General features: G+C 33.2%; 2 protein-coding genes and 1 long non-coding RNA gene across 5 annotated transcripts; 2 read left to right on the top strand and 1 right to left on the bottom strand.

The window, feature by feature from the left end:
* Positions 1-20,616: 20,616 nt before the first annotated feature.
* LOC119601165 lies at positions 20,617-21,381 on the top strand. Its single transcript, XR_005231184.1, has 3 exons — positions 20,617-20,733; positions 20,816-20,938; positions 21,017-21,381. It is a non-coding gene; the product is annotated as an uncharacterized LOC119601165 (long non-coding RNA).
* Positions 21,382-24,205: 2,824 nt separating this feature from the next.
* On the top strand, positions 24,206-42,630 carry LOC119601162. 2 transcript variants are annotated; one of them, XM_037951920.1, is made up of 5 exons: positions 24,214-24,291; positions 24,401-24,439; positions 24,518-24,542; positions 26,507-26,680; positions 38,925-42,630. In XM_037951920.1, the coding sequence occupies exon 5, from the start codon at positions 39,929-39,931 to the stop codon at positions 42,149-42,151; it is 2,223 nt and encodes a 740-aa protein (XP_037807848.1). In that variant the 5' UTR covers positions 24,214-24,291; positions 24,401-24,439; positions 24,518-24,542; positions 26,507-26,680; positions 38,925-39,928; the 3' UTR covers positions 42,152-42,630. The 2 variants fall into 2 exon arrangements, with proteins under 2 accessions (XP_037807849.1, XP_037807848.1); XM_037951921.1 differs by lacking the exon at positions 26,507-26,680 and having other exon boundaries at positions 24,206-24,291; positions 38,925-40,127.
* Positions 42,631-50,597: 7,967 nt separating this feature from the next.
* On the bottom strand, positions 50,598-53,227 carry LOC119601161 (cap-specific mRNA (nucleoside-2'-O-)-methyltransferase 1). 2 transcript variants are annotated; one of them, XM_037951919.1, is made up of 3 exons: positions 52,427-53,227; positions 52,107-52,370; positions 50,598-52,046 (listed from the first exon to the last, which is right to left on the bottom strand). In XM_037951919.1, the coding sequence occupies exons 1-3, from the start codon at positions 53,073-53,075 to the stop codon at positions 50,668-50,670; spliced, it is 2,292 nt and encodes a 763-aa protein (XP_037807847.1). In that variant the 5' UTR covers positions 53,076-53,227; the 3' UTR covers positions 50,598-50,667. The 2 variants fall into 2 exon arrangements, with proteins under 2 accessions (XP_037807847.1, XP_037807846.1); XM_037951918.1 differs by having other exon boundaries at positions 50,598-52,370.
* Positions 53,228-72,089: the final 18,862 nt, after the last annotated feature.

Genomic DNA, 72,089 nt, shown 5'->3' with positions numbered 1-72,089 from the left:
TTTTTTAAATCAGTAATGAAGTAATTTTATGGAATGAAGTAAATAAAGTAATTTTATGGAATGAAGTAAATGAAGTAATTTTATGGAGGGGACCTTATATGGGGGGTAGGGTCAGTTATGGACCGATCCACATAAAATTTGGTGGAGAGATTTTCAGCATGAAACTTACTTATGTCAAATTTCACCATACTCGTATTATTACGCCAATAATGAGCGTTAAAGTCATTTTCTGAAGGGGACCTTATATGGGGGGTAGGGTCAATTATGGACCGATCCACATATAGTTTAGTGAAGAGATATTGGCTTGCATGAAACCTATGTGAGTCAAATTTCATCGCTATATTCGTATGTTTAAGCCGGTAATTAGAATTATAGTAATTTTCAAAAGGGGACCTTATATGGGGGGTAGGGCCAATTGTGGTCCTATGTCCGACATAATTCAGAATTTTATTTCGGAGGTCAAAAAACTGACTTATGCGAAATTTTGTGCCATTTGCTTCATAAACAACGAATTTGTGAATGTTTGAAGCTCTTTATACAATATTCCGGGGGGTACATTTGTATGGGGGCTATGTGAAATCGTTGACCGATTTTGCCCATTTTCAATACCAAACATTTCTTTTGGGAAAAATTTCATCTCAATATCTCTTTTTTTGTAGACGCTATCGTGCCAACAACAGACAGACGGACAGACGGACGGACATAGCTAGATCGTCTTAGAATCTTACGAGGTCCCAGAATATATATACTTTATGGGGTCTGTGAACAATATTTCGATGTGTTACACACGGAATGACAAAATCAATATACCCCCCATCTTTTTTGATGGTGGGTATAAAAAAATAAAACAAATTAAAATTTAATTAGACTCACATATCATCATTTTGTAAGCAAGTAAATATCAAGAATAATTTCAAGAAACCAGTGAAAGTGGATTGTGAAATCTTTTCGAAATAAATATAAAGATAAATGGATATATATTATGTAATTTTCTTAGTGTCTGTTAATTGTTTAAAAATTGAATATTCTACCTAATTATGTTAAAATTTTGATCTAATTGTTATAATTTAATATAATTTAATTAATTTTTGTATGAGTGATTTTTTTTTATAACGAAGCTGAAATGTACATTTCAACAACGAACAAGACATAAGTAAGTTGTGTGAAATAATTTTAAATTTTAATAGATTTTTTTAAATTTTTAACTTTAATTTTATTATATATTTAAATTTGTGATGTTTGGTTCATTGTCGTTATAATTATTTGAAATGGAAACAACTGTGATAAAATCATTATTTATAAATTTTTATAATTTTTTAATTTATTTTTGTAGTTTTGTTTAAATAAATAATTTTATATTTTAATTAATGAAAAAATGAGAAAAATGTGTTGCTAATTTTTTTTTGTGTTGAGTTGTGGAATCTTTAGGGATAGATGGTATAAAATCACGATAGAATATTTCGATTTAATATGGATTAATTCATAAATTGACCAGAATTAATCACGGTGGTATTTTGATACCAACGGGGTGGGTTATGGTTCAGGAACAATGAGAACAGTTTCATAACAAATATTCCAATTCAACGTAAACGTTGATAGAACCCAAAAGAGTGTTATGTAATAATTATATGAAAAAACTATACTAGAATGAAAATAATTGTTTAATATTTATAAAAAAAAATATAAAAATCTCCAAAAATAGCACAAAATTATAAAAAATCCACCAATTTTTACGAAAATCTCCAAATCCCTCCCCACGAAAATCTGTCCCAAATAAAAGTTGAAATCCCCACATCTGGAGACACTGTTTTCAAGTGTCAATGTTGTTCCAACCCAGCAAACACAAAGAGTTTATTTAAAATTGAGAATAACTTTAAATGAAGATATTTCTTACATTGATCAACCATTATCTCATAAAATATCGATATATAATATCAAACAAATATGTATATTAAAACTTTTTAAAGGATAAAGTTCGTGTTTGTTGGCTTATATATATATTTTTCAACTAACACATTCACACGACTTACTCCGTGGCATTTTCATTGAGGAATCTGGAACGAAAATCTTCTTCCGACTTAATGATGAATATAATATCTTTCAGGCGATAAAGAGGGCGTTAAATTGGCTAAGGTACTATCGGATATCTAACAGGAATATCAGAATTTATACCGATAGTCAAGCTGCTATTAAATCCCTTGCTGGTGTGTTTTCCACATCCAAAATTGTCCATGAATGCCGGACGTCTCTCAATGAGATGGCGAGATATTCGAACATCATCCTAATTTGGGTTAAGGGACACAGGTTTTCGTATGGCAATAGTATTGCTGACACATGGGCAAGAGCATGCTTAGCATACTTGAAATATATCAGTTTTGCGGTATTCCACTACTTGCAATAAAGAGACAGATCACTGAAATCTGCCAAATGGTCGCGTGAACACACGTGCTCAATATGCAGAGCGCTGTGATCACAATTGGATCCTCACAGGTCTAAATATCTTCTTGGTCTCCAAAGACCGCAGCTAAGTAGGCTGATATCGGTTATCACTGGCCACTGCAAATTTAATTATAAATTTGGTAACCATGCTATACGCATTGGTCTCCCCTTCAACGATTACTGTAGGAGTTGTCAAAACGAGGATGAAGAAGAGACTATTACTCATCTTCTCCGCGATTGTCCTGCTTTGGCGGAGGCCCGATTCCGGACGCTTGGATCGGCCTATTTTGGTGATCTATCAGAATTGTCAAATACTCAATTAGAACGTCTTCTAGAGTTCATATATTTGTCAAAATGAGTCTGAACCTATTACTGACACTCACACTCAACAATCTTACTCCCATCCTCTCTTTCTCTTGCTACTGTCTCTGTTCTTCACTCTTTCTCTATCTCTCTTTTTCTTACAGGTATTTTTTACAAAGGGATCAACATGGGCGCAAGTAAAGCCGAAATCGGCTACCTTGGATAACCTAACCTATTAGACAAATATTTATTATGCTAAACGTCAAATTGTTATCATGATAAAAAATTAGCAGGTACAGACGCCATTTATTAGCGTTATTACGTCATTACGACAGTGTTGTCTAAACAATTGTTGTCTTGATAACAAATGTCATTTTATTGTAAAATTTGTTTAGAATTTTGTATTTGTGCAATTAAAATTGATTTTTAACATAAGTTTTAGTGAAATTAGTGTTTATTTACAAAATTTGCATTTAATTTTAATTGTTTTTTAATTGTGTGTTGTCGTGATAAAATCAGCATTTTGTTACCCCTATGCATTAACATAACAAAAAACTGACAATTTTTCTGCCGACAACAGACTTAGGTTTTGTCATATTCAGATTCGATTCTATGTGTAATTATTCTATGATTTTGACAACTTTTTTTGAAATGTTAAGTTTTGCGGTATATTTTTTCATTAATGTTATTTTCATAGTTTTATGGCCAGATATTATTTTAATACCTTAAATTATTTTCCAAAATTATTTTTTTGTGTTTCGAACAATTTTCGAACATTTTCGAAATTAAATATTTTAAAACTTTTGAACTTAATTTCGGATATTCGAACAATGCCTTCGTCAGTCCACTGACCAAATTTTTGTCAAAAACCTACCAAAATCGTTTAAAACCTACAATTTTTACAAAATAGTATAAAACTTCTTTTTGAGAAAAGTATGACTTATTTATTAAGGTATTTTGTCCCCTGAAATGTAATAGGCTTTACAATACCATTCAAAGTTTTAAAATAATTCGATTAAATTTAAATGATTTTTAAAATCAATCCATGAAGCCATCCAGACCCAATAAAAATCGGAAAACTCCTCGAAAATCATTTTAATGTTCAAAAATACGTTGGTTATGCTGAAATTGTGAACAAATTTACTATAACTCAGTTTCAAGTACCCAAGAATCATACTATCAACTACCAGAATCCCCTAGCTCCAATATAAAATATCCATAAAAATATTAATATGTACATACATACATACATATGTACCTATTTATAGGCTTGCCAGACGTACTGTTTTCACAGTACGCGTACTTCTTTTTAGTAATTGTACTTTTAACTGCATAACCCCTAAAGAAGTACGCAAATGTACTTCTTTTTAGTATTTGTACTTCTTTTTTGAATTTTATCATAATTTTATAGATGTAACTAGCTTATTACCCGCTACTTTGTTAGCGAGGGTTTTTATAGAATGAGAAATATGTTGGCTATTCATTTAGCAAGGAAAAAATAATATGTTTTACAAAGATTACAAATTTTTAAATATTGGTAATTCCCTAATTTGAAGAAATGATGATTGTATATGTGTACTCAATTTTAAGTACTTAAAAGTCCACTTTTATAGATTCTCATTTACGCCGTGCTCTATATGTTTAATTTCATGTTTTTAGGTTGAATTTTATAGAAAACTCAAAAAGTACCAATCGAAGGACAAAAAAGTGCCAAAAAGTTCACTTTTATAGATTCTCATTAACTAAGGCCTCTGCATGCTTAATTTCATGTTTCTAGGTTTAATTTTATGGAAAACTCAAAAAGTACCAGTCGAAGTACGATAAAGTACCAAAAAGTCCCCTTTTATAGATTCTAATTTACTCCAGGCTCTACATGCTTAATTTTATGTTTCTAGGTTAAATTTTATAAAAAACTGAAAAAAGTACCAGTCGAAGAATGAAAAAGTACCAAAAAGTCTCCTTTTATAGATTCTTATTTACTCCGGGCTCTACATGCTTAATTTCATGTTTCTATGCTCAATTTTATAGAAAAATCAAAAAGTACCAGTCGAAGAACGAAAAAGTACCAAAAAGTCCCCTTATATATTCTCATTTACTCTGGGCTCTACATGCTTAATTTCATGTTTCTAGGTTAAATTTTATAGAAAACTCAAAAAGTACCAGTCGAAGGACGAAAAAGTACCAAAAAGTCCCCTTTTATAGATTCTCATTTACTAAGGGCTCTACATGCTTAATTTCATGTTTCTAGGTTAAATTTTATAGAAAACTCAAAAAGTACCAGTCGAAGGACGAAAAAGTACCAAAAAGTCCCCTATTATAGATTCTCATTTACTCTGGGCTCTACATGCTTAATTTCATGTTTCTAGGTTAAATTTTATAGAAAACTCAAAAAGTACCAGTCGAAAGACGAAAAAGTACCAAATAGTCCCCCTTTATAGATTCTCATTTAATCTCATTAAGCTCTACATGCTTAATTTTATGTTTCTAGGTTAAATTTTATAGAAAACACAAAAAGTACCAGTCGAAAGACGAAAAAGTACCAAAAAGTCCCCTTTTATAGATTCTCATTAACTAAGGCCTCCGCATGCTTAATTTCATGTTTCTATGTTAAATTTTATAGAAAACTCAAAAAGTACCAGTCGAAGGACGAAAAAGTACCAAAAAGTCCCCATTTATAGATTCTCATTAACTAAGGCCTCCGCATGCTTAATTTCATGTTTCTAGGTTAAATTTTATAGAAAACTCAAAAAGTATCAGTCGAAAGACGAAAAAGTACCAAAAAGTCCCCTTTTATAGATTCTCATTTACTAAGGGCTCTACATGCTTAATTTCATGTTTCTAGGTTAAATTTTATAGAAAACTCAAAAAGTACCAGTCGAAGGACGAAAAAGTACCAAAAAGTCCCCTTTTATAGATTCTCATTTACTAAGGGCTCTACATGCTTAATTTCATGTTTCTAGGTTAAATTTTATAGAATACTCAAAAAGTACCAGTCGAAAGACGAGAAAGTACCAAATAGTCCCCTTTTATAGATTCTCATTTACTAAGGGCTCTACATGCTTAATTTTATGTTTCTAGGTTAAATTTTATAGAAAACTCAAAAAGTACCAGTCGAAGGACGAAAAAGTACCAAAAAGTCCGCTTTTATAGATTCTCATTAACTAAGGCCTCCGCATGCTTAATTTCATGTTTCTAGGTTAAATTTTATAGAAAACTCAAAAAGTACCAGTCGAAGGACGAAAAAGTACCAAAAAGTCCCCTTTTATAGATTCTCATTTACTCCGGGCTCTACATGCTTAATTTCATGTTTCTAGGTTAAATTTTATAGAAAACTCAAAAAGTACCAGTCGAAGGACGAAAAAGTACCAAAAAGTCCCCTTTTATAGATTCTCATTTACTCCGGTCTCTACATGTTTAATTTCATGTTTCTAGGTTCAATATTATAGAAAATTCAAAAAGTACCTTTTGAAGAACGAAAAAGTACCAAAAAGTCCCATTTTATAGATTCTCATTTACTCCGAGCTCTACATGCTTAATTTCATGTTTCTAGGTTTAATTTAAAAAAAAACTCAAAAAAGTACCTGTGTAGAACGAAAAAGTAGCGAAAAGTCCCTTTATTATTAATTTCATGTTTCTATTTCAATATCATAGAAAACTCAAAAAGGACCAGTTGGAGAATGAAAAGTACCAAAAAATATCACTTGGTACCGGGGTTCCAAATAACACCCCATTAGGATATGTAGTGTTTTTAAATTAAAAAATTTTATCTAAATTCGATCATTGTGGTTGAATAAAATCAAATTTCCCATTTTTACCCCTTTTGGTACTTTTTTCCTCCCCATTAACGAAATAAAAATTCTATTCCAAAAAGTTGCAACATCGTAGTGGGAGCCCGTTATTATGTATTCATATGTATAAGTTAATAAACCAAAAACAATGTTTTATGAAAAAAGTACCAAAAATAGGTACAATTTTAACCCCTTAAACGTCCGAATATCCAAAAAGTACTAAATTCATATTTTTATTTTTTCGTTAAGTTATGAAGGAGTCAAAAATATTTTTTGAATGTGCACTGGTTTAAAAGATACATGGGGTGCGAAAGAAGTACCAAAATACAGTTTTTACCCGTTTATTCCCTAAAGGGGCCGAATTTTAAAAAAAGTACCAGACACCTGTCCGTTTATTTTTTAAATGAACGGCGATAAGCTTTAAACTGTTTTTGTATCTTTTCTAGTTTAGGAGATATAAGGTTACCGAATTTACCCGTTTTTACCCTTTTTTACCCCCTAAACATTCGAATTTCCAAAAACCCCGTCTTAGTGGATCTATTTGGCGGGAGACCAACCTCCTGTCCAAATTTCAGCTCTTTAGCTTCAACCGTTTAGGCTGTGCGATGATGAATCAGTCAGTCAGTCAGTCAGTCAGTAACGTTAGAATTTTATATATATAGAAGATCATGACCATATACAAATATTCTATAGAATCGCTATTTAAGGACTTCAGAGATACATAGTTTGAAAGTGGATTTACTAAGCTCAGAAAGGCAAATTCAACTATAAAAGGTTTCGATGCATTTGTTATGCATAGTGTATTTATTCAAAATGCTTTAAAGTTGTTAAATTTTGATTAAGATATCACTGTAATGAAAGTTTTTAATGAATTTTCGGCATAAAAGAGACTGCAAATGTGAAGGACATATTTGAATGTTAAAATGTAATGCATAATGCTCCGTCGTGTAGGTACCTATTCGATAGCTTTATCCAGTCCCTCTGAGGAACGATTTTTAAAAAACTATACTGCCATTCTTATTTTTCGTAGCAGGGTGGCTAATTTTTCGAAAATTAGGTATCTGAGGATGTTTGAAGAATGACAAATTTGAATAACAGAGTAAAAGTTGTAACGTTTTTGTAACAGTTAGAGATATATGTTCACAACAAATGGTTGATATTTGAAAATGCAAACAAACCAAACAAAACTAAAATTTAGAGAATTTTACACTTTTTAAAGAAAATATATAAATTAATAGCACACTAATATAAAAAAATGATTTGTAATTGTATTAATTTTATTATCATAAATTAGTTTTATATAATTTTTTTTTCTGAAAAATCATAGCAACCAATGTTAATATAGCGTTTTTAGAACAATTTAATTTAATTTTTTTTGAAAATAAACAATTGTACTTTTTTTTGTTTATTTTTAAATCTGGCAAGCCTACCTATATATAAAATACTAATATATACTTAGGTACAGTTCTTCATAAACTAGTTCTGTGTTTCAGAATTTCAGACATTTTATCCTAGCTCCCACATATACTAAAATGTTGATATAAATGTTAATATTTCATTACAGTATATAAATCTTTGTACTAAATTTTGTGATTTTTAGGTAAGTTTTGACAAACTTATCAAAAATTGATTTAAGCTATTATCCTACCAAATTTGGTAGGAAAAGCCCAAAACGGCAACGCTGCTCCAGGTACTAGACTTAAGTTATTTTCGAACATAAGTTCGAATTTTCGAAGTTGTTTCATTTTTTATTATTCAAAGATTATTTTAAAACTATTAAACATGTTTCGAAATTTATTCGAACACAATACTGTATTGCCACCATAGTAATTATAATTATCAAATTGCATTCAATTTGGACTAATATTAAGATTTTTAGTTTTTTATGATGCAGAGTATTATTTCGAATTTTCGAACATAACTTCGAATATTCGAACATTATATTATATCGTTAGCTTAGTACGCAAACGTAACAAGTCCTCTTTTATAAATTTTATTTTTTATTTTATTGATCATAGCTCCCATATAAAGTACCCTTGAAATAATCATTCTAACGCTTATAACTGTTTTTAAAATAGCAGAATAGTGATGAAACCCGACATAAACAAGATTTATGGACCCAAAAACTATTTACGACATTTTATGAGGATAGGGCAATGTTTGACCCTACGCCCATCGATTTTAAAGCGCACAACTGGCTTAAGATAGCAGCATAGCGATGCAATTCAACTTTAACAAGTTTTAAAGGAACCAAAATTTACTAACTACAATGAGATTCGGTCCATAATTAGGCTATTCTCTATATCTTCCTCCCTCTTAAAAATCTTCGAGGAAGATTTTTCTAGACGTTGATGTACAAAATGTTTGATATTTATTTTTACATGACTAATTAATTAGATATATTAATTAGAATAATAGCAAATTGAAGGCACTTTTTCTTTTCTGAGCACGTTTGCATACCACAGCAAAAATACATGTTTAAGTAAAAATAAGGTAATTTCTTAATTGTAACATGTGTATTTCAAGATATACTGCCATTCTGCATTAAAATCTCAATTTCTATAAAAGTGGACTTTTTACATTTGTGTACTAAGCTGACGATATGTTCCTTTGACGTACTTATAACTTCCAAATTTCAGCAAATTTGGGCTACGGAAACTGATGCCAATAGCTTTGAAAGTTTTTGTCACCAGTAAAATACACATCGATACGAATTTTCCATTAAAATACGACATACATAATACTGTTTTTTTTTTTCATCAGTCATCGACTAACAGCCGGCGGTTACACAAGTGCTTTTGATCGATTACAACCTCTCTTTAAAAAAAAACGATTACAAATCATTTATATTATCTTACCTCTACTCTCTCTCTCGAGAAAATATTAGTGAAATCAAATAACTATTTACAATAAATAAAAACCGGGAAGATGGACGTAGACGACCCTCCCCTTTCGGGGAATAGGTTTAGTCTTCTGGACGAAACCTTAAAAAGACCAACAATCAATGAACAAAATGCGGGAGCTGATCCTAAATATGTTGTCATTAAATCAACAAACGAAAAGAAACCAATAACTTCATTCAGTGTTTTTGCCATAGAAAAGGCAATAAATGGTATTAGTAATGAATACTCAAATATCAGTATGCTAAGAGATGGTAGCATTCTCGTATTCGCAAAAACCCAGAAAGTAGCTGAGAAATTTATACGTACCAGGAATTTTGGAGGCCTCTGTGATGTCGAAATATCATTACATAAATCGCTTAATATTTGTAAAGGTACTATTTATGATCGCAACTTGATTCCAACAAGTGAAACCGAAATTCTAAAATATTTAAAAGAACAGGGAGTAACTGAAATCTACAAATACACTATAGAAGACGGTAAAAAAGTACATACTGGAAGAATTTTGTTATCTTTTAATTTATATAAAGTTCCAGCTAGAATAAATATTGCATGGTACACAGTTAAGGTAAGGGAATATTTTTCAAACCCAATGCCAACTATTAGGACGTACAAAAAATAGATGTGAAAATAACTCATCGTGTGAAAACTGCAATTTTCCTCCTCACGCTGGGATCACTCTACTTCGTCTAATAATTGCCCAAAATATTTACAACAAAAAGAAACACTTAAAATTAAAACACAAAATAAATGCAGTCTTGGAGAAGCAAAAAGAATTTATAACCAACGGTACCCCAACCAACAAAAAACAACTTATGCTAAAATAACAAAATCCAATGATAATAACAAAAATCAAAACCTTGAAGAAAGTACAATAATTGTTTACACTACTAAATCTGAAACAACAGAACAAAACAACACAACAACACAGTCAAAAAAACTCTCAAACTCCGAAAAACCAACCAATTCTCAACCAACAAAATCTACCAACACATCTCACCAAATAATCGATTTATTTGAATCAATAAATACAGTTAAAACTTCAAACCAAAATTCTACCACAAAACCAAGTAGATCTTTATAAACTCACAATTCGTTCTGTAAATATTAAATATGGCTAATTTTACAATAATACAATGGAACATGAATGGATTCATCAACAATTTCAATGAACTTCAACTATTAATAAAAGAGCGCAATCCTGATTTTATATCTATACAGGAAACTCACTTTAAAGGGTATACTTCTTATTTCTATAATATCCCTTCCAACACTACCTCAAAACAAGGTATATGTGTTCTGATAAAAAACAATATCCCCCATAAACATATATCCATAAATTCATCACTGCAGACAATAATAATTGAAATACATCTAAAAATTAAATTTACTGTAATATCACTATACATTCCATCTACCCAACCTTTCTCCCAGCGGGACCTTATGATTATACTTAATTCTGTTTCCCTACCAAAATTAGTTATAGGCGATTTCAACTCCTGGAATTCTTCTTGGGGCTCACCATGTAATAACCACAATGGTTCTACACTAGAAAATGCCATTTTGTCCAGCGATTTATATGTACTAAATGATGGTCGACCAACTCATCTTTCTACTCACGGAACTCTGACTCACGTCGATGTATCCTTCTGTTCACCAACTTTGTTAAATTTAATCTCATGGGATATTTTGAATGAAATGTATAGTAGTGATCATTTTCCCATTATCATTACAATACAATTAGGAAACAACGGGGAAAAAACGAACTTTAGGCGCAAATTTTTGACAAATTTTGCTGACTGGTATAAATTTTCAATTACAGTTGATGCTGAATTACAAAAAAGACCGAAGTCATTAATAAAGAAGCATCACCTTTAACAAAGGCTATTAAAGTAGCTGCAAACGTTTCAATACCTCAATCGTCTACAAGGATAATTAAAAATGTACCTTGGTGGAATTCCCTATTATCTTCCCTACGTATTAATAAAATAAACGCCTGGAAAAAATTTTAAAGGAGTCCCACCATACAAACCTTTTAGCATATAAAAAAGAAAATTCTATTTTTCGAAGTGAATTAAAAAAACAAAAAAGATCTAGTTTTGAAGATTTTACTAACACTATAAATAGAAATTCAAAAACTTTCCAATAATGACACCAACAAAAAAAATTCTTGCTATTGAATATAATAACCAAATCATAACAGAATTATCTTTAATAGCTATGTCGTTTGCTAATAAATGGTCTGAATAATCTTCCGATTAAAATTTTCCCAATTGTTTATACATTCAAAAAACACGACTCGCAACACTAACTCAAGTAATAGAATTAACGCTGATGCTTCCTTCATAGAAAAGGATATAACTCTTGTGGAATTACAAAGTTGTTTATCAAAGGTAAAAGGATACACTCCTGGTTTTTATCGTATTTCCTATATAATGATAAAAAATATAAGTCCTGATGCGAGGAATCGATTATTGCAATTATATAATAACATATTTCACACTAACATGACACCTACTGACTGGAAGATTGCATCTATTATCCCTATTCCCAAAAGTAAAAGTAATAATCTGGATATTAAATCATACAGGCCTATTTCTTTATTACCTTGTGTTAGTAAAATACTCGAAAAGATTATTGCGTCATGTTTATATTAGTATACTGAGAAAAATCGCTTAATTTCACGTAACCAAGTTGCATTTAAAGCAGGTAGAGGTTGCACAGATGCTCTTTTACATATCGACTTCTATGTCAATAAAGCTCTTTCCTCCCGAAATCATGTATCAATTCTCTCTATCGACTTTGAAAAAGCGTTCGACAGAATCGGAGCTCACATCATTCTGGACATTCTCAATAAATGGAAGGTTGGACCAAAAATCTTTAACTATGTAAAATCATATTTAAGCAATCGTAAATTTCGGGTAAGAATAAACGGAATCTACTCAGCAATATGTCCACTATACAATGGTATTCCTCAAGGCTCACCACTTTCAGTCATGTTATTTTGTTGATTTGTTTTTAAATTGTACTTTACAATACAAATACTTTGTTTGAATTTTATGTTTTTAATCAATGTAGTTTGGTATCATATTTAATGTAAAAATATTATTTGTCACTTGCTGAAAAACTTTTGTTGAATAAACTTCATTTTTGTATAAAATATAGAAAATATATTGTGCTTGTTGTTATTGGTATTTGTTTGGCCTTTATATTAAAAAGGAAAGATTCCAACAGGTTATGGGCCTATAAATCTTTGTAAAAGGTGAAATAAATATCCAAGATGAGTTCCGGATTCCAAATAGAGAAATTGGATACAAACAATTATGAATCCTGGTGTCTTCAAATGAAGAGCGTGTTAATTCATAACGAATTATGGAAAATTGCAAATGGCGAAGTGGTAAAACCTCAAGCTGCTAGTGAATTGGAACAATGGCTATCAAAAGATGAAAAGGCTTTGGCTACTATTATGCTGTGTATCAAACCATCACAGATAAATCACATTAAGAATTGCAAGTCGTCATATCAAGCATGGTGTAAGCTAAGGGAAATTTTTCTTCCCAGTGGTCCTGCAAGGAAAGTGTCACTTTTTAAGCAATTAATGCAACTCAAAATGGAAGATGATGATAACGTTCCTCAAATTCTAGATAAATTTTTTGGAATAGTAGAAAAGCTGGCCGAAATAAATGTTATAATTTTAGAAGAATTAGTGGTAATTATTTTATTGTCGAGTCTGCCCAAAACATATGAATCGTTTGTTATTGCTGTTGAAACTCGTGATGTATTGCCAACGTTGAGCATGTTAAAAGTCAAGTTGCTGGAAGAAGGAGAAAGGCGAGCATCAGATGGTAAGCGTACCGATCAAGCATTTTCTGCATTTAAGAAGAAACATAATCAAGAATCAAGCACAAACACAAACAAGAAAAAAGGTAAATGTTTTAATTGCGGTCGTCAAGGACATTTTGCTGCACAATGTCGAGATCGAAATAGAAATTCCAACGGTAAGTCAGATCAGAAAGCATTAGCAATTTATGCATTTGGAACAAATTCATTACGCAAGAATACTTGGTGCGTTGATAGTGGTGCCACATCACACATGTGTTGTGATCGTAGTTTGTTTACATCGTTCGAAGAAGTAGAAGAAGTTATAAGATTAGTTGGTGAGCACACTATAGAATCTATAGGTAGAGGTCAAGTTTCGTTTAAAAGTGGACATTTTACCATAAACCTGCAGAATTGTATGTATGTCCCTGATATGCAAGGTAATTTCATTTCCGTTTCATCTGCTGTTCAGAATGGGGTAAAGGTAGTATTTGATTCGAAAAAAGTAGTCTTCATAGAAGATGAGACAGTTATTTTGAAAGGTAGAAAAGAAGAAGATTTGTTTATTGTAAAAGAAGATGAAAATTCAAGTTTTTACTCAAATTCCGAAAAGGAAACTGTTGAAAGATGGCATCAAAGATATGGCCATGTAAATTTTCAAACACTGAAAGATTTGTCAACAAAGAATGTAGTCCATGGTCTTAACGTGGAAAGAATTCCGTCAGATATAGTTTGCAAAACATGTGCTAAAAGCAAAATCTGTTCTAAACCCTTTACTCAATCAGAAACTCGATCAGAAAATTTGTTAGAAATCATCCATAGCGATGTGTGTGGGCCAATGAATGCTAAATCGATTGGAGGTTCAAAATACTTCATTACGTTCATCGACGATATGTCAAGACAGATGTTTGTATATTTTTTGAAAGAGAAAGGTGAAGTATTTCAGACATTCATAAATTTCAAAGCTATGGTAGAAAATCAGACAAATAGGAAGATTAAAACTCTTCGCACCGACAACGGCGGTGAATATATTAGTAAACAGTTCGATAATTTCTTGAAGGAGAATGGCATAAAGAGACAATTGACCGTACCTCACACTCCACAACAAAATGGCGTGGCCGAGAGAGCCAATCGCACATTGGTGGAAATGGCTAGGAGTATGATAGTGAATGCCAATTTAGAAGAGTATTTTTGGGCGGAAGCAATATCAACCGCAGTTTATATTCGTAACAGATCATTAACGAAAATACATCAAGATAAAACGCCTCAAGAAATTTGGTCTGGAAGAAAACCAACCGTAGCACATTTCAAAGTTTTTGGATCAATAGCAATAGCTTTAGATAAGATGGCTAAGAAAAAGTTTCGTCCTAAAGGCAAGGAGTACATAATGGTAGGTTATTCCGAGGAATCAAAAGCCTACAGATTGTATGACCCAGAAAATAGAGAAGTTATAGTGAAACGAGACATAAATTTTTTTGAAACTGAATTTAAAAGAAAGGACAATAATAGAAACGAACCAGAAAGTATTTTGATAGAAATAAATCCGAAAACAAATAATAATAATAATAATAATATTGTAAATATAGACGAGAACCCTTCAACATCACATGTAATAGATGAAAGTTCTGGTCAAGATACAGATATTGAATCTGATTTTGAAGAAATAGATAGAAGTGCTGATATACAAAAGCGTAGAGGAAGACCTAGGTTAATAAAAACGGGTAAGCCTGGGAGGCCAAAGAAACAGTTCAACAGCCTTAACGTGATGGCTAAAGAAGAAATCAAAATTCCTCAAACTGTGAGTGAAGCAGTGAATGGACGACATGCGGAAAAGTGGATAGAAGCAATGGAGAGAGAATACAATTCACTAATTGAAAATGATACTTGGTCCGTGGTCCAGCTACCAGCAAATCAAAAAGCAATTGGTTGTAAATGGATTTTTTCATTGAAGAAAGATAAAAATGATAAGGTGGAAAGATTTAAAGCGAGGCTTGTAGCAAAGGGATGCAGTCAAAAGTTTGGCATCAATTATGAAGAGACGTTTTCCCCGGTAATACGATACGCAAATTTAAGATTGCTGTTCGCAATTGCTGTTGAACATGAACTTCATATGCATCAAATGGACGTTACAACTGCCTATCTTAATGGTGACCTTCACGATAATGTATATATGAAAATTCCTGAATATTTTGAAACTGAAAATTCTAATAATGCTGTACTCAAACTCAAGAAATCGTTGTACGGACTAAAACAGTCTGGTCGTGAATGGAATTTCAAATTAGATGATTTTTTGAAAGGATTAGGATTTGTTGTCTGTCCAAGTGAACCCTGTTTGTACACCCGACATCATAACCAAAAGCTCAATTTTATTGCCGTATATGTTGACGATATTATCGTAGCAAGTTCTGACAAAAACGAATTACACGAAATCAAGAAGCAAATATCAAGTAAGTTGAAAATTGTTGACAAAGGTCCCTTAAATTATTTTTTAGGAATGGAAATCGAAAGGGATGGAGAAACTGGTTCGATTACCATAAGTCAGAAAAATTATATTAAGGATCTTTTGAGCGAATATAAAATGGAACAATGCAAACCAATGTCAACACCTCTAAACGAAGGATTTCAGTTAAAATGTTCCAGTGAAAATTGTGATAAGGTTAATGAAACCGAATATCAATCGTTGATAGGTGCTCTAATGTACCTAGCCCTCACAACAAGAGCGGATATATTACATTCAGTTTGTAAACTTTCGCAAAGAAACAAGAATCCCCACACAGAACATCAAGAAGCAGCAAAACATATTGTCCGTTATTTGTCGAAGACTCAAGACTTCAAATTGCACTACCAAAAAACTGGTAACCCCATAGAAGGTTTTGTTGATGCGGATTGGGGAGGTGACCAGATAGAACGCAAATCATACACAGGGTATCTATTTTTCTATGCTGGATGTATATTTTCGTGGGAATCCAAGAAACAAAACACCGTAGCCCTCAGCAGCACTGAAGCTGAGTACATAGCTTTTTGCGCAGCAGCTAAAGAAGCCGTTTATTTGAAAAAATTGTGTTTGGAGCTTGGATTAAATAATTTGCAAGAACCCATTATCATAAGTGGTGACAACTTAAGTGCACAACAACTAATAAAGAACCCAGTGTACCATGCGCGGAGCAAACACATTGATATCAAGTATCATTTTGTCCGCGATATTTATAAAAATAATGATATCATTTTGAAATATGTACCAACTAATGAAATGATAGCAGATATTTTAACTAAAAATTTAGGAAAAATTAAACATTACAAATTTACTGATTTAATGGGATTGTATTGATATTTTAAAGTATTTTTGTATTGAGGAGAAGTGTTGATTTGTTTTTAAATTGTACTTTACAATACAAATACTTTGTTTGAATTTTATGTTTTTAATCAATGTAGTTTGGTATCATATTTAATGTAAAAATATTATTTGTCACTTGCTGAAAAACTTTTGTTGAATAAACTTCATTTTTGTATAAAATATAGAAAATATATTGTGCTTGTTGTTATTGGTATTTGTTTGGCCTTTATATTAAAAAGGAAAGATTCCAACATATTTTCTATTGCATTCAGCGAAATTAACAAAATAACAAGTAAGAAATTACAGTCGGGCGTGGCCGACCTTATGGTACCCTACACCAATTGCGAATATTAAATGTGATTAATTTATGTTAATCTTATATAGGTTCCAAATAATGTCTGTTCATGTACTATGAGAAATAAAAGACCGATTTCAATCATTTTCAATAGCCTTCGTCATTGGATCCAGAGAATAGTATGTGTCGCCTGATGGCTCATCAATTAATTTGTTTATTTAATTTATTATTTTTATTTTCATTTAATTTAAAATATTTTTGTTAATTTAAATATTTTTTTTTTTGTGGGCTATTCTAATGTTGTTTAATTTTGTCTTATTTACCAAATTGTTAGTGATACTTATTGTAAGATCATTGTTGTTGTTTAGTTCATTTGTCCGTTAGGATTTTTTATATTGTTTTGCATTCCTTTTTGTTCTCATTTGTTTACGAACTAAACGCATTCTTTGTCCCTATATTCTACTGCAGTAGTTTCGTTCAGTTTATTTATTTGGAAATAAACTGTTGTAAAAATACATAGACAAAAGAATTTGTAGGCTCAGTATTAACTGACATTAATATTAAAGTTTAGTTTGTTAAGGATAAAGACTGCGGTAAGTCGCTTACATTATTTATAAGTTTCTTTTGTAATAATTGTAAATTTTTATAGAAATAAACGGTTGCTCAAATATATGCATCATTAATTTCACATTTGTGATTCATTTATTTGGGACTTGTTAAATTCGCTGTCCTCAACATAAAGGCTCAGGTCGCAGCCAGCGACAAATTTTATTTTGCATTCCTTGGTGCGGTTGTGTTCCATGTCTGCCGGAACAACGAAATTTATTTGAAATCTTGAGCGAAGGTGTTCCAAGGTGCCTGAACAAGATAAGCCTTTTTTGATTTGTGGTTCTAAGCTGCCGGAACAAATAAAATATTTTGGATTTTTGATTTGTGGTTCCAAGCTGCCGGAACAAATTGAAATAATTGTGAAGTGGTTCTATATTTGCTGGAACAAAGTGTTTAAAATAAGTGTGTGCATTTTTGTGGTTCCTTATATGACGGAACGAGTAAAACTTTTATTAAGCTGAATTTGTGTGAAGTTATTTGCTGTCCTGCTGGAACCAATTATAATTGTGTTTTTTTATTTGTGATCTTGTGGTTCCTTGGCTGCCGGAGAAATTAAATTTTAATCTACATTGAATAACAATTAATTTGTGAATTTTTGTGTAGCCCTAAGCCTGCCGGAACAAATTTATTTTTTGAGAAATATTTGGAGTGTGTTGCTGTTTAATATTTGTGATTTTGTGTGCCCTTTGAAAACGTTTGAGATTCATAATGCAATGGTCGCCAGCTAGAAAAAGCACTCGTTTGCAGACGGCAACGAGCCAAAATGTGAAAAGTTCCACGCCTGCCGGAACTGAAAGTTTAGCAAATGTGTCTCAAATGCCGTCGGTACAAAATGTCAGTTCTGTCGCCCCCGGAACAACAACAGCAACTAGTGCCTCCATAAGTGCCCCTAGAGAACCGACACCTACCATATCAACTCATAACATTTTTAGTTCTTCAATTGAAGAGCCCTTAAGTCTGCCGCCGTTAGTGCCCGGTCCTAATGCGAGAACCCAGCCACCACAAGCTATATCGTCTGATAATGAGAACCTGCAACGACAAATTGATATCCTGCAAGCCCAGTTGGCAAACGCTCAACGCGCTTTAAGAGCAAATCAAAATTTAAACATGCCAAGTGTTATTGGACAAAATGCGCCAGTAATTCAAAGTATGAGCAGTGGCCCTGAAGACATGGTTGATCGTCGGAATCCAACGCCATATTCCTATGGTAGTCAGTCAGACCAGTTGATGACATCTCAGCCTCTTTTTGTTTCCCCTGCAACAATGTCCATGCCAGTACAACGCAAACTTTATGATCTGCCTGAATTTTGTGGTACTGCCGAGGACTGGCCAATGTTTTTGTCTGCCCTTGAACATTCGACAGCCGCATATTCGTACAATAATTTTGAAAATTGTTTGAGATTGCAGAAGGCTTTGAAAGGTGAAGCCAGAGAGTGTGTGAAGTCGTTGCTCATCCACCCAAATAATGTGCCAACAGTTATAGAGCAATTAAAGCTACAATATGGTCGCCCAGAGTTGCTTATTCGATGCCAGTTGCAACAGATGAAGGAAGTTCAGCCCATAGCAGAAAACGCGATCGATAAATTGGTGCCATATTCCATTAAGGTCAGAAATTTAGCAGCATTTTTGGAATCTGCCAATGGTCATCAACATTTGTCGAATCCAACTCTGATGGAGGAGTTAGTCCAGAAGCTTCCAATGAGTAAACGTTTGGATTGGGCCCAGTTTGCTTCAACTTTACCTCAGTTGCCGACTATTTCGGATTTTAGTACCTGGCTCCAGCGTGTTGCAAATTTGGTAAGAAGTGTGCAAATAAGTAGTTCAAGTGGCGGTAGATCTAGCAGTGATCCAAAAAGGAAAGTGGTTTTATATGCTTCTGATGGCCCAGAACGGCAGTTAAAATGTTTTTATTGTGTTGGCCCACATAAAATTTTTGATTGTAAGAAATTTTTAGAATTGAGTGTTCCTAATAGATGGAATGAAGTGAAGAGATTGAAGTTGTGTTTTTCGTGTCTCAGTGGTGGCCATTCATGTAAAGATTGTCGTCGGCGCAAGCAGTGTCCCATGGAAAAGTGCCAAAGAAATCACGATAAATTATTGCATGAAACTAATCCTAATGAACCAAGTGAACGATCCGTAAATGTGCCGCCAACAGAGAGATCTTCAACAGTCGAGCCAGTGCTTAGTTGTGTTTCCAGTGCTAGTGAAAAAGTGATTTGTTGTGATTTGTTGTTCAGAGTGCTCCCAGTGGTTCTTTATGGACCAAATTGTGCTATTGAAACTTATGCACTCCTTGTAGTGGTGTGTTGTGTCAGCTGTTTGTTTAAATAAACAAACAGACAACATAAAGAACAAAAAGGGACAGAGCGGTCAGATTGCTAGCGGCGCTGGTATGCCCGCGTATTGCGCGGCTAAAGCTCGCCGAATGGGGTGGTTCTTGCCGGCAATCTGGACCACAGACACACACTAACACAAAAATTCATACCAGCATTTGGGGTATTATTAGAAAAAGGGGCCAAAAGTAGTCCTGTATCTCCCTACGGTCATACCTATACACAATATGGCCCTCCCTCTCGAGGATTCATCCTCGCCTTGACGTCCACTTCCTCGACGTCCCTGATCTTCCCTGCAAACATTTAGTCACCCTACTTACTGCCGATTATTAGAAATTTACCACATCATATTAATGATACAATTTTTAAAATTTCATTTGAACATTATAAAAACTTGTTTATTAACAAAAAAAAATTAACAAAAGTAATGTTTTATTTATAAGTTTAAAGTTTTTAGCAAGTTTTAGTTTTAGAGCAAAATTTAGTTTTAAGTTTTTAATCAAATTTAAATTTTTAAATTTTAGCCAAATTTAACTTTAAGTTTTAACAATTAGTTTTTTTTTAGATATTAACCAAAATTTTAATTTTAAGTACAAAAAAATTTAGTTTAAATTTTAACAAAATTTAGTTTTAACAAATTTAGTTGTAGCAAAATTAGTTTTAATTTTAAGCAAATTTTAGTTTTACGTTAAACAAAATTTTATTTTTAAGTTTTTAGCTTTAAGTTTAATTTAAGTTTCAAGTTATTCTACGTCTTTTTTTTTTCATTTTATTTAAGTTTTCCCTTTTATTTTTAGGTCCCTCAACATTGATTACTGGCTGGCTGCTGTGAGTGACAGGATTCTTGAGAGCTGATTGGTTGCAGGAATGGGTTTTCGGTCCGTCCGTATTTCAGTCTGTTAGAGTATTCACGGTAAGTAAAAAAAATATATTGGAAAAACCTTTTAAATAATTTTAAGGACCACTATTTAGCAAATATATGTATATATTTCTAGGCAACCTAAATTCAAACATATCGCGTTTTTTTCTTAATTAATATTTGGACTGAGCTCAAACCTAATCGCGCACGTTTGGCGTAATCACAAACGGGATGACGACGAATAAAAAAAAGACGACAGGTAAGCCTACTTCTATATATATATTTGTTTATTTATCTTTTTCTGTATTTTATTTTCTACGAAATTATTTAAAAGTAGTATTTAGAAGTCCTGTCCGTTTGGTCGTCCGGGTGAATGGTAAGTACTAAGGTCGAAAACCTGATACCTGAGCACCACAGGATTGCTGGTGCTGGTCTGCCAAAAGAGTCCCACGATGGATGGAGCTGGCGATGGCGTGGATTGTTTGCTGTTGGCTTAGTTTCAAATTCCTGTATTGTTTAGTTTCAAGTTTAATTTCCTTTCGTTTTAAGTTCAACTTTACTTGGTTTAAAATTGTAAACTTTAAAATTTTTAAGTATATTAAATAAAATAAAAATTATTTAATTTAAATTGAAATTGGGTTTGTTTCCTTTAAGTTGACAGCCACGGGCTCCACCTTCTTCTTGGGCAGGGAAAAATGAAAAAGACCGACATCTTACTTTTTTGGTAACGAGAAACCTCGGTTACCAATATGGTTCCCATCAATTTAACACCATTTCAGCCATTTGGCTAAACCGTATAGTTTTTTTTATACCCTCCACCACCATCAGTGGTGATAGAGGGTATATATAACTTCGTCATTCCGTGTGTAACACCAAGAAATATTCATCTGAGACCCAACAAAGTATATATATTCTGGGACCTTATGAAATTCTGAGTCGATTTAGCTATGTCCGTCTGTCTGTCCGTCCGTCCGTCTGTCTGTCTGTGTGTATAAAACATTCTCACGTTAACACGAAGCAACAAAAATTAACGAAATTCACCCAAAATATTTATTATTGTCCTAGGCAGTTTGGTATTGAAAATGAGCAAAATCGGTTCACACCGGGAAAAGTTATGAATCAAAATTTGAAACAACCTCGAAAAAAATAAGCATTTTTTACACATTCTGATGTAATTTTCTCGAAAACTATGAAAGATAATTCCATGAAAATCAGCACACATTTGTTTCTACACAAGAGCTTGACTCCTGCTGAAAATTGCCAGAATCGGTCCACAATTTCATATACCTCCCATACAAAAGTACATATTCCCGGAAAATGGGGTTTTTGTTAATAACTTCCGGTACAATGTCGAAATCTTTACAAAATTTTACAAATTAAAATCTTATGTCAATAGAATTCATTCAGAGAAAAAATTTTCTGGATCGGTCCATAATTGGACATAGCTCCCATACAAGGTCCCCTCCCGAAAATAACTTAAAGGCAAATAATTAATTTCTAAATCAAGTTATCTATATAAAATTTGGTACAAGTATTGCCCTCACATACAGAAGTATTACTGTGAAATTTTTTTTTCATCGGTCCATAATTGGTCATAGCTCCCATACAAGGTCCCTTCCCGAAAATCACTTAAACGCGCATAACTCATTACTAACATAAGACATCCATATAAAATTTGGTACAAGTATTGCCCATATGCATAGAAATATTACTGTGAAAGTTTTTTCCGATCGGTTCATAATTGGCCATAGCTCCCATACACGGTCCCCTCCCGAAAATCACTTAAACGCACATAACTCATTAACAAATTAATATATCTATATAAAATTTGGTACAAGTCTTGTTCATATGCACAAAAATATTACTGTAAATTTTTTTTCCGATCGGTTCATAATTGGTCATAGCTCCCACTCAAGGTCCCCTCCCGAAAATCACTTAAACGCACATAACTCATTACTAAATTAAGATATCTACATAAAATTTGGTACAGGTATTGCTCACATGTACAGAAATATTACTGTTGAATTTTTTTTCCCGACCGGTCCATAATTGGTCATAGCTTCCATAGAAGGTCCCCTCCCGAAAATCACTTAAACGCACGTCACTCATTACTAAGTTAAAATATCCATATATAGTTCGGTACAAGTATTGCTCTCACATACAGAAATATTACTGTAAAATTTTTTTCCGATCGGTCCATAATTGGTCATAGCTCCCATACAAGGTCCCTTCCCGAAAATCACTTAAACGCGCATAACTCATTACTAAATTAAGATATCCATATAAAATTTGGTACAAGTATTGCTCATATGCTGTAAAATTTTTTTCCTATCGGTCCATCCTTGGTCATAGCTCCCATGCAAGGTTCCCTCCCGAAAATCACATAAACGCACATAACTCATTACAAAATATTGATATCCATACATTTAGCACAAATATTGCTCTTATATACATAAATTACACTATAAAATTGTTTTACGATCGGTCCATACTTGGTCATAGCTCTCATACTAGGCCCCCTCCATAAAATTACTTAAATGTACAATATTCATTACCAAATAATGATATAGATACAGAATTTTGAAATTTTTGTTTCTATATACACAATTGGTCATAGCTCCCATACAAGGTTCTCTTTCGAAAATCTCTTAAATACACATTACTCATTACCAAATAAAGCTATTGATACAAAAATTCTATTTCAAGATTTTTGCACGATCAGTTCATAACACACATTACTTATTACTAAATTACGATATAGATACAAAATTTTACTGAAATATAGCTTTCATGTCCAGAAGTTTTGCTTAAAGAATTTTTTACGAGCGGTCTATAATTGGTCATATCTCCCATACTAGGTTCTGCCTCGAAAACCGTATTTAACTAGTCGCATTATCAATTTGTGTAGAACAAAATTATATACATGTATTTTGAAAATCCTTAAATCTTTCACACACATGCATACATGCAAATTAATAAAAATCGCCAAGCGTTGGTAATGTTCAATAAATCTTGGAATTGTAATAGATTTGAGCTGTTTGAATCTAGGAATTTTTTTATTTAAGATATGAGAAAACTTATTTCTACAAATATTTGATCAATTAGAAAAGTATTAATATAAAAGTATCTGGTGGAGGGTATTTAAGATTCGGCTCAGCCGAATATAGCACTCTAACTTGTTACATTATAGTTTTGTTTTTGTTTACATTTTCCAGCTGTCAGATAGTTTGTACAGCCGCGTTGCCAACTTCTCTTTTCGTCTTCTTCTTTTTAAATTTTGCCCTACTACAGGGTGCACACGACAAACCATACCATTCTGTAATCCATTTATGGATATAGAATGGGGTGGAAAAATTTGCGCCCTGAATTTTATGAACTTCCCTAATTTTAAAAATTTTCTGGAATTTTGGGCATTTTTTTTATTCCTAACAAAAAATTTGCAATATGGCAACCCTTATTCCATTCACAAACAAAAGTGCGACTCTGTACCGCCGTTAAAACAGGTCGGGCGGCGACGTACTCTGAATTTACTACACAGCTGTTTGAATGAAATGGAAGGGGAGGAGAGAGAATGCAAAAATACGCATTTATTAATATACTTCAATGGCGGTGGTAAGTATTTATTAATGAAATTTTTACTTTTGAATTTATTTTATTTATAAATTTTATTGCAAAATTTTAGCAAAATTTTAATTTAATTTTTTTTGTATTTTCTTTTCAGGAAAAGACGGAAGATGCTGCAGATTCTGGTGGAAAATTGGTAAGTAAAAATTATTTTAATTCATTCAAGGTTAACAAAAATGCTTAATACATTTTTTTTTTTGTTTGTTTCTTTCAGGAATGTGGCTACAGTTAGCTATTGGGTAGGTGCTGATCAGGGATGGAAAATGAGATTTTGTTTCAGTATCAAAAAATATTTCAGAGGGTACTTTTTTGGATCTTAGAGTACTAAAATATATTTTTTGCTGAAAGTTGTTAATTTTTTAAATACACCTTCACATATTTAGACATTTTTAAATAATTAACAACAGAAGTAGAAAAGGTATTATATATACCGTAGGGTGATCGATTATTCGACATTTTCCAAAAACCGGTTTTCGAGTAGTTCGAATAGTTGACATTTGAAAAAAACCGGTTGATATTTTTCAAATTCAGAGAAAATGGATTTTTATCATACATAAAAACATCTAGTTTAATTTGAAAAAAAATTATGACCCGAACTGATTTTTTAAAATAAACATTATTTCTTTAATGTAAAAAATTGGGAAGAATCCTAGTTTATTCTAAAGTCCCTGTTTAGTTAATTTTCATAGGCATTCCAACACTGCTATAATATTTCAGCGCCAAATTAATTATTGTAATTGGAATATAATCTTAAGATTGATAAAATTTTATCCAACAGTTATTCCAATCAATTTTACAAATAAATTAATTAGGAAAATCAAAAAAGTTTAACCAAAGGTGCTTTAGAAAAATATACTCTAGTTTCTTGACTCGAATATTTTAAAATTTAGACAGGTATTATTATTTATTTCAAAATTTAATTGAAGTAATCTTTGAATACAAAGCAAATAAAAGTATTCGAAACCGGCTTTTAAAAAGTTAAAAACCGGGTTATTTGATATTCGAAAAAATCAACATTTAGAAAAAACCGACATTGGTAAATAGTTAAACTGAAAAATTTGATTGATAATAGAATAATAGAATAAAGTGTTATATACTATTGTAAAGCTAATGAAATTACGCGTATGCGTATGATGTACATATTAAGTATGTTAGATAAATATAGCTAACAGAATACCTGGGACAAAATAGAGTTTAAAATATTAAGATAAAATACAAAATATAAAGAATTTCGAAAAACAGAAAAAACCATTTCGGTGAAATTTAGGTGAGGTTTATAATATAATAATTTCAATTAATTACATTATATATTTCTATGTAAAAATATGAAAAACTTAAAATTTTCCCGAAAAATTACGACATTTGTAGTCATTTTGGTGTTGTATACAAATTTGTGTATGTCATTGAAATCGTCTCCCAAGGACCTTTCATATGATACTAAATTTGCATATGGTTTATTTGTCAAAAATGTGAAAAAAATAACATAAAAACCCTAAAAAGGACCTTTTTATTCTTTGATCCAGCTCACCAAATATTGACGTCAGGACAAAAATTTTGAGAAATGGTATCTTAGAATGAACTAAATTTTCATTTTCGGTGGGAACATCAGCAATTCCCATTTTGGGGCCACCCTAATATACATATGTGTTATTAAATTAAAATTCGATGTACATAGGTGTTCATTTGTTAAAATATCAATAGTCATATCAAATTCTACACATGAGACCATACATAAGACCATCCATGACATAAAACAGTAATTTGCTTTAAAGTCCAAATAATTTTCACCAAAAATTTCTCTTATTATCTATGGTTGAATTCTTAATTTAAAAACATATCGTTTTATATTAGATAGAAATTGAGTCCTTCGAGCTTCTATCATTTGGAAATAATTAGTTTTAAAGTCAAATATTTTTTCAAAATTGAAATTTTTGGTAATTTTTTCATATAATATTAACAATGGAGTTTAATTAGATTAATATTCATATAATGTCAATCAAGATAAAAATTCGAAATGAGCTGCATTGTTATTTGCAAAACATACTTCTAAAAAGTGGCTTTTAAAACTAGATTTCAAAACATTCTTAGAATTTCAAATTTGAACTTTTAAAGATACTTGGACCCCCATTTTCTCATTGTCTGATTATGTTTTATCATAACGATAAATTGACATTTTACATACAAAAATAATTTTAACCGGCAGTATATCCACCTGTTAAACGATAACCGGAGGTTGAGATATTGGCCTGAGAGTATCAAATAAGACTCGGGAGTATCACGGTACTTTTGAACATCAAATAGTATCAAAAAAAGTACCATCGTACCAAATTTGCCATCCCTGGTGCTGATGTAATTTCTGGAGTTGGACATGTGCAAGGTAAGTGAAAATGGATTTTAAGTGTAAAATTTAAAATGAAGTGTTTTATAAATAAAAGTTAAAGTGTTATTAGGGATTTTTGGAAACTACAGTGAGTGTGAAAAGTGTGTGTGAATAAAACTAAATAAAAGTGTCTTAAGTGAGTGTAATGTGTTATTGTGATAAAAAAATAAAATTTGGAAAATACAGTGAGTACAAAAAGTGCCAACGCTTGGCGATTTTTATTAATTTGCATGTATGCATGTGTGTGAAAGATTTAAGGATTTTCAAAATACATGTATATAATTTTGTTCTACACAAATTGATAATGCGACTAGTTAAATACGGTTTTCGGGGCAGAACCTAGTATGGGAGATATGACCAATTATAGACCGCTCGTAAAAAATTCTTTAAGCAAAACTTCTGGACATGAAAGCTATATTTCAGTAAAATTTTGTATCTATATCGTAATTTAGTAATAAGTAATGTGTGTTATGAACTGATCGTGCAAAAATCTTGAAATAGAATTTTTGTATCAATAGCTTTATTTGGTAATGAGTAATGTGTATTTAAGAGATTTTCGAAACAGAACCTTGTATGGGAGCTATGACCAATTGTGTATATAGAAACAAAAATTTCAAAATTCTGTATCTATATCATTATTTGGTAATGAATATTGTACATTTAAGTAATTTTATGGAGGGGGCCTAGTATGAGAGCTATGACCAAGTATGGACCGATCGTAAAACAATTTTATAGTGTAATTTATGTATATAAGAGCAATATTTGTGCTAAATGTATGGATATCAATATTTTGTAATGAGTTATGTGCGTTTATGTGATTTTCGGGAGGGAACCTTGCATGGGAGCTATGACCAAGGATGGACCGATAGGAAAAAAATTTTACAGCATATGAGCAATACTTGTACCAAATTTTATATGGATATCTTAATTTAGTAATGAGTTATGCGCGTTTAAGTGATTTTCGGGAAGGGACCTTGTATGGGAGCTATGACCAATTATGGACCGATCGGAAAAAAATTTTACAGTAATATTTCTGTATGTGAGAGCAATACTTGTACCGAACTATATATGGATATTTTAACTTAGTAATGAGTGACGTGCGTTTAAGTGATTTTCGGGAGGGGACCTTCTATGGAAGCTATGACCAATTATGGACCGGTCGGGAAAAAAAATTCAACAGTAATATTTCTGTACATGTGAGCAATACCTGTACCAAATTTTATGTAGATATCTTAATTTAGTAATGAGTTATGTGCGTTTAAGTGATTTTCGGGAGGGGACCTTGAGTGGGAGCTATGACCAATTATGAACCGATCGGAAAAAAAATTTACAGTAATATTTTTGTGCATATGAACAATACTTGTACCAAATTTTATATAGATATATTAATTTGTTAATGAGTTATGTGCGTTTAAGTGATTTTCGGGAGGGGACCGTGTATGGGAGCTATGGCCAATTATGAACCGATCGGAAAAAACTTTCACAGTAATATTTCTATGCATATGGGCAATACTTGTACCAAATTTTATATGGATGTCTTATGTTAGTAATGAGTTATGCGCGTTTAAGTGATTTTCGGGAGGGGACCTTGTATGGGAGCTATGACCAATTATGGACCGATGAAAAAAAAATTTCACAGTAATACTTCTGTATGTGAGGGCAATACTTGTACCAAATTTTATATAGATAACTTGATTTAGAAATTAATTATTTGCCTTTAAGTTATTTTCGGGAGGGGACCTTGTATGGGAGCTATGTCCAATTATGGACCGATCCAGAAAATTTTTTCTCTGAATGAATTCTATTGACATAAGATTTTAATTTGTAAAATTTTGTAAAGATTTCGACATTGTACCGGAAGTTAATTAACAAAAACCCCATTTTCCGGGAATATGTACTTTTGTATGGGAGGTATATGAAATTGTGGACCGATTCTGGCCAATTTTCAGCAGGAGTCAAGCTCTTGTGTAGAAACAAATGTGTGCTGATTTTCATGGAATTATCTTTCATAGTTTTCGAGAAAATTACATCAGAATGTGTAAAAAATGCTTATTTTTTCGAGGTTGTTTCAAATTTTGATTCATAACTTTTCCCGGTGTGAACCGATTTTGCTCATTTTCAATACCAAACTGCCTAGGACAATAATAAATATTTTGGGTGAATTTCGTTAATTTTTGTTGCTTCGTGTTAACGTGAGAATGTTTTATACAGCAGACAGACAGACGGACGGACGACAGACGGAGACATAGCTAATCGACTCAGAATTTCATAAGGTCCCAGAATATATATACTTTGTTGGGTCTCAGATGAATATTTCTTGGTGTTACACACGGAATGACGAAGTTATATATACCCTCTATCACTGATGGTGGTGGAGGGTATAAAAATTATTTTTCCAGAAATTACAGTGCGGAACAAAAGTGCAGTGTAAAAAAAAATGAAAGTGCAAAATAAAAAAATTAGATAAAAAAAAAAAAATTTGATTAAATGAAATTGAAATTAAATGAAAATAAAAATGGAATCTACAGTGTGCGACAAAAGTGGAGTAAAAAAATAAAAGTGAAGAAAAACTAAAAGTGAAAATAAAATTAAACTATTGTGCAAACGAATTGTTGACGGTGAATAAAAAAAATAAAAACTAAAAACGGAATTTACAGTGACGATTAAAAGTGTGTGGTGTTAAAAAAAAAAAATAAAAGTGAATAAAAATGAAAGTGAAACTGAAAACTAAAGTGATGGAAAATTAAGCTGGTGTAAAACAAAAATAAAAGAATACAGTGAAAAACAAAAGTGTTGTGACACAATAAAAAATTATTCTATGGTGTTAAGTGAATATTTTGACCGTGTGTGTGAAGAAACTGTGTGGTGTAAAATAAAACTAATTTTGGAAAATACAGTGGCGGATAAAAGTGTGAGTTTTTGAAACAAAACAAAGAAATAAAACTATTGAACTGGTCTATGGTGTTGTTAATTAATTGAAACTTAAAAAAATTTTTTTTACAGTGGTGTGCAAAATTTCAGTGAAAGTGAAAAAAAAATTAAAATTTAGGAAATTAAACGAAAATTTTTGAAAAATTACTTAAAAGAAATTGATGAAAAGGAAAGTATTAAGGCGAGTAAAAAACCTAGTGAAAGGTCAGGTAAGTCTCTTATTAGGGAGAGTTCGGTAAAAATCAAGGACCAAAACCACCAAAGATTTCGGCTGAAGCCTTAGATCTTTGGCGAGAAGTGCCCCTGACATTTTCATTTAAAACTAAAATTCTACACTGATAGAAATAAGAGTGTTAGGTTATAAAATTTCTAAAAGAGAATCCTAATAAACATTTTCATAAGACAATTCATAAATATTCTTTTAGAAAATTTTATTGCTAACTTTAAAATAATAAAAACTAAAAGTTTCGTTTCCCTACAGGTTATTAAGACTTCAAGTGTCCCTGAGGAAGGACGAACTGAAGGGACGAAAACACCAATTAGAAGCCAAATTCAGTGGAATTCATGGGAATTGGCAAGTATTGTAATGAAATATTTAAAACTTAAATTATTACTATTTGAAACCATACTAAAGTCCTTCGCACTTTTTCCAGGTTGCAACAACAAGAACAACAACAATAGGAAGCAAATGAGAGCAGTGAAAGCAGATAATCCGGGTGAGTGAATAGTTATAAAAGTAGTTGATATTAGAAAGTATATTAGTACGACTGGACAGCTAGTTTAAGTAGTTAAGTCAGGACTCCATAGGAACCATATTTTCTTATAATAAGTGCAGAATTCGGTAGTAATAACAAAATAAAGTTTAGAAAATCTATGAAACAAGGTCCTAAACTACTTGTTATTACTACTGACTTCAAATGAATTGTGTTTAGTATAGTTACTGATTATATTCTGGACAAAACTGACGATTCTGTACTACCAATCATTTATATCTCAGCCAGTGACAATCTGCTTACGGAATGAACAACTACATGTTGGTCTTCCAATATGTATTGTCCCAATTGTTTCCTTTGGTATCGGCTCGCTGTAAGATCGGACTCAGAATTGCGTCATTGCCCTAGGTGACTAATAACCCTTACGCCTTGAATGGCACGGTACCGGAAGGCTTTGATGGGGTTGCACCTTCTAATAGGGTAATGACCGGTTACACATGTAATCAGCTAAGAAACGTTGGCCTTAAGTCGATCCAAACAAATAATTACTCATTCCAAAGAAGCTATGGATCTCACTGGACTACGATATAAATGAAAGTTATGTACAGATCTCAGTACTGCTCAGGATACATCAACAACTATACCAAACAGAAACTCACTGCAATAAAAAAACAGATTAATATGAAGACTCAACAGAAAGTATTTAAAAAAAATAGGTACCCATTTAGGCACACTTTAGGTGACTAGTAGACGCTGTCAACCAGTAGATATTCAGGAAGAAATGTCAGGACTAGAACCACCAAAGATATTGAAGCTATTGCTACAAATCTTTGGCGTGAAATACCCCTAACGATTTCCCCTGAAATCTTCGACCTCATATAAACTGTTTCCGACTGGTCGGACGATTCGGCATTTTAGAAATTTTCGGGCGAATTTGGCGTTGAAATTGTTTTTAAAATCGCTCTGCTGGAAGTTACGTCGGTAGACTTCTTGACCGGGTATGAATTTGACTGGACGACACCGCGTGTTATACGATTTTTCGTTGCGAGCGTAGGCTTTATGTAGATTTTCGCGAATTCTCTGCCGTATCAAATCCAATCTATCAGCATTCGGAATGACGTTAGTTTCGGGGATCGTTTAAGATTCTAAGTTTGCGTGCCAACAGGTATACACTACCATGGCCAATCATATTCATTCCGAATAAGGCGAAATAAGGCGTAACTCCTATTGACGACTGCACGGAAGACCTTAAGGAAAACTCAATTTCGGACAAATGGTTGTCCCATTCTGTATGGTCTTCCTGCAGATACGACCTTACGGCTGCTAAGATAGATTGGTTAACCCGCTCGGATGCATTAGCTTGCGGCGAGTGAGTTGCAGGTTCTAACATGTCTGACACCGAAATTCTTTATCATATCCGCGAATTCTTTACTTACGAACTGCTTTCCATTGTCCGAAACGATTGTTTCCGGTAGTTCCGAATTTATGAAAAATTTCCGAGATTAAAAATTTTACTACGTTTCTAGTATCGGCTTTCGGCAAAGCTTTAAGGAACACAAATTTAGTCAAGTGATCTAAGACAATGAAATGCAGACGTTATTATTTTTAGACCGCGGGTACGGACCGAGAAAATCTATGAAAATTCTTTGGAACGGGCGTTCAGTTTGGACTTCGGCTCCCATCGGTGGTCTGAGCGTAGTATTCGCTGGCTTAGCTTCCTTGCAGGTTTGGCACATTCTTACGTAGTTTCTGACTTGGACATTTTGATTTCGGCCAGTAAAAATATTCTTTACTCTATAAAGAGTCTTACCGACGCCTCCATGAGACGCTTGTGGGGAATCATGACATGCTTTTATGATGTCCTCTGTCAGATCTAGCGGTACCCATAACTTCCACGCGAAATCCTCATTCGTAGCTATACCGTCGTAAGGCTTAGTACGTTTGTAAACAAAACCATCGACGACTTTTAAATCGGGCAATTGTTCGGCATTTTTCTCGACCGTGTCTATGAGGTTACGATAATCTTCTGACCGGAAAGAAACTGAAGTTAGGTCAATGAGTTTAGGTACGTTAACGAGATTTTCGTCCATATCATAGCGAGAGAGGGTATCGGGTACTACATTTTGCTTCCCCTGCCTGTGTTCAATCGTAAAATCGTACGATTGCAGATGTAGACTCCATCTAGCTAAACGACCTGTCAAATCTTTATGACTCATGAGCCACTTCAGACTACTATGGTCCGTAATGACGGTAAAAGGCATCAACTCTATGTAGGGCCTAAACTTCTTAATCGCCAAGACTACAGCTAAACATTCTCGTTCAGTTACAGAATAGTTTTTCTGCGCTGACGTTAGTTTGTGTGAAAAGTAGGCTATTGGGTGCTCTCCATCGGAATCATCCTTCTGGAAAAGCACTGCACCAATACCTACGTCAGACGCATCACACTGAACGAAGAAATGTTTGTTGAAGTCAGGATGATTAAGGAGTGGACTTGAAACTAGAGCTTCCTTGAGACGATCAAACGCGACCTTGGCTTCCTCCGAAAACTTGAATTGTTTACCCTTCTTCAGCGTTTCAAAGATTGGGGCTGCAATGGTAGCATAGTCTGGTATAAATTTCCTATACCAGCCTGTTGCTCCCATGAAGCTCCGCACCTGTCTTGCTGTCTTAGGGTAAGCAAAACGAGTAATGGTTTCTACTTTGGACGGATCAGGTTTCAGTTTGCCACCTCCAACTATGTATCCTAGATATCTTAACTCCTTAAAACAAAATTTAGACTTCGCCACATTGATGGTCAGACCTGCTTTTGCTAAACAGATAGATACACGTTTCAACAATTCCAGATGTGTCTCGAATTCTGGAGATACAATCAAAAGATCGTCCAGATAGACAAAAACCCTATCACGAAGTGCTGCAGGGATCACTTTATCCATTAAACGGCATAACCTTTGGGCTGCATTGCACAACCCAAAAGGCATGACCGTAAAATGATAGAGTGGTCGTCCTGGCACCGTGAATGCGGTTTTCTCTTTACTGGACGATTCTAGTGGTATCTGCCAGAACGCGTCTTTTAGGTCAACACTGGAGATGTATATCGTGTCTCCCAAACGACTGAGCAAACCTTCGATGTGCGGCAATGGATAGGCATCCTTGACTGTCAGTGCATTGAGCTTACGTGCGTCCAGGCACAGCCGGTTTTTCTCGCCCCTGCGGACCAGAGTAACTGGATGACTCCATGGACTTTCACTAAGCTCAATCACACCGAGGTCAAGCATCCTATCGAGCTCCGCGTACATCAACTTTTGCACTGCCGGGGAGACAGGATAGTGACGATCTTTAACTGGAATTGCATCTCGAGTATCTATCGTATGCATTTCCAAATTTGTCTTTTCCTAAGCCCTTTTTACTGTAGCAGGGGAACATCGATATGACGAAATCTAATCTTTGTCGCTGATCCGGGGTCAGCTTATGAGTCACGACATCTAGGGTACTATCTTCCTCTTCGCAGAGACTAACACCATTAGTCGTAAGACTCTCGAGACTGGCAAACATTTTGAAAACTTTCATAAAATCGACCCCCAAGAAGAGCTCTCGATTCAGAGTAGGCACTAAATAGAAGGTGATAACATTTACCGCATCACGAAACCTAACTTCAGCCCTAATGCGACCTACAATTGGATGACTCGTGCCATCCGCGGTTTTAATTATGGTACTGAAATCGTGCACCTCCAGACCGGCTTTAGCCACGAATTGCAAGCAGTTTTTACCGAGACACGTGACCGTTGCCCCGCTATCGAGTAGACCGATTATCTCCTGGCCTCCTATACTTAACCGCGTATACAGACGTGAGTCTTCACCCTCGTAAAGTGAAGCCGACGAAATTTCATGACGTAGCCTTTTCCTCACTTTATAACGTTCTCGAGCTTTTCTAATTTTATTCGTCACTCGACCGAATATTCTACCTCTAGCTTCATTATACTCTTGAATCCGAATATGCAGGGGTTTGAGTTCTCGAAGCCGAGGCTCAGGTTTCAACTCAAACTCCGACCTATTCGGATTCTTTAATATTCTCAATTGTGGTTGTTGTTGTTGTTGCTTTTCCCTACACTGTACTGGGCCTACACCTCGGTCGACCTCGCCTCCCCAGTTCGAGACGGGTTCCGGGATCTGTTTCCCTGACATTTTGGACATTTAGGGGCCACCACGTTATCTTTACTCACACCGGAAGCAAAACTGTCTATTAATGGGCTCGGGACAGTCGACAAAACTATGACCAATGACCTTACAGTTCCAACAGGTATAGTGACTTGTGGACCGTATACCATCAACCTCCAAATCTATCAGCGACAAATCCTCCTCCTCACAAACCAGTTCATTCACCCTATGGGTAACATTAGCTCGCTGGTACAGTTGTCTTTGGTTAGCGATTAGACTCTCTGCCAGTCTCACCTCCCGACAAAACTCGGACAAAGTTTTAAGGCGAATCGAGAACATCATTTGAGCTAATGATGGTTTTAAATTCCCTCGCATGATTTCTACCAGTTGCTCCTCCGCATATGGGTGCTGCTGCTGGTTTCGGAGCTTTATGACCGCATTGTAATAATCATCAAAAGCCTCTTGCGGTAACTGACGGCGATTGAGAATCTTCATTTGTATTTCGTGCTCTTGTTCGAAACGACGGTATTGTGCAAGCAGGGCTTTCTCCAACTCCTCCCAGGTATTAATGTGGACAATCTTCCGGTAATCCCAGTACCAGTCTAGAGCGGGGCCATCTAGAAGGAGATGGAAACTCCTCAGGATTTCATCATCAGAGCATCCGTAATCCCTCCTCAACGCTCCAACTCTAAAAATGAATTCTTGGACATTCAGAGTTTTGCTGGTCCCATCAAATCTAACACCCCATTTGGCTAATTTAAACTTATCCCAGGGCTCTTGAGGTCTTGGCATGGACATTGCCAAGTTGTAGTTTAGAGGCGGTGGCGGTTGCTGAGCGGGTGGCCCCGATCAAGTATCCTGTGGATACCCAGCCTGGGACGCACTTTGCCGTTGGAAATTGGCCTGTGGACCTTGCGGTGGCTGCGGCCATAGTTGCTGTTGCTGACTGAAAGCGTGAGCTGACGGATGGACGTACGGCAACTGGTTTTGTGGTTGTGGCTGGTTAGGCTGTTGCGCTGGCGGTAGATTCTGGGGGTTTCCCTGCGACCAAAGTTGCTGCGGCTGACTATTACACGCCGCCGTCTGCTGGATAACCGGCAGAGGATTTTGCTGCTGAAGCAGCGACTGCTGCTGCTGGTACGGTGTCTGTACTGTCGGCTGCTGATATGAAGTCTGTACTGGAGGCGGCTGGATGTTAGCCTCTACTATTCTCGGCGCTGCTGGACCAACGGGCACATAATTTGGAGCTGGAATCAGCGGTGGTGGCTGCTGATAAGTTGGCGGGCCAAGCGGCGTTGCTGGTTGACCATATCCCGATGGCCGTGCCTCCAAAGAGGTTCTGAGAGGCTGTGTAGTCGGCATTCCTTGGCCGATTGGGGACATCTCGGTAGGCACTGGAGCCGCATTACTCATCGACAGCGACAAAAACAGCTGCTTCATGTCATCTAATACTTTTTGTATTTTGCTGTCGACCTCCTTCATAAATTGAACTTGGCGCAAACCCACCGACTTGGATGGAATTCTCCATTCCTTGACCAGCCATACTCTCTCTCACCTCTCTACGTATGTTCTGCGCTGTTTCGCTGATGAATGTCGGGGACACTACCGTCTGATTTGCCCCGTCAGAACTAATGGACAGATCATGGGATGTTTGGGCACTAATCAGTGGATTGGAGTCGCTGGTTGAAGTTGTAGCTGTGGTTGTATTGGTTGTGGGAACGGTGGATGTCGTGATAGATGTGGTGGTTGAGGTGTCGATACCACAAGTGACACTGCTTCCAGTCGTGGCCATAGCGTTATCTTGACCTATTAAACGACTTGCACGACGAGTCAACCCCATTAAAATCAAATAAAATTAATGTAAAATTCACGATTGCAAAAAGGCTTGTATATATTTATATTTAAAAAAAAGGTTCGTGGTACAGAATCTTTCGCAGCGTAGATATAGAAGAAAATATTAAACTAAAAGATTTTCCACCTTTCAAAAAAAGAAGAATTAAAAAAAACTCAAAAAAAAACTTAAATAACTTGAATGCGGGCGGCATTTTCGGGTAAATAAAAGTTTGCAGGTAAGATTTCGCAATTTACATTGCTGATTTGTGTATAGATATGACCTAATTCTTTTTCCTATTCTGGTTTCAGGAGATACAGAGTACTAACAAATAACAAAACAACAAAAGGATGGACAAGAACCAACTGTCTTTCTACAGTACGTACGAATGAGGTGCAACTTGACCAGGGTTACGTTCTCCTAGTATTCAAGGACTACCTTCCTAGACCTCCTGCAGAACTAAAACGTAAGTATTTTTACATTAAGACAACTAGTTTAGGGTTATTGTAATCTAAAGGGATGTTGTCGCTATCCTTCCTTCCAACTTGAGCATTTAGAGAATAAACTGTGTCTATTATCTCTAAGCCTCAAGTTGTTAGGAAAGGATAGCAACGGATGAATCCAGAATTCTGTATGACCCTATTGCCCCCACCAGATGTCGCAACGCGATCGGGACTCTTTAGTCCTTGAGACCGGGACTTACATCTGTGAGAACAATAGGTGTCATGCGCAATTAGGGATTCATACCTATTGAAACTAAAAGGAAGAAAAAAAATTAAAAATGTCAATACACTATCCCGTCCGCCTACGTAGCTACAGCTAGGGACTCTTATTAACCTAACCGGCCTACGCAGACTTCAGGGAAATGATAGTTCCTATAAATTGGTCTATGGACCTACTTCGGGCCCCACGTTGGGCGCCATTTATGTAGTGGTGTGTTGTGTCAGCTGTTTGTTTAAATAAACAAACAGACAACATAAAGAACAAAAAGGGACAGAGCGGCCAGATTGCTAGCGGCGCTGGTATGCCCGCGTATTGCGCGGCTAAAGCTCGCCGGATGGGGTGGTTCTTGCCGGCAATCTGGACCACAGACACACACTAACACAAAAATTCATACCAGCATTTGGGGTATTATTAGAAAAAGGGGCCAAAAGTAGTCCTGCATCTCCCTACGGTCATACCTATACACAATATGGCCCTCCTCTCGAGGATTCATCCTCGCCTTGACGTCCACTTCCTCGACGTCCCTGATCTTCCCTGCAAACATTTAGTCACCCTACTTACCGCCGATTATTAGAAATTTACCACATCATATTAATGATACAATTTTTAAAATTTCATTTGAACATTATAAAAACTTGTTTATTAACAAAAAAATTTAACAAAAGTAATGTTTTATTTATAAGTTTAAAGTTTTTAGCAAGTTATAGTTTTAGAGCAAAATTTAGTTTTAAGTTTTTAATCAAATTTAAATTTTTAAATTTTAGCCAAATTTAACTTTAAGTTTTAACAATTAGTTTTTTTTTTTAGATATTAACCAAAATTTTAATTTTAAGTACAAAAAAATTTAGTTTAAATTTTAACAAAATTTAGTTTTAACAAATTTAGTTGTAGCAAAATTAGTTTTAATTTTAAGCAAATTTTAGTTTTACGTTAAACAAAATTTTATTTTTAAGTTTTTAGCTTTAAGTTTAATTTAAGTTTCAAGTTATTCTACGTCTTTTTTTTTCTTTTATTTAAGTTTTCCCTTTTATTTTTAGGTCCCTCAACATTGATTACTGGCTGGCTGCTGTGAGTGACAGGATTCTTGAGAGCTGATTGGTTGCAGGAATGGGTTTTCGGTCCGTCCGTATTTCAGTCTGTTAGAGTATTCACGGTAAGTAAAAAAAATATATTGGAAAAACCTTTTAAATAATTTTAAGGACCACTATTTAGCAAATATATGTATATATTTCTAGGCAACCTAAATTCAAACATATCGCGTTTTTTTCTTAATTAATATTTGGCCTGAGTTCAAACCTAATCGCGCACGTTTGGCGTAATCACAAACGGGATGACGACGTATTAAAAAAATGACGACAGGTAAGCCTACTTCTATATATATATATTTGTTTATTTATCTTTTTCTGTATTTTATTTTCTACGAAATTATTTAAAAGTAGTATTTAGAAGTCCTGTCCGTTTGGTCGTCCGGGTGAATGGTAAGTACTAAGGTCGAAAACCTGATACCTGAGCACCACAGGATTGCTGGTGCTGGTCTGCCAAAAGAGTCCCACGATGGATGGAGCTGGCGATGGCGTGGATTGTTTGCTGTTGGCTTAGTTTCAAATTCCTGTATTGTTTAGTTTCAAGTTTAATTTCCTTTCGTTTTAAGTTCAACTTTACTTGGTTTAAAATTGTAAACTTTAAAATTTTTAAGTATATTAAATAAAATAAAAATTATTTAATTTAAATTGAAATTGGGTTTGTTTCCTTTAAGTTGACAGCCACGGGCTCCACCTTCTTCTTGGGCAGGGAAAAATGAAAAAGAAAGACATCTTACTTTTTTGGTAACGAGAAACCTCGTATAGTTTTTTTACATTATAGTTTTGTTTTTGTTTACATTTTCCAGCTGTCAGATAGTTTGTACAGCCGCGTTGCCAACTTCACTTTTCGTCTTCTTCTTTTTAAATTTTGCCCTACTACAGGGTGCACACGACATCCTAGATGAAGGGTCTTCGGTGACAATGATGGATAGCTCTTTAGTGAGGCAGCTTGGACTGCAAGGTCGACAAAGTCAATTGAATTTGAGTTGGTATGGTGGTAAATCAGCACAAGAAGCTGTCATGGTGGTGGATCTTCATGTGAGCGGTGTTAATAAGAAGAGGAAATACGCTTTGAAAAATGTGTATGGTGTCTCGAATTTGAAGTTGCCTAGCCAGAGCTTTAATGCGGATTTAGTAAAGAATTGTGGTGTTCCTTTATGCTCCTATGAATGTGTGGCTCCAAAGGTACTGATTGGTTTAGATCATTGCCATTTAGGATTGCCCGATGAAATAGTCCCTTTGGAAGATGCTGGTCCATATGCTGCCAATACGCCTCTTGGATGGGTTGTTTTTGGAAACGTAAAAATAGGTCGCCCTGGAACACAAACTTGTTTGCTGACAACACAGTTGGATAATTTGAATAATTTGGCGGCAAGTTATTTTGAAACAGAAAATTTTGGTGTTAAGGCTCTACCGGTGATTGAGTCAAGAGATGATTTGCGTGCACGAGAGATATTGAGAAATTCGACTAAGAGGGTTGCCGGAAGATTTGAATCCAGACAACTATGGTGTAATGATGACGTAGTCCTGCCGGATAGCTCGTGGCCGTGGCTCTAGAAGGCAGTTTAAATCATCAGGTCAGTTTCTCAGGTGGCTTAAATGAGATGGACGGCTCAACTGAAAAGGTACTTGGTATGTTTTGGGATCCAAAGGACGACGCATTCAAATTTGTTCTGAAATTCCATCGTGTGAATTCTGACGTCATCAGCGGTAAAAGGTGTCCCACAAAGCGTGAGTTATTATGTGTCGTAATGTCAATTTTTGATCCAATTGGTTTTTTGTGCCATTTTATGATAACGGCAAAAATTTGATGAGAGAACTCTGGAGACATAGTGTACTTTGGAACGAGATGTTGCCCGCCGCATTACAAATGATGTGGAATAATTGGCGCCAAGTGCTGAGAAATGTGGTCCACGTTAAGGTTCCACGATGGTATCTTGGAAATGGTTTGCCTTTGGAATTAGAGCTGCATGTTTTTGTTGATGCCAGTGAAGATGCCTTCGGTGTAGTGGCCTATTGGAGATATACAACATCTGATGGAGAAATAGGAGTGTCGTTTATATCTGCCAAGTCGAAATGTGCCCCATTGAAATGTATGACCATTCCCAGATTAGAATTACAAGACGCCGTTTTGGGAACCCGATTGATGGACACTATAATGAAGGAACACGATCTCAATGCTTCTCGTCGAATCTGTTGGAGTGACTCTACAACCGTCATTAGTTGGATTGGTTCTGAAAGCTGGAGATATAAACCATTTGTTGCCCACCGGATCGCCGAAATACTTAATTCCTCACGCCCGACTGATTGGAGATGGTTGCCTACGGATATAAATGTTGTCGATGACATTACAAGAGCTAAAAATGAAGTTGATTTTGCCATTGAAACACGTTGGTTCCAAGGGCCACAATTTTTGTATAAAAACGAAGCTGATTGGCCGAATAAGAATTCTGAGAAACCTGATAATTTGTGTGAGGAAGAACTACGCCCCAAATTTGTCATGCTGGTTAGTACAAATTTAGTTATAGATTTTAATCGTTTTTCTTCATTTCTCAGGCTTAAACGTACTATGGCTTGGGTTCTGAGATTTGTCAATCGTTGCCGAAAAGATGATAAAAATAATGGTTCAAGGTGCCTGTGTGCCGAAGAGTTAAGGATTGCTGAAACTAGTCTGTGCCGTCTGTCCCAAGGAGAGAGTTTCGCCTTTGAAATAAACGTTTTAAAATCTGGTGGTTCTTTAAAAAAGGAAAACGAGTTATTTTCTCTTTCGCCTTATTTTGATGAAAATAATTTACTTCGAGTGAGCGGACGTATTGATGCTGCGAGTTGGTTGCCTTTAGATGCTAGGCACCCCATTATTTTGTCGCCCTGTCACCGCTTTGCACAACTATTTGTTGCCCATGTGCATAATAACATGAGACATCAAAATCTTGAGGCTACCATAGGCGAAATAAGGAAAAGGTTCTGGATTCCACGACTACGAAAGCTGTTGAGTAAGACCACATCAAATTGCAACATTTGTAAGATTCGACGTGCCGTTCCAGTGGCTCCCTTTATGGGATCATTGGCAAGTGATAGACTAACTCCATACGTCCGTCCATTTACTTATACTGGTGTGGACTATTTTGGCCCAATAATCGTGACTATTGGTAGACGTCATGAAAAACGTTGGGTTGCCCTGTTTACGTGTCTCACAATTAGAGCAGTACATTTAGAAGTGGCCTATGATCTTTCGACTGATGCATGTATTTTGTGTATACGGAATTTTATAAATCGTCGTGGCACCCCATTGAAGATTCGGAGCGACAACGGAAAAAATTTTGTTGGAGTTAACCAGGAAGCCCAGCGATTTGATGAAGTTTTTGATCTGGTTAAAATTGAGGATGAGTTGTCCGCAAAGGGAATTGAATGGCAGTTTAATTGTCCACACAACCCTGCAGAGGGTGGTATATGGGAGCGAATGGTCCAATGTGTTAAAAGGGTTTTAAGAGTAACTCTAAAAGAAGTCGCCCTAAAAGAGCACACATTGCAAAGTTTTTTAATTGAATCCGAAAACATCGTAAACTCTCGCCCATTGACTCACTTGCCTGTCAGCCCTGAAGGCGAAGAACCGTTGACGCCAAATCATTTCTTGTTGGGATCTGCAAATACGGCTCAAACACCAGAAGGTATTGAAATAACAAAGCCAGTGGTACTGAAAAAGCAGTGGCGAATTGCTAGACAGCTACGAGATCATTTCTGGAAAAGATGGATTATTGAATATTTGCCCACACTTACAAGACGGTCAAAATGGTGTGAATATTCCAAGCCTGTGGCTCCGGGTGATCTTGTACTAATTTGTGATCCAGCTGTTTCCCGTCGAGATTGGAAGAGAGGTCGTGTCATAAATGTGTTCCCTGGCAGTGATGGTGTAATACGGAGAGCTGATGTCCAAACAAGTAGTGGAATACTTAAACGCCCGGTTTTCAAACTAGCAGTCCTTGATTTGGATGGTGAATCGTTGCCGATTCACGGTGGTGGGAATGTCGCCTGATGGCTCATCAATTTATTATTTTTATTTTCATTTAATTTAAAATATTTTTGTTAATTTAAATATTTTTTTGTGGGCTATCCTAATGTTTAATTTTGTCTTATTTACCAAATTGTTAGTGATACTTATTGTAAGATCATTGTTGTTGTTTAGTTCATTTGTCCGTTAGGATTTTTTTTATATTGTTTTGCATTCCTTTTTGTTCTCATTTGTTTACGAACTAAACGCATTCTTTGTCCCTATATTCTACTGCAGTAGTTTCATTCAGTTTATTTTTAATAGAAATAAACGGTTGCTCAAATATATGCATCATTAATTTCACATTTGTGGTTCATTTATTTGGGACTTGTTAAATTCGCTGTCCTCAACATAAAGGCTCAGGTCGCAGCCAGCGACAGTATGTGACAAATTTTAACAAATTATATTCAAAATTGTAATCTGTTGCGTGCACACAAGGTTTACACGGTCACAATGACGGACATAGCTTAATATGGACAAATATTTTTGAGTGTTACAATGGGTACGGGCTAGGGCAGAAATTGAACCGATCCTTATAACATTTATTATTAGGAATTATCTATATACATATATAAAAATGAATGTGTGTTTGTTTGTATGTTTATATGTTTTCTTCAACGTATTCCTGTATATCTGGCAATAGGCTACTTTTTATTTCCGATCATGGCGAAAAATGACAATGTTATTTATGATTATATCAAACTTAGTTGTGCCAATTTTTGGGAAGATAGTCAAATTTCATCGTGATACTAGTGTTTATAAGTAAATTGTGGACATTCAAGTCATTTTCTGAGGGGGACTTTGTATGGGGGCTAGGGTCAAATAATGTCCGATCTTTACGAAAATCACAAGAATTATTAAGACATATATAAAACTAAATTTTTCCAATTTTTGTAGAGATAGTAGATCATTTAACATAATTATGAGGTCAAAAGCCCTATTGTCCGATTTCAACCAATTTCAATAGCGTTCGTTCCATTTCCAAGAGAAGTACATGTTCCAAATCTCATCAAATTATCTCAAAAATTGCGCACAAGATTTACATGGACACACAGACGGACATAGCTTAATCGACTCAGGAAGTGATTCTGAGCCGATTGGTATATTTTAAGGTAGGACCAATATTTTTGGGTGTTACAAACATCAGCACAAACGCATAATACCCTCCCCACTATAGTGGTGTAGGGTATAATTAATAGTTATAAAAACCTTAATCACTGTATTTACGCTGATGATCTATACATCTTCTGTAAAAAGAATAGTATCTCTGAGGCTAATAACATATTGCAAAATGTATTCAACAAAATTAATGATTGGTGTTCAATATCTGGAGCCAAAATTTCCACGGAAAAGACCAAAAAATTACATATTTGCCGGAAAATGTTTGTGACAACCAATCTTATAATTTAAATTTAGAAAGCACTGCTGTTGAAAATGTCGATAAATTAAAAATTCCAAAAATTATTCCTGGAAAGAACACTATTTGTCACTAAAAAGATCACTTACTCAAAGAGTAAATTTAATTGCGTATCTATCAAGTAAAAGAAGCTGTATACATATACATAAATACCCTAACATATATTACTAGAACTGTGATTCTCAGCAAAATTGATTACGGTCTTTTTCTAACTGGAAACACACCAAAATCTAATATCAACAATATAAAAGGTCTATATCATCGTGCTATAAGATCAAGCATATTTGCATTTCGTACTACGCCCCTAAAACACATATTTGCAAAGTCTGAATTACCTTCAATTGAAGATCGTATTCAGGAGATCAAATTTAAATTAATTACAAAGCTAATCTTTACCAACAACTCAATAATTGATAAAGATGTTCGTAAACATGCAACAGCAAAAAGAATATATAGATACAGAGCAGCTATACACGAAATATATCAATTGGCTATTTCAGTTAAAATAAATATAATAACAAAAACCACAACAAGCTAATACCCATGCTGGTTTTTCAATAATGTATCATGAGACATATCACTATCTAAGTTTGTGAAACAATCCACCTCAAATGACGTCTTTCTAAAACTATATTTGGAGAAACAACATTATCTTCTAATTGAAGGATGGAACTTCTTGTTTACAGATGGATCAAAAAGCACAAATGATTCAACATCATATGCTGTTATTGGTTATAATGATGATAAAATTATAAGTTTAAAAAATCTTCCCAACTTCACATCCATTTTTGTAGTTGAGGCCGCTGCTATATTAAATGCTAACTATATTTCAAGCAAAATGGAATTTAAGACAGTTATATGTACTGATAGTCTACAGAGAATTATATAATATTTTTTTTCAACGGAGAAATGTTTCACTAAATTGAAAGTTTAAGTTATCAGGTCAGTCTAGAAATGGTTTAAGTCAATGAATAAAACTTTCATTATTTACAAAGTTTCCAAGCTATTGCTTAATAAAAACATCCAGTAGCCACATCATTTTGCAACTGGCAACGTAGCTGAAGTGGCAATCGGGATGCATAATCGACCTATTAATTTATTTCTCCGAGGAGAGTCCACCATTCCGTTAAAAGAAAATAATCGTTCTACTGGAACAATTTTGGAATTCAGGTGTTTAATTTCTTTTTAAAGCATGAAATATTTTTGGAGTAACTGCTTATGTAGGGTCCATTATAGTGTCATCGCTATCAAAATCTGTATTTTCCATTTTAATAGATGTACCTTTTAAAAGATTTCATTATTTATTGTCCTACAAATTCTTTAATTTTCATTTAAAAAAATTAGTGCAAAGAAAATTATTGCAGCCTTTTGTTAGTGACTGTTCAAATTTTTAACTATTTGAGTGTAGTGCTTTTTTCTACACTTTCACTCAATCGAGTTATAGTTAAAAAAATAAAATTATCACTAAAAAATATTAGTGCTAAAAATATAAGCTTCACTACCACTAAGCTGATGAAAATTAGTGAAAAATATATTTTGTGAAATAATATTTAGTGCTAGGGAAATATTGATTTAACTAAATATTTAGTGCACTACCCCCATCTCTGATAGTCTATCGGTGGTTAAGTCAATATGTAACACAACCTCATTCAAATGGAACATTATTAATTAAATCCGTGATCTCTTAATAAAGTACGAGCACAAAGTAAAAATTTTGTAGATCCCAGGTCATGCAGATATAAAAGGCAACATAAAAGCTGATGAAGCAGCAAAATTTGCTAATATGGCTCCAATAGTTATGGAGAAGAGAATGGAAAGGGCAGACAACCGCAATATGATCAATGACTACATTCATAAAAAACAAATCATATCATGGTCCGGTTATTATCATCCCCACTATAAAGAACTCAACATAAGATAAACATCAAATTCAAATCTTTAGCCGTCTCCGCATTGGACATACTACTGCTACTCACAACCATATCCTTCGAAATGAACTGCTCCCTCCTGCAGCAAATGTGGACTTTTTCTCAACATCATCATATCCTGTCCTGAATGTGCCTATTATCAACCTAGAAGAAACAATATATTTGGAACACAATACCCCAAAAACTGTTGGAAATACGAACCTTCATCATCATTCTTCTTCATCTTTTGGTTCTTCACATCATATACCATAAAATAATAAACAATGGATAAATGTTATAATAATTAATTAATCTAATTAATTAATTATTCTATACAATAATATTCATCAATAATATAATAAATAATAATAATAATAATATAATAATAATAATCTAATATAAAATAATAATAATAATAATAAATAATAATAAAATAATCTAATAAAATAATACTATAATAATCATAATAATAATAATATAATCATCTAATCACTACTATAATCACTAATATCTCATCTAATACACTCATTCCTCAATAATAATAATAATATAATACCTAATCATACCACTCATAATAATAATAATAATAATAATAATAATACTAATAATAATAATAACAAGTAAGAGTGTTATATTCGGCTGTGCCGAATCTCATATACCCACCATCAAACCGTATGCCGTAAAAGGAATGCTCCCCTATAAACATCAGCGTGATATTTGGAATATGGCTTAAGTCAATTATGTCCCGAGCTCTTTTGAACTAACAAAATATTAATTAAAAAAAAAAAAACAAATATTTTATTTCAATTCTTAAACCGTGAGCGTCAATTATGAACCGAGACTCATACAATTTTTTACATAGATTATGTATACGACTTGTTTATGCAAAATTTCAGCGCTATACTCGTATTTTAAATAAGGAACACTCGTAGTTATTAACCAAAACTCTTTCCTGAAGGGAACCTTTTGTGTATTAGCAACACATTCCGCATGAAATTCGGAGCTAATTTCATAACCGTATTTCATAACTCATATTTTTAAGCCAGTAATGATCGTTTAAGTTATTTTCTGAAGGGGACCTTATATGGGCGGTAGGGTAAATTATGGACCGATCCTCCCTAAATTTGGTGGAGAGATTTTGGCACGCATTAAACTTATGTGCGTCAATTTCGTCACATTCATATTTTTAAGCCAGTAATGAGCATTGTAGTTATTTGCAGAGGGGGACCTTATATGGGGGAAGGGTTATTTATGGGCCGATCCAAAAAAATTGGTACAGAGGTTTTGGCTCGTAAGAAACTTACGTGTGTAGCATTTCATCGCTTTACTCGTATTTTAAGACAGTAATGAGCGTTTAAGCTAATTCCTGAAGTGGACCCAATAGGGGGAGTAGGGCCAATTATGGACCTATCCACATAAAAGTTATTAAAAAGATTTTGGCTCGCGAGGAACTTAATTGTGTAAAATTTTATTGCTATATTCATATTTTTTAGCCAGTAATGAGCGTTAAAGTCATTTTCAGAAGGGAACCTTATATGGGGGATAGGGTCATTTATGGGCCGATATTAAAAAAATTCGTAGAGCGATTTTGGTTCGTAAGAAACTTACTTATACCGAATTTCATTGCTATACTCGCATTTTTGGACCAGTAATGAGTGTTAAAGTAATTTTCTAAATGGGACCTTATATGGGGGGTTGGGTTAATTATGGACCGATCCTCAAAAAATTTGGTAGAAAAATTTTGGTTCACATGAAACTTATTTATGTAGAATTTCATCGCTATACTTGCATTTTAGGGCCAGTAATGAGTGTTAAAGTCATTTTCAGGAGGGGACCTTATATGGGGGGTAGGGTCATTTATGGGCCGATCCTAAAAAAAATTGGTTAAAAGGTTTTGGTTCGTAAGAAACTTACTTATACTGAATTTCATCGCTATACTCGAATTTTTAGGCTAGTAATGAGTGTTAAAGTCATTTTCTAAAGGGGACCTTATATAGGGGGTAGGGTCATTTATGGGTCGATCCTAAAAAAAATTGGTAGATAGAATTTGGTTCGTAAGAAACATACTTATACCGAATTTCATCGCTATACTTGCATTTTGGGAACAGTAATCAGTGTTAAAGTAATTTTCAGAAGGGGACCTTATATGGGGGTAGGGTCATTTATAGGCCGATCCTCAAAAAATTTGGTAGAAAGATTTTGGCTCACATTAAACTTTTTTATGTCGAATTTCATCGCTATACTCCTACTTATAAAACAGTTATGCCCGTTAAAGCTGTTTTTGGAGGTCCACTTGTATGGGGGCTATCCGAAAAAGTGGACCGATATTGCCCATTTTCAATACCAAACAAACCTTAACAATAGAGAATATTTGTGCGAAATTTGAACTGTCTAGCTCCTCTCGTGTGGTCCCTATCGTGATTTCAACAGACAGACGGACGGACAGACGGACGGACGGACATGGCTAGATCGTCTTAGAATTTAATAAGGACCCGGAATATATATACTTTTATGGGTCTATGACCAATATTTCGATGTGTTACAAACGGAATGACAAAATCAATATACCCCCCCATCTTTTTTGACGGTGGGTATAATAATAATAATAATAATACTAAATATATATAATAATAATATATATATATAATAATAATAATAATAATAATAATATAATAATATAATAATAATAATAATATAATATAATAATAATAATAATAATAATAATAATAATAATACTATACTACTCATAATAATAATATAATAAATAATACTACTAAATAATCCTCCTACATATAACTAATAATACTAATCCTAATAATCCATCATACTACTACTCATATATATCTAAATCATAATAATAATATAATATAATAATCCTAATAATCTATAACTCCTAATATCATACTCATTCCTACTCCTCCTCTCTCCTCTAATACTCCTCTCTCCTCCTACTATCCTCCGCTCTCCTCCTCCTCCTCCTACTCCTCCTCCTCCTCCTCTCATCTCCTCCTCCTCCTCCTCCACCTCCTCCTCCTCCTCCTCCTCCTCCTCCTCCTCTCTCTCATCCTCCTCCTCTCTCCTCCTCTCCTCCTCCTCCTCCTCCTCCTCCTCCTCCTCCTATCCTCCTACCTCCTCTCTCCTCCTCATCCTCCTCCTCCTCCTCCTCCTCCTCCTCCTCCTCCTCCTCCTCCTCCTCCTCCTCCTCTCCTCCTCCTCCTCCTCCTCCTCCTCCTCCTCCTCCTCCTCCTCCTCCTCCTCCTCCTCCTCCTCCTCCTCCTCCTCCTCATCCTCCTCCTCCTCCTCCTCTCATCCCTCCTCCTCTCCTCCTCCTCCTCCTCCTCCTCCTCCTCCTCCTCCTCCTCCTCCTCCTCCTCCTCCTCCTCCTCCTCCTCCTCCTCCTCCTCCTCCTCCTCCTCCTCCTCCTCCTCCTCCTCCTCCTCCTCCTCCTCCTCCTCCTCCTCTCCTCCTCCTCCTCCGCCTCCTCCTCCTCCTCCTCCTCCTCCTCCTCCTCCTCCTCCTCCTCTCCTCCTCCTCCTCCTCCTCCTCCTCCTCCTCCTCCTACTCCTCCTCCTCCTCCTCCTCCTCCTCCTCCTCCTCCTCCTCCTCCTACTCCATCCTCCTCCTCCTCCTCCTCCTCCTCCTCCTCCTCCTCCTCCTCCTCCTCCTCCTCCTCCTCCTCCTCCTCCTCCTCCTCCTCCTCCTCCTCCTCCTCTCCTCCTCCTCCTCCTCCTCCTCCTCCTCCTCCTCCTCCTCCTCCTCCTCCTCCTCCTCCTCCTCCTCCGCCTCCTCCTCCTCCTCCTCCTCCTCCTCCTCCTCCTCCTCCTCCTCCTCCTCCTCCTCCGCCTCTCCTCCTCCTCCTCCTCCTCCTCCTCCTCCTCCTCCTCCTCCTCCTCCTCCTCCTCCTCCTCCTCCTCCTCCTCCTCTCCTCCTCCTCCTCCTCCTCCTCCTCCTCCTCCTCCTCCTCCTCCTCCTCCTCCTCCTCCTCCTCCTCCTCCTCCTCCTCCTCCTCCTCCTCCTCCTCCTCCTCCATCCTCCTCCTCCTCCTCCTCCTCCTCCTCCTCCTCCTCCTCCTCCTCCTCTCCTCTCCTCTCCTCTCCTCCTCTCTTCCTCCTTCCTTCCTCTTCTCCTCCTCCTTCCTCCTCCCCCTCCTCCTTTTCTCCTCCTCCTCCTCCCTCCTCCCTCTCCTCCTTCCCTCTCTCCCTCTCTCCGTCCTCCTCCTCCTCTTTCCTCCTCCTCCTGCTCCCGTTTCCTTCTCGTTCTTCGCCCTCGAATTACTTCATTCTCCCCCCCCCGTTTTTTACCTCTCCCTTGCGCTTCCCCCTGCCTCGCCCCCTGTCTACTCCTTCAAAACGGAGTACGCCGTTAGAGTCTAAGACCCAAAATTAGTTTGTGTTTCAGCGTTTTTTCACGTACTTACAGTGTAATTAATTCATTGAATATTTTCAGGGAAAAAAAGTCCAGTCTCAGCGAATGTTACAACAACAAAGTAGTGCATCACACCAGTGCGAGTAAGATGAAACTCGAAAGCCAGAAAACGAACACAAGGCTGACCGACCTAAAAAATTAATAGCGATGACGCGAAAATTGAGGTTATATTGGAACATTAAATGAATAATTCAAAATAAAAATAAATTTTTTGTGCTGTGGTGGATTACCAAACTGTTTAACACGACAAAGGAATCCAGTATCTCTGCTTTCTATACGATTTTATAGGTAGAAGTAAGGTTTTAGAGGAGGCTTCTAATCAAATTGTTCGTGGCCTCATATGCGAAGGATCCGCCAAGTAAATTTTCTATCATACGAAATTTGTTGCAGGGGCATAAAGTAATTTCAAATCAATAAAAAAGTATTGAGCTTTTCAAAATTTTATTTTTTTTATTTAGATTTTTATTTTTAGTTATATTTTCAGTTGTCACAATTAGCAATTTTATTCATATACCATTAAAACAAAAAAAAAATTGTGAGGAATATTTTACATATGTATCTAAGTACATACATACATACATATGTACATAAAAAATACATTTTGACAAGTAAATGAATTTTGTAATAAGGCGAATTTAACTCTTATAATTATACAAGATATTGTAGAGTAAAACAACTTTTATGAATTTAAAAAATAAATAATGTTATAATATGAAGAACTATCTTTAAAATAGTTATTCGTTTTGTAAAATTTACATATTTCGTTTTCGTACAATGTATTGTATAAAATCATCTCTGTATAAAATATGATCATCCACTTTATTACTTCTTTCTTCGACTTGATATGTATTCGTCCATTTCCAAAGTAGTCGCCTTATAAAACTATTTCGAAAAGAAGCGTACAATATATTTTGCATTTCATCAGGCATATTATTTTTATAATAAGATGCGTTTCTAGTTTTGTTATAGTAGTACAGCATATTTTGCGATTTTGACATTATCGAGAAAAAATAATGGCATATTTCACAAAACAATAGTATTCCACCAGGAACAAAAAATTTTGTATCCGTATCATTTAATGATATTCCAAGACGTTGAGCGCCATCCTTTAATCTGTAATGACGCATCGTGCCAAAGAATTCATCAATATCTTCTAATTTGAAAAGCCTTTTACAGCGAAGTAATGATACACCGCCTTCTTTATATGGCTTATTTATACTCTTTGCAAACTTTGTACACATTGATAAACGTTCATTTAACCTTAATCTTCTTACATCCTTACCACCTAACATAATTGCATCAATTATGTGTAAACTGCATGTTCTAGTTTGTGTTCTTCCTTCGCCATTATATTCAAATACAAGTTCTCCATAAAATAAAGATTTTGGAGATAATTCAAACATATATTCCACTGGTTCCCACTTTTTCATATCGGTGTACCTAAGCAATTTTCCTCTTGTTGTACAAATAAAAAAGCTACAAGCGTTCGCACTTGTTTCTCCTCGCCCTATTGGTACAAAATACCAATCATGTATGCTTTCTATCCATTTGTTTAGCATTGATGAAGATACTAACTCGACAGGAGTAGAATTAAACCATACTTTATCTTCGTACCAATTATTTAGAAATTCTTCTAGAAACTTTTCAACTGATTTATTCTCAGGAGCCTGTCGTAATTTGTCAGGTAATCTCCAAAGTTCTAAGCACTTTTTTCGAAATTCAGTTTGCCTAGTTTCTTTTAATAGTGGATTATTACAATATGCTGATATTTTTTTCAATCCAATTATTTGATTGCTACCTATTAAATTATTGGATTCTTTTATATATTTAAAAAAATCTTCGTCTTGCATAATGACATCTAAATCTACAATTTCTAACACATCTCGGTCGCTTTGTTTGTTTATATGGTTATTGATTAAATTTAAGTATTTACATATAACTTCCGTGTCGGATTTTTTCCATTTACATACTAAATATCTTTCCGAGTTGGCGGGACGGCTGCTATTTGGTTTTATTATTGCTATTTCTTCGAAACACTGATACATTAAATATACCAGACCTACACTAAACGGCGTAAAAATATCGAATAGCTTGCAAACAAAACTTCCATTGCACCTTAAAATTTTAAGAGCTGTGAGACATTGACATAAATAAAGCTGTTTTGATAATATCTCTTGAATATTTTCTTGACCTTCAACTGAAAATCCACCGTCTGCCATAACGAAATGAACGCCTTCTTCACAATGTTTAAATATATAGCTAGCGAATGAATCTTGATTTGCTTCCACATAAACATCACCATCCCCTTGTATACCATAGAATGGGTCAAATGATTCAGGTGATCCTGCTGAAAATTTATCTAACTTAAAATCGTTTGCCCCTCGAAGTGTAAACCCAAATCCTTTTGCTTCCCATGATTTTCTATACAATATATACTCCGAAAATCCTCCAGGACCTATTTATAAAGAAAAATTTAAGTAATTATTTTTAAAATATTTTATTTTGAATAACCTGCACAAATATCAGCAAAGTACAAAAGATCATTATCGTGTATAAGAGAATTCCCCATTTTATCTTTAGGATTTGTAAACATAAAATCCAACATTGAATCAATATTAGCCATTTTTACTGCTGCTCTGTTTTGGAAAATAGAACTTCGAATTGTCTCGAATGGATTACTTCGAGATCTAGCTTTCCTCAATTCATTTTCATTGAGTTTGTCAAACACAGTCTTTGCTTCTAAAATAGCATTTAAAATTTCAGGTTCAACAAATAATGTTTCATCATCTAAAGTTTCCTTGCGTTCGCCAAAACTTATCCAGCACATTAATTGTTGGATACTTTGTGTAAAATTGTTACTTGAAGAAATCCAGGAAACAACTTCAGGTACAGTTATCTTTTCAATATTTGGATCCCAGTGTTCTCCTTGGTGCTGTACAGACTCATGTTTTAAACCCAATCCTCGTCTACCATCCTGTTGAAACGCAACAATAGGTTCGAGACGTCCTTGACTTTGTTTACCTAAACCTTTATCAGTTTCGTATCCCATTTTTTTCATCATTTCCATAGCTTTGTTGGAATAGCTTTTAGACCATTCTGTTTTCATTTTCTTTGGAACCACTTCATACAACTCATTTTCGCTATTATCTTCGCCTTCCATTGTAAAGTATTTTGCTAAATTATATCAATTACTAAATTTACTTTTAAAGGGGGTATTTTATTAAAGATAGTATAAAACAAATGATACCATAGAAACAAGTCGATTCAAAAGGTGCCGACGGCGGCTTGCTATAAAAAGCGCACGCGGCGTCAAGAAAAGCATCTAAAAGGAGGCTCTACACAAGGCAAATTCACATAAGGTGGTGTCTTTTCTGCAACAACAACATTTTACATGTATTGTGTTTTTGCATTTGGTTCACGTCGAAAACGCAAAAAAGTTATGCCTAATCGTTACGTTGATAAAGTATGAAAAATAATTAAATATGTTTTAATAGAATAAAAAAATTTTCAATATAAAAAATTTTATATATAAAAAGTATTTAATTTAAAAATTGTGTGATTTGTGTGTGTGTGGTAAACACACACAAATCACAATTAAACACAAAAAAAGGCAAACAATAATTTTGACAGTTTTGTTTTTGTTCTCTTTCTCTTAATTTTTGTACGCCAAAGTTGAATATTTTTCAACTTTTGTACTTCGTACACAAGTTTGACGTATTGATTGCGATCTCTCTCGTTAAACACATAGTAAACACGAGCTGTCAGTCGCAGTTCGTCGTAAGCCCGTGTCTATATTAGACATATATTTATTATGCTAAACGTCAAATTGTTATCAGGGTAAAAAATTAGCAGGTACAGACGGCATTTATTAACGTTATAACGTCGTTATGACAGTGTTGTCTAAACAATTGTTTAGACAACATCATTTTATTGTAAAATTTGTTTAGAATTTTGTTTTTGTGCAATTAAAATTGATTTTTAGCATAAGTTTTAGTGAAATTAATATTTATTTACAAAATTTGCATTTAATTTTAATTGTTTTTATAAAATATAGCATTATTTTAATAAAATTATCTGTGAGTTGTAAAATCAGCATTTTGTTACCCCTATGTATTAACATAAACAAAAAACTGACAATTTTTCTGCCGACGTTTTGTCAAGTGCTGTGATAAATATTTGTCTAATATAGACAGGTGGTAAAGTATTGTACAAGGCGAATTCACATTAGGTGGTGGTACTTCTGCAAAACAACATTTTACATGTATTTTGTTTAAGCATTTAGTTCACGTAGATGTCAAAAACAGTAAGTAAGTATTCATTTCATGAAATTTTTTGTAAAATTTGTATATTTTATTGAAAAATAAAGATAAAGATATTAAAATTTGTGAAGAAAATATATCCTGAATAGAATGATGTTTGTTTCAAACGAAAAATTCTATTCTCGCAGATTAAATTAAATTAAGGTGAGTGCCTAAAATTATGTAAAACTGTAAAAAAGTACATATTCACGAAAAAATTGTATTATGAATGAATGAATCTTTGTTGCGAATGGATAATGGTGTAATGGGATAATGGGTGGGGTAAATACTTCATACAGTGAATCAATTAAGTAATTTGCCTATGTAAAATTTTATAAATTTTAAGAAAAACCTTTATCTGAACAATTATTTTTAGCAAAATATAGCAATTTGTTTGGTGTATTTTTTTTTAAATATCTATATTTTAATTTTCTACCATAAAAAGTAAAATCGTGATATTAATTAACGAGATTTTTGAGTATTTTGCTTTTTATTTTTTTTGTTCATTTTTTTAATATTACTGCATTATTTTATAAAATTTTATATTTTTATTACTCCTATATATTAGAATATTTTTTAGATATTTTAGTACTGAAACGACATTTCGTAATCGATTAATTATCCTATATACCTATAAGAATTTATCAATATTTGACTTAACATGAAATCTTTCGTTTCTTTGATTTAATTTCGAAAATAATAAGTAATTTTTAATTGGATACATGATATATTAGATAATCAATGGATTTGGACCTAGAAAAAATGTTTAGTGGGGTATAAATCTATATATTATAAGAAAAATAATCTGAGTTTTTGGTCATTTTGTATTGATAAACAAAAACTATATTACGGAAACCCCATCTTTTTGGGGAGTACTGTGTAAATTTTATTTAGAATTGTAGAATATTGATTCTTATTCAATAAATCTAACACTAAGTACCATCCTAGCCACTCTAAGTATGGGAACATCACCATATACCACTATAGAACTATTACATGCTAAAATCTCGATTTTCAACCTCATATTTTAAATGCTTTATTTTATGAAAAAGATACAGTAGGCGTATTTGGATCTGGATAGTTATTCTTGATTTGGGTTCTAAATATATATAAGTGTATGTATTAACTGAAAAATATTGCTTTTGTTGACCTTAGGTGATGAAACCACGTCTATTTTAAAATATCTAAATTAAGTATTTTTCCTGTACTACACGACAGTTCACTTTAAATTGATTCCAAGCAACCTAAGGTCTGTTTAGAGGTCTTAATTTAAACATTGTGTTCCTCCTAGTTCGTATATGGATTTTGGAGAAGATAAATCAGGAGCCCAATGGTTTTCCTTGGATACAAGTCGCCTCCCTTTGGCAGTTAAAGATTTTGAAAGACCACTCAGTGTGTATTTTCTAATAATTCTTTGGATCATTTCATCAATTACTCTATTTTATATTTTTTAATGATATTGATTAAACAACTCATAATTAAATATATTTCATTGATTTACACTTGTTCTAGAAATCTAAACTAATTTTTTATATTGAAATTGCCTCATTATTTTCCTTTAAACATTTTTAAGGCAATAACTTCACAGTTTCACACAATGAGGATATGATTTTTGCAAATTGCAATTGAAAAATACTTAACACGCTTCCTTTTAACAATAAAACAATAAATTCCAAAAAATAATTAAAAAATAATTTGAAAACCCCAACGAAATTAACTCGAATTCTAAAAATGCAAAATACTTTATTGACCTGCAAATTCTGATAAAAAATAATAAAATGCAACAACAAATGCACCAAAATTTGTATTTTAATATTTTTTCTTGGTTTTCCCATTTTACACAATCTCTATTTTTAATTGGAAAACATAAATTTACTTTTTACCTGTTTTTTTTTCGAATTTTATTTATGAACAGAAAGCTAAATTCTCTTAAAAAAGGTAGGCAAAAACTTAGTTGATTCCTGTATATGTTTTGCTATACAAAGGGTCCCGGAACAGTTTTTTTTAGTTAATCACTTTATCTAAATAGTGGATATATAAAACAATATTGTTTAATTTGTTAACATTTAATAGATTTCAAAATTAAGCCATAATGAAGATGTCAGCTGGCGCCAGCCGGGTATATACTTTATATAAAGAATTCCGGAACAAACTTTTTTAGTTAATAACATTATATTCACAGTATTAATATAAAATATAAAACAATATTGTTTAATATATTTATAGAAAAAACATTTTTCTTCAATAAAACTTTTGTATACATACTAATTAAAATACAATGAAATGAAATTATGCAATTATTTAAATAAAATAATATTTGTTTACGAAATGCTTAAACTTGGAGAACTTGATATTACAACGGATTATTGTATCCTCACTGGGTGATACAACAATCTGCAAAAGAGCCATACTGGGCACTCCTCAGGGAGGGGTGTAATCCCCACTCTTAAGGAATATGGCAATAAATGGACTCTTAGTTAGACTTGATTCACTAGTTTTTTAAAACGGTTGCATTCGCTGACGATGTTGCAGTAGCGGTAACTGAATGAAACCATTCACGTTTTATGACCATTCGCAAATTCATTGCTTTTGAATTGCCTTTACTCAACAATAATACAAATGTACATTGGCTTTATTACAATCTCTTTTTATATGACTTTATGCTGGCGAGAAAATAACAAAGTCCTCTTTTACATTGAGACTTTTTCCCCCTGGGCTTTTCTCAATTTTCTTTTAAATGCCCTTCGTAAAATCTTGAATGTTTACATTGAGACTTTTAAGGCATGCCTGCTTTTTGAAATTATGAGTGTAAGAGCTGGCATTTTTTATAATTCTTAATTTATTGTTTTAAATATTTTATAAATGAATAAATCTATTTCTTTAATATTTGTTATATTAAATATTGTTTTAATTATTTAAGTAAATATTTATATAAACAAATTTATGAAAAAATACTAAAATACTTTAAAATACATATTTTTGCTACTATTAGCTGTATGTTTTAGTTCTTCTTATAGTTAGTTATTTATTTTTTATTAAAGATATAATAACATTTTAATACTCATAACATTTGATAAAATAAATTATTTTTAAATTAATTGAAATATGTAAAAAATTAAATTATTGCAAATGGCAACACTCCCTACAAACATTTTCTATTGCGGAAGTTACCCGTGTGAAACTTCCAAACGTGCTAAAAGCTCGCCAGCCATGTTGCGGAAGTATAAGAATTCATGTCACCAGTCGGGAAGAACTGATGCCGAGCTGGGGAACGTCTAATAGTAACTTGGAAGATACTTCTGGAAGACCCGCAGAAGAAACTTCTAGATGACTCTTGGAAGTAAGGTATTGCCAAAGACTCTTCTAGATGTGACTAGGAAGTCACTTCTTGAAGTGACTACCTAGTATCCTCTAGAAGTGTTTCTATCTTATCTTCTAGAAGATGAGTTTTCTCTTCTTCTAGAAGATGAGTTTTCTCTTCTTCTAGAAGAAGAGTATTCTCTTCTTCTTGAAGATGAGTATTCTCTTCTTCTAGAAGATGAGTATTCTCGTCTTCTAGAAGATGAGTTTTCTCTTCTTCTATTTGTATACTCACCAAAATAAAATCTATAAAAATAAATCTAAATAAAATGAAATTTTATAGTTTTTATTGAATTAATTGAAATTAAAATAGTAGAAAATATAATTGATTTAACAACTAATCTAAAAAAAGTAATATATGTACATTAGACCGACACACAAAAATAATATTCGCTGTTATGTAATATGATGTTACCCAAAATATTTTCGGTTAAGTGTTGTCCATTCGTGAGCTGGACAGTTTTAAAGAAAATATCGTATGGGAACACGATTCTTCATGTTAAATTCAATATTTTATCCAGCTTCAAAAAATCTTTGTTATGTTTTATAATGGTTCCCAAAATATTTCTAGTCTATCGATGGCCGTTCGTGAGCTGAACCGGTTACAAAAAAGTCCCTTTTTAGTTATTTTGTTTTAAATTATACAGCATTTCTTAAACTTTAAAATACCTTTTAAACGATACCCCGTATTGGATATTTTGTTTCAAAACAAACAAAAATTTAAAAAAAATAATTCCAAAATACCTTTTTTTAATTTGGTCCAGCGGTCACTTAAAATATTTTGGGAATCATCATAAAACAAAGCAAGGTAAATTTTGGGAGGGGTAACAAAAACACGTTTTTGCTTTCCATACAGAGTGAGTCGGTCTAATGTACATATGTATCAAAAATTTAGAATTATTACCTTATAATAAGATAATTTTCAGGGAATCTGTATTAATATTCCAACTGCTAACTGGTATACTTCCAAAAATTGTAAAACCTTGGACTCTAAAATATTTTTGTAGTTCTTCATCAATTTTATGATTAATCCATCAAATTGTAAGAGTTATATTATGGAACGCATTAATCCTTCAACGAAATAAACCAAAATAATCTTATAATTAATATTGAATATACATACCTTTGTATTTATTGAAATTACCAGTTATACTTTAGGAAGCAATAAAAATAGGATTCTCTCATGTCCAATACATTTACCACCAAAGTTTATACGGTCAGATCCATTTTTTACATTTTCCGCAAATAATCGACATTTTTAATGGAACCACGTGATGAAATAAGACATATATAACTTACCAGATCCCTTTTTTATATTTTAATTCGGTTAGAAGTATTTTAATAGGGGGTACAATATTAGCTACTGCTTTCTAAAAAATAAAATAATTAAAAATTAATTAATTAATTTATTTATTGTTTTGAATCAATAAAAACAATACCTTTCATGAACATTTTTTCAATAACTTGGAATTAAACCGCCTATAAAGATCTGAAATTACTAAGTCATGGATTATTTTTTAAATTATTTACAGTCACTAACGATAGAAACACCTTAACGACCCTAAACGGGATATTGCTTTTGACACTAATATTGCAATACTATTTTTTGTTTGCTCTCTTCTAATACTTAGGTTCAATAACTTGGGAACGGCATGCTAAATATTAAGAATATTAGTATCATATGATAGGTCATAGAAAGACCTGGTGTTAATAACTAAAAAAGTACCTATAATTAGAATAATTAAATCCAAAGCTATATGAAAATTAATAAAATTGTATTTATTTAAAAAAGGTGGGTTTAAAACTATCTGATTTCAATATTAAATATCTTATATGGGCAATTTCGTGTCGAGTGACCCAAGTCAAAAAATAATTTATGTATAAAACAGTAGTATTAATTTCAATATAATGATTCCAGACCTAAACGCGCAAATAGTTTTAAAAATATTGAAAGTTAAGATTTAACTCAAATAAATCTAAATATGTTAAAAATGCAATGTTCATCAAATGAAAGTCGAAATGTACAACTTGAAAAAGTCTTTAAATGCTTATACCTCCTAAACGAATTAAGAGAGAGTCGAAATTTAATATAAAAACATTTTTAATTAAACATATTAGACTTTTTTAAAAATAATGGAAATGGAAGCCGTTTAGAGTTGTTAACATATTCCTAAAATAGTATTTTAATATAAGATTTATTTATTTATTTATTTATTTATTTATTAATAGTCTACAGAACAATGTTCCTTACAGACTAATTAAATATAAAACTATTATATTTTAGTTTTACAAAAATTATATATATGTATATATATTGGCTTATACATTATCAGTAAAATATTAATTCAAATTTTGTATTAACAAATTTTTAAAATTAGTTTTTGATGCATTAAATTCCAAAGAATATTTATCATTTAAAGTATTTAAGTAATTTAATGATCTATTTAAAGGACTATTTAATGTATAGTTTCTATGATGTAGACCGATATAAAACAGATTTCTATGACGAAGAGATAATCTGCCTGGTACATAAAATGGTATTTTTTCCAAAAGTTCTGGGCAATCAATATATCCATTAATTAAGTCAAAAACCAGCAACATCGACTGTATTTTACGTCTCTTTTCTAAAGTTATCATACCTAAATGTAAGCAACGGGATTCATAAGATGGACGCGGATAGATATAATTTAGATGTGGCAAAGCATAACGAATAAATTTTCTTTGAATGTTTTCTATGCGAGTAATATGACTTTTGCATAATGGACTCCAAATGATCGCACCATATTCTAATTTAGATCGTACGAATGACGAGAATAATAATTTAAATGTGTATGGGTCTAAAAATTCTGTACAATTTCGCTTAAGAAACGCAAGTAGGGAATATGCTTTAGGTATTAAATAATCTAAGTGAGGTTTGAAAGTCAATTTGGAATCAAATAATATGCCCAAATCCATAATTTCATTTTCCTTTTTTATATTATAAGTACCCAATTTATATGAGGCATTAAATATATAACGAGAACGAGAATAAGAAATGTGAATACATTTATTCAGATTAAATTTTAAGTGATTATTATTACACCAGAAAATTAAATTATCAAGATCACTTTGTAATCTTAGTATATCAAAAGAATATTCAATTTTAGAGAAAACCTTCAGATCATCAGCATATAGTAAAAAATTAGAATGTTTGAAGCATTGAAATATGTCGTTGACAAAAAGATTAAAGAGAAGAGGACCCAAAATACTTCCCTGGGGAACCCCTGATATTTGCTTATATGGAAAGGATTTATGGACGTCAATTTGAACAAAACAAATTCTATTTCCAAGATATGATGACAGCCACTTATGAAAAGATGAATGTATTCCTATGACAACTTACTTTTTAATTTTATTTATATAATCCTTCCTTATACTTTTTGGTATATATTTAATACACTTCGCCAATTAAGAAAACCTTCTTAAATGTTTATTAACAGTTGATTTTTAACACAACACTGTCATATTGTTTTTTATTACTTAAGATTCACAATATTTTAATTACACTATTTTTCTATGAACATTAAATTCAATAACTCATTTAAGTTTTACGATGAATAATTAAAACTGAACATGACTGAACAAAACACAAAACATCACGGAACTTAGCAAAATTTCTGCATTATTTATTTTTATTTTTTTTTCACGCTAAAAAATGGAGTATTTATATTTTTTTGTTTTTGTACTCTTCTTACTATCATCCGGAAGTAACCTAAAAGTATACTTCCAGACGGCGAAAACTAGAAATCAATGTATTTTGTTTTTGTAAAATGTGTGCTCTCGTCTGACAATTGTACAGAAGTGACTACAATCCACACTTCCAGATGAATAAAATACAACATTAATGTGAACACTCTTCAAACTGTCTTCCAGAAGTGACATAAACATACAAATCAAGAAGATACAAATTAGGAAACAATGTATTTTGTTATTGTAAAATGTGTGTTCTCACCCAACTCTCATACAGAAGTCACTAAAACGTATACTTCCAGATGAAAAAAATTCAACAGGCATGGTTTTTTGTTTAAGCAAAATGGATGCACTCTTCTAACTATCATCCGGAACTAACTAAAAAGTTTATTTCTAGAAGACGAAAATTCGAAATCAAAGTATTTTATTTTTGTAAAATGTGCGTTCCCGTCTGACAATCGTCCAGAAGTGTTTCTGACGTGGCGTCTGGGGTGATGCGCAATAGTTTTCTCTTTTAAATGTTTGAAGGGGAATGACAACTCCTTTACGTACCATCTGACAAGCCCCAATTTCTTTATATTCTTTGGCCCAATGAGCTAGTAAAATTTTATTCACCTCATATCTATCAAAATTTTACTTTTAACAGTATTACTATCGTTTGGCACACACTCAAATTAATAAATATAATAATTAAACAATGGATAACAATGCTCTTAAGTTTTGATACACCCTGTTTTTTGAAAAACAAAATCAAATTGAAAGAATAAATATTTCTATTTTGCCTTTTAAATATGGTTGTGGTTTGAAAAAAAAAAATATATATATATATATATATATATATATATATATATATATATATATATATATATATATATATATATATATATATATATATATATATATATATATATATATATATATATATATATATATATATATATATATATATATATATATATATATATATATATATATATACAGTGTCTCACATAAGTATTCGAATTTGGTTGTACTTTGAAAAGAAACATAATTTAATAATATTTTTTGTGTGTGAAATGAATAATTAAATTTTTATATTGTCTAGAGAGTCCTATGGTATAATATCACACTCTTTAAAATTTGGAAAAATTACATTTACCTCAATTGATTTGACTTTTTTTAAAAAAAGTCCATAAAATTGGCTCACAAAAGTATTCGAATTTTTCCTGTATTTCATATATGACCATATTATACGAAACACAAAAATTATAATCGAGTGTTTTTTTGCTTAAAATTGTGTTAAGGGGTTACTATCGACCGAAATTATATATTTTTGGCCCATTTGTTCCACAATTTTGGAGCATTTGTACTATATTTTCATGTAATATCATTAAAATGGCGATTTTTTACCATATTTGCAATTTTTTTCCTTTTTTTCAGAAATAAACCCAAACTTTAATATTGGGATTTAATAGACCCCTTGAGGCATCTAAAAATAATAATTTTTGTTATAAGGATCTGTACTTAAATGTTCCAAGATTTATTTTTGGTGTCGTTCTTCTGTTTCTAATTGAATTGTATGGATCTTAAGTCCCTTTTCGTACCACTAGGGTCGATATTTTCCGACAAAGTTGGCTAGTATACATTCATGTACATATTAGCACTAATATATTTTAAATTTTCAATACATTATATCGGTATACAATTCCAAAACATGTCTTTACAAAACGTCATCCTATACAGTAGATTTCAGTTTCTACTATTCGTAACTTTCACGCTTATGTCGCCCATTACAATAACACTGTAAGTCCAAAATTTTGGGTTTATTTTGATCATAGTAATCAATATTTAAACAGATATCGATATTTTTGAGTTAGACCATAATGATATTGTGGCATGCAGCCTGGAGGTCATTGGTATATAAAAATAATGATACTACCATATTGAATGGTGTTTCTTCGAGGCATGTTTTGGAGTTGTACACTTCCACATTGAAAACTTAAAATATATAAAAGCTGATATCTAAAAAAATATATACAAGAAAACTTCCCCGAAAATTTTTGACCCTAGTATTATGAAAATGGACTTAAGTTCCAATATATTGAATTAGCGACAGAATAATGATATCAATAATATATCTTGGATCGTTTAAATATAGATTCATGTAACAAAAAATACTATTTTTAGATACTCCAAGGGGTCTATTAAATCCCAATATCAAATTTTGGTATTATCTCTGGAAAAAAAGAGAAAATACTACAAATATTGCCAAAAATCGCCATTTTAATGATATTACATAAAAAGAGGGTACGAATCCCAAAAATTGTGGACCAAATGGGCCAAAAATATATCATTTCGGTTGATAGTAACCCCTTAAAACAATTTAAAGCATAAAAACCATTCGATTTTAAAATTTGTGTTTCGTATAATATGCTCAAATATGAAATACAGTAAAAATTCGTATACTTTTGTGAGACAATTTTATGGACTTTTTTAAAAAAAAGCTAATTTAATTTATGTAAATGTAAAGTTTTCAAGTTTTAAAAAGCGTGATATCAAACCTAAGGACTGTCTAGACAATATAACAATTAATTTATTTTTTTGCACACAAAATATATTATTAAATTTGGTTTCTTTTCATAGTTTACCTAAATTCGAATACTTATGAGAGACACTGTATATATATATAGCGGAATGCTAGAAAAGCTTGATGGGTCATTTGTCAGTTGGAGCTGTAGCTAAATTTTTTCACATAATTTCATCGTTCTTACATTGTGCTTCGACACATATACAGCCGAACCTACAAGAGGATGCTCTTATGATGTTAGATATATTGCTTCAGCATGTATCCCATTTGGTGGCTGTTCATAGTGCTAAAATTTTTCAACATTTCTTGGAAATGGTATGTTAGGGCAATTTGTGACAAAGCCGAACGCATGTTAACAGTGAATATGGTTTTGTTTTCTTTGCAACAAATGCACTTTGCAAACTTTGGTAGAAAACAAAGGAAGCTTGCATGAAGATGCCTTAAAAGCCAATAACAACAATAGTAAATTTAATATATTTAGCACAAAAAATTAACAGTACAAGCGTAATGTATCTGCATTATCCGATAAAATTAGTATCTGCGATGGGTCGGAACAATTACGTTCATACGTGGAACATGAGACCACAACAAGTTTATGATTCAGGCACTATCGAAACATTGCTAAAACTTGACGCAGCCATAACTTTGAAAATTGTTGTGGAAATTATTGAGAATTTACGGCCTCTAAAAGAATATGAAAAACAAGTGAACAATCATGATTTAAGTACATGGTTTAAAGATCAAAATACCGATATGTTTGGAGCCAACTTTTTGCAAGATTCCTATCCGTACCAACAACTGATACTTGAGGAAAGTAAATATTTAAACGGAATTCCTATGTTATTATTGTTCTAATTTCCTTTTTTTATTCATTAGTATTAGTAGTATTGCAAAATAAAAACAAGTTAGAGTGCTATATTCGGCTGAGCCGAATCTTAAATACCTTGCACCAGCTACTTTTATATTAATACTTTTTTAATTGATCAAATATTTGTAGAAATAAGTATTCTCATGTCTTAAATAGAAAAACCCCAAGATTTAAGCAACTTAAATCTGTTACAATTCCAAGATTTATTGAACATTACAAACCCCATTTTCTTTTATATTTTTATAGCCTTAAGATGTGCTTTAACGATATTTAATGTCCATGTGTGCATATGTGTGAAAGATTTAAGGATTTTCAAAATACATATATACACAGAAAAAATTAATACATAACTTGAATGAATTTTGTAATAAATTGAATGAATCGAACATGACTTTTTTTTCCCAAACCATTTTCATTCAGAATATTAAAAGTTCATAAAATGTATGAATTTGTACATTAAAGATTTTTTTGTTTTTTTTACTCATTTTTTTTTGATTTTCATAAAAAATTGGAATAAATATCCGCGTTACCTATTAATATCTTCCATTTTTTAGAAAATAATCACATATTAGCGAATTTTTATGATAAATAAATAAAATGTTGGAAAACAAAATATGAAATAAAAAAACATCAGCATATAGCTAAACATCCATTCTTCAGAAAATGCTGCATGTTACGCGCATATTTCATTGTTTTCAATCTAAAAATCATAAAGAAATAACAAATTTTCCAAAGAAAATTTCAAACATTTTTTAACAAATAGAAAAATATAAAGAAAATTTTTAATATTTTAAGTCAAGGCTTCTAGATTATGTTTAAAAATATAAAAATGAAAAAATTCATACAATTTAGGAACTTATTCTTAAATATTATTAACTTTAGTCAATGAAAGCAGTTCATAATATTTATGCTGGAACTTTTTTCTGTGTATTATTTTTGTTCTACACAAATTGATAATACAACTAGTTAAAAACGGTTACATTGCTTTTAGGGGCAGGACCTAGTATGGGAGATATGACGGTGGCGTGTCATAATGTCCAATGTCATAATGTCCATAGACGTTATGACGCACTAAATTGAGTCTTAATGTCCATGGACGTTATGACAATTTCAAAAGTGTTACAATGTCCATGAGCAATGGGACATAAAGTCCATGGATTTCAAAGAGTCCATTTATCAAAAAAGGCTTAATTTAGCGAAGCCGGTGTTCGAAATACCCCAGAGTTTGAAACCCCTGCGCCCGGCCGAAGGCCGGCTATCCAGGACACTTTTTAATAGGAGTCCAAAATGTAACAATTACCAAATTTAGGAGCAATTCTTTTCGGGATAAGAGCGTCCCTATCTTAAATTTTAAACAAATTTTCCAATACATTTCTGATTTCAAAGTGTCACAATGTCCATGGACATTATGACATTTTAAAAAAGTGACATAATGTCCATGGACGTTATGTCATTTTTTGGTGTGTCATAATGTCCATGGACATTATGACATTGGACATTATGACATGCCACCAGATATGACCAATTATAGACCGATCGTAAAAAATTCTTTAAGCAAAATTTCTGTACATAAAAGCTATATTTCAGTCAAATTTTGTATCTATATCGTAATTTCGTAATAACTAATGTGTGTTCAAGTGATTTTCTGAAGGGACACTTGCATGGGACCGACCGCACCCATGTTATGGACCGATCGTGAAAATATCTTGAAATATAATTTTTTGTATACCAAACTAATATTTGTGCCAAATTTTGTATCAATGGCTTTAATTGGTAGTGAGTAATGTGCGTTTAAGAGATTTTCGTAAAAGGACCTTGTATGGGAGCTATGACCAATTATGTATATAAAGACAAAATTTCAAAATTCTGTATCTATATCATTATTTGGCAATAAATATTGTGCATTTAAGGGATTTTCTGGAGGGGATCTAGTATGAGAGCTATGACCAAATATGGACCGATCGTAAAACAATTTTATAGTGTAATTTATGTATATAAGAGCAATATTTGTGCTAAATGTATGGATATCAATATTTTGTAATGAGTTATGTGCGTTTAAGTGATTTTCGGGAGGGGACCTTGTATGGGAGCTATGACCAATTATGGACCGATCGGAAAAAAATTTCACAGTAATATTTCTGTGCTTATAAGCAATACTTGTACCAAATTGTATATGGATATCTTAATTTAGTAATGAGTTATGCGCGTTTAAGTGATTTTCGGGAAGGGACCTTGTATGGGAGCTATGACCAATTATGGACCGATCGGAAAAAAACTTTCATAGTAATATTTCTGTATATGTGAGCAATACTTGTGCCAAACTTTATATGGATATCTTAATTTAGTAATGAGTTATGTGCGTTTAAGTGATTTTCGGAAGGGGACCTTGTACGGGAGCTATGACCAATTATGCACCGATCGGAAAAAAATTTCACAGTAATATTTCTGTGTATATGAGCAATACTTGTACCAAATTTTATATGGATATCTAAATTTAGTAATGAGTTATTCGCGTTTAAGTGATTTTCGGGAAGGGTCCTTGTATGGGAGCTATGACCAATTATGGACCGATCGGAAAAAAACTTCCATAGTAATATTTCTGTATATGTGAGCAATACTTGTACCAGATTTTACATGGATATCTTAATTTAGTAATGAGTTATGTGCGTTTAAGTGATTTTCGGAAGGGGACCTTGTACGGGAGCTATGACCAATTATGCACCGATCGGAAAAAAATTTCACAGTAATATTTCTGTGCATATAAGCAATGCTTGTGCCAAAGTTTATATGTATATCTTAATTTAGTAAGGAGTTATGCGCGTTTAAGTGATTTTCGGGAGGGGACCTTGTATGAGAGCTATGACCAATTATGGAACGATCGGAAAAAAACTTCCATAGTAATATTTCTGTGCATATGAGCAATACTTGTAACAAATTTTATATGGATATCTTAATTTAGTAATTAGTTATGCGCGTTTAAGTGATTTTCGGGAAGGGTCCTTGTATGGGAGCTACGACCAATTATGGACCGATTGGAAAAAAAATTCATAGTAATATTTCTGTGCATATGAGCAATACTTATAACAAATTTGATATGGATATCTTATGATTTATCTTATATCTTATGATTTTAGGGATGGGACCTTGTATGGGAGCTATGACCAATAATGGACCGATCGGAAAAATATTTCACAGTAATACTTCTGTATGTGAGGGCAATACTTGTACCAAATTTTATATAGATAACTTGATTTAGAAATGAATTATTTGCGTTTAAGTTATTTTCGGGAGGGGACCTTGTATGGGAGCTATGTCCAATTATGGACCGATCCAGAAAATTTTTTCTCTGAATGAATTCTATTGACATAAGATTTTAATTTGTAAAATTTTGTAAAGATTTCGAGATTGTGACGGAAGTTATTAACAAAAAACTCATTTTCCGGGAATATGTACTTTTGTATGGGAGGTATATGAAATTGTGGACCGATTCTGGCAATTTTCTGCAGGAGTCAAGCTCTTGTGTAGAAACGAATGTATGCTGATTTTCATGGAATTATCTTTCATAGTTTTCGAGAAAATTACATCAGAATGTGTAAAAAATGCTCATTTTTTTCGAGGTTGTTTCAAATTTTGATTCATAACTTTTCCCGGTGTAAACCGATTTTGCTCATTTTCAATACCAAACTGCCTAGGACAATAATAAATTTTTTGGGTGAATTTCGTTAATTTTTGTTGCTTCGTGTTAACGTGAGAATGTTTTATACAGACAGACAGACCGACGGACGGACGGACATAGCTTAATCGACTCAGAATTTCATAAGGTCCAAGAATATATATACTTTGTTGGGTCTCAGATGAATATTTCTTGGTGTTACACACGGAATGACAAAGTTATATATACCCTCTATCACCACTGATGGTGGTGGAGGGTATAATATATAGTTTATGTTTGTTTGTTTTAATTTTAAGTTGCCCCCTTAACAGTATGATACGACTAATGAGGGATTATTTGGCTTTGAAATATTCATAAAGCCATCACCAATTACGGCTTTCGCCTAAAAGAGCCTCAAGAACTGCCAATCTGACCTATATCTTCGTATAGGAAGCTGGAACTCCGCTCCTGAGTTTACTGGTCTCCACCAAAATCTTAAACGAGTTTTGTTTGGTACTCCACCATGTATCAAAGAAATTTTTAGGTTATGAAAAAAATGCATATGGTTAATGCATGAAACTTTGAAGAACCGTAACGTGGTACAGTTATGTGACGCCACACATTAAATCAATGTAAAAGTGAAACGCAAAACTCTCGAAGGCAGCGGAAGAAGGACGGCCTGATTACCCTTAAACGATAATGCCAATGACGCACGTAGGTCTTTATCCACCCTGAGCTGAATTAGTTTATGTTTATAACGAATTCGAAAAAAAACACTTTATTTCTTATCTGGCAACTTTAATAAAATAACATTTCAAAGTGTATTTCCACTTTTACATTGGAACTCTATAATGTCCAATACGCCAATCCTAGTCACTCGTCCAAAATTTGACCCCAGTGCCAAAAGAGAGTAATGAGTGAAATTTTGTAGAAACAGTTTTTTGAGAACTTTGTTATTATATTGTAAAAACTGTTTTTTGAAAACTTTGTTCCACAAAAAACTACAGCGGGAACTATATTACCCACCAAAATGAAGGAAATTGGTCCCTCTATAATGTCCAATACGCCAATCTTAGTCATTCGTCCAAACTATGACCCCAGGGCCAAAAGAGAGTAATGAGTGAAATTTTGTAAAAACAGTTTTTTGAAAACTTTGTTCTACAAAAAACTACAGCGGGAACTATATTACCCACCAAAATGAAGGAAATTGGTCCCTCTATAATGTCCAATATGCCAATCCTAGTCACTCGTCCAAAATTTGACCCTAGGGCCAAAAGAGAGTAATGAGTAATTTTTAAAAACTGTTTTTTGAAAACTTTGTTCTACAAAAAACTACAGCGGGAACTATATTACCCATCAAAATGAAGGAAATTGGTCCCTCTATCATGTCCAATACGACAATCCTAGTCACTCGTCCAAAATTTGACCCTAGGGCCAAAAGAGAGTACATAATGAGTGAAATTTTGTAAACACAGTTTTTTGAGAACTTTGTTCTACAAAAAACTACAGCGGGAACTACATTACCAATCAAAATGAAGGAAATTGGTCCCTCTATAATGTCTAATACGCCAATCCTAGTCACTCGTCCAAAATTTGACCCTATGGCCAAAAGAGTGTAGTGAGTGAAATTTTGTAAAAACAGTTTTTTGAGAACTTTGTTCTACAAAAAACTACAGCAACAAAATTAAGGAAATTGGTTCCTCTATAATGTCCAATACGCCAATCCTAGTCACTCGTGCAAAATTTGGTCCCAGGGCCAAAAGAGAGTAATAAGTGAAATTTTGTAAAAACAGCTTTACAAAAAACTACAGCGGGAACTATATAACCCACCAAAATGAAGGGAATCGAGTCGATTCAATCGACCCTACTATAATGTCCAATTCGTCTACCTAAGTTTCTCACACAAAATATGACCCTAATATCAAAAGAAAATAATAAGTGAAATGTTGAAAAACTGTTTTTTATGAATTTTTTACAAAAAACTATAGAAGGAAACTTATAACCCAAAAATATTGGACATTGGTCCAATATGACAATAAAATGCTTGCTCTCTCTTTTACTTAGTTTCTTAATGAAGAAGAATTCGGCATGTACTTAGCTAAATTAATTTGATTATGATGCCAGATAAAATACCTAATAATATTGGTAAAAACTCAAAAAAAAAAAACTAATTCATAGCAAGAAAAACTAAATTTTTTGTCTGCACACAGTCTGCAAGAGAGCATTTTTTGTGTTACTCTCTTATTGTTGAGTGAAATATGAGTAGTTTGATAAACTACTTTGTTAAAGTAACGGCGATCTTTATGCTGGCGAGAAAATATATATATATATATATATATATATAATAGGCTTCACGCAATACTTTTGAAATTGTGATATCATAAAATATATATATATATATATACATATATATATATATATATATATATATATATATATATATATATATATATATATATATATATATATATATATATATATATATATATATATATCTTTTAGAAGGTTTTTGCATCAGTAATTACTATGCTGTATAATTTTTTAACAAAAGCAAGAAATTAATTGATGTTTTTAAGTAATCAATTAATTTATTAATCAATAAAAATAACTGTAAAGTAATATATTACTTATTAAAATAATTTTATATTTGCTATCATAACTTAGGCCGGAATATACAATTCTGTTTTTTAGGTGCCTATCACTGATCAAATCATTTAAAATTACACTGACTGAATAACAAAGTTAATGAAAATAAAATAAATCAAAAACTAACTTCCTAATAAAGCCATAAAAAAGATAAAGTTGCGCTTATCGCGACCGTTTTTTTTTTGAAAAAAGTTGCTTTTATAAAGACTGTAATGTTAAAAAATAGGCTATTGCGCAAATCGGTCAGTTGCAATAATAGGTAGTTGCGCAAAGCGAGCCCGCACTGTATATATATATATATATATATTAATAGGTATCCCCCTGTTTGTTTTTTCTTATTGGTAAATTTAAAAACTAAACGTAGTTGAAAACTTAGCCGGCTTACAGTCGATTTTAAGCCGCCGCCGACATATTTAGTGTCAGTCGCCCCCGCCGGTAATATTTGTCGGCGCAGGGCTCTGCAACCAATTTGTAACAATAGAATTAATTACAGCAATGCAGAATAATTAAATAGAAGCTCAACCAAAACAAGTAAAGAAAGGATGACGAATGGAACAAGTAAGAGTGTTATATTCGGCTGTGCCGAATCTTATATACCCACCATCAAATCATTGCCGAGAAGAAATGCTTCCAAATAAATAAATTTTGATATATAAGAGTGATGCTTTTGTTATCAAAACAATATTCCCATTTATTATCATCTACTGTGACTCAAACCCAAAATCGGACATGATTTTTATTAATTTTAAATTAAATAAAAATTATTTTAAAAATTACTTTTTTGAGATTTTAATTTTTGTATGATGAATAGGATGAAATATGTACCAGATATAAGTAAAATCGTGGGTAAACGATTTCGTGGGCAACTGACTGCGTTCATGACATTATTAGAAGAAATGACAAAGAAAGTAATTTAAAAATAATAGCGTTAAGGTCAACGGAAACATGTTAATTGGAAAAAAGCAGAATCCGTATATTCCGCGAGGTGATAAAAATCCGCCAAAAATATACGTTTGGGCTATAAAAGAATGCTGAAACCAGTATGTATAAGAAAT

The sequence above is a fragment of the Lucilia sericata genome, unplaced genomic scaffold, assembly GCF_015586225.1.
Source record: "Lucilia sericata isolate MDLA Ls3-8-SP2 unplaced genomic scaffold, ASM1558622v1 Contig000145F_arrow, whole genome shotgun sequence".
Lineage (NCBI taxonomy): Eukaryota > Metazoa > Arthropoda > Insecta > Diptera > Calliphoridae > Lucilia > Lucilia sericata.
The sequence above is the reverse complement of the archived record's forward strand: the minus strand, read 5'-3'. Positions and strand labels throughout refer to the sequence as shown.

What these genes read in the sequence shown, in the direction of transcription:
- LOC119601162 (XM_037951920.1), top strand. Translation starts at nt 39,929, where the DNA reads ATGAGAGAACTCTGGAGACATAGTGTACTTTGGAACGAGATGTTGCCC.
- LOC119601161 (XM_037951918.1), bottom strand. Translation starts at nt 53,075, where the DNA reads ATGGAAGGCGAAGATAATAGCGAAAATGAGTTGTATGAAGTGGTTCCA. An exon ending in CTTTGCTGATATTTGTGCAG is followed by an intron (nt 52,371 to 52,426) that starts GTTATTCAAAAT and finishes CTTTATAAATAG; the next exon opens with GTCCTGGAGGATTTTCGGAG.